We start from the raw sequence: 72,089 nt of genomic DNA, 5'->3' as shown, positions 1-72,089 counted from the left end.
TGAAAAAGATTTTTGAAATTTTTGAATATGATAAAAAGATGGAAAAGATATGATTTTTGAAAAAGATTTTAAAAAGATAAGATTTAAAAAGATAAGATATTTATTTATTTATTTATTTATTATTTTTGAATTTTTTTATGATGAGAGAGAAAAATACTAAAAATACTCAATGCATGAAAATTTTGGATCAAAACACATGATGCATGCAAGAACACTATGAATGTCAAGATGAACACCAAGAACACTTTGAAGATCATGATGAACATCAAGAACATATTTTTGAAAAATTTTCAATGTAAAGAAAATATGCAAGACACCAAACTTAGAAATCTTTATGTTTAGACACTATGAATGCAAAAATGCACATGAAAAACACCATACAACACAAAACAAGAAAATATGAAGATCAAACAAGAAAGTTCATCAAAAACAACTTGAAGATCATGATGAATGCAATGCATGAATGCAATTTTTGAAAAGTGCAAATGAAGATGCAATTGATACCAAACTTAAAACTTGACACAAGACTCTAACAAAAAACACAAAATATTTTTTGATTTTTATGATTTTATAATTTTTTTTGTATTTTATTTTTATATTTTTTCGAAAACATATAGGAAAAATAAAATAAGAAATTCTAAATTTTTAATGAGAATTCCAGTGTTCATCAAATGTCAGTCTAAAGCTTCAGTCCAAGAATTAGACATGACTTCATAGCCAGCCAATCTTTTCATAAAAGCTTCAGTCTAAAACACTAGACATGGCCAATGGCCAGCCAAGCTTTAAGTGACAAATCAAGCATACAGCAGCAGATGGATTAGTAACAGCTAGCTTGCTCTTGTGATGATGGGTTGAAGCCTCGGTCCAAAAGATTAGACATGGTTTTACAGCCAGCCGGATTTCAACATATCATCATGAAACTCTAGAATTCATTCTTAAAAATTTTGAAGAACAGGATAAAATATTTATTATTTTTTTTCAAAAATTTTAATAATAAAAACAAAAAGCTTAAAATTAAAATAAAATTACCTAATCTAAGCAACAAGATGAACCCTCAGTTGTCCATACTCGAACAATCCCTGGCAACGGTGCCAAAAACTTGGTGGACAAAATTGTGATCATCAACAATGGCTCCAAAGACTTGGTGCTCTCAAACATGAATCACACTTTGTCACAATTCCGCACAACTAACCAGCAAGTGCACTGGGTCGTCCAAGTAATACCTTACGTGAGTAAGGGTCGATCCCACGGAGATTGTTAGTTTGAAGCAAACTATGGTCATCTTGTAAATCTTAGTCAGGCTTATCCATGTGGTTATGGGAGATTAGATAATTAAAAGATAAATAAAATAAACAGGAAATAAAGATAAAGTTACTCATGTAATCCAATGATGGAAATTTCAGATAAGTGCATGGAGATGCTGTGTTCCTTCTGAATCTCTACTTTCTTATTATATTCATCCAATCCTTCTTACTCCTTTCCATGGCAAGCTATATGTAGGGCATCACCATTGTCAATGGCTACATCCCATCCTCTCAGTGAAAAAGGTCCAAATGCTCTGTCACAGCACGGCTAATCATCTGTCGATTCTCAATTAGGTTGGAGTATAATCCAGTGATTCTTTTGCGTCTGTCACTAACGCCCAGCCTTCAGGAGTTTAAAGCTCATCACAGTCATTCAATCCTGGAATCCTACTCGAAATACCACAGACAAGGTTTGACTTTCCGGATTCCCATGAATGCCGCCATCAATTCTAGCTTATACCACGAAGATTCTGATTAAGGAATCCAAGAGATATGCACCCGGCCTAAGGTAGAATGGAAGTCGTTGTCAATCGCACGCGTTCATAGGTGAGAATGATGATGAGTGTCACGGATCATCACATTCATCAAGTTGAAGTGCAACGAATATCTTAGAACAGGAATAAATCGAATTGGATAGAAAATAATAGTAATTGCATTAAAACTTGAGGTACAGCAGAGCTCCACACCCTTAATCTATGGTGTGTAGAAACTCCACCGTTGAAAATACATAAGTGATAGGTCCAGGCATGGCCGAATGGCCAGCCTCCATGAAGGTCTAAGGACTAGGCGTCCAGAGATGTCTAATACACTAGTAAAAAGTCCTATTTATAATAAACTAGTTGCTAAGGTTTACAGAAGTAAGTAATTGATGCATAAATCCACTTTCGGGGCCCTCTTGGCGTATGTTTGGGCTGAGCTTGAATGTTACATGAGCTGAGGCTTATCTTGGAGTTGAACGCCAAGTTGTAACGTGTTTTGGGCGTTCAATTCTAGTTCGTGACGTGTTTCTGGCGTTTCACTCCAGAATGCAGCATGGAACTGGCGTTGAGCGCCAGTTTACGTCATCTAATCTCGAACAAAGTGTAGACTATTATATATTGCTGGAAAGCTCTGGATGTCTACTTTCCAACGTCATTAAGAACGCGCCATTTGGAGTTCTGTAGCTCCAGAAAATCCATTTCGAGTGCAGGGAGGTCAGACTCCAACAGCATCAGCAGTCCTTTGTCAGCCTTTTTTCAGAGTTTTGCTCAGGTCCCTCAATTTCAGCCAGAAAATACCTGAAATCACAGAAAAACACACAAACTCATAGTAAAGTCCAGAAATGTGAATTTAACATAAAAACTAATGAAAACATCCCTAAAAGTAGCTAGATCATACTAAAAACTATCTAAAAACAATGTCAAAAAGCGTATAAATTATCCTCTCATCAACTGCCTATCAGCAACCACTCCGAAGTCACTATCAAGAGAGCAGTGATGATCCATTGTATTATGCAAGGAACGAAGTGGAGATTCATCATCTGATTTCTTGTGAGCTCTACACAATTACAAATAAGAACTCCAAGGAAGCCAAATTGGCTTACCCGAACTTGATTTCTCTGCTATGTAAAGGGGCTGGGGTGAAAATGGGAGTAGATGAGTTCATCCCAGTCGAACATCCAATCACCAAGAAGTCAATGGAGGGACAACAAGTACAAGAAAACTCCATCAAAAGGAGGGCGCAGGAGTTCCTCCCAGAAATACCTCAGATTGACTACTGGACCCGCCTAGAAGCATCTGTCACCAAGCTGCAAGAAACTATGGATCAACTTAAGGAAGAACAGCAAAATCAAAATAGTATGATCTGGAAGCTACTTAAAGAACAAGAAAAGCAAGGACGTGAGCTACAGGAACTGAAGCGCCAGAGGCTCTCCCTTGAGGGACCAAACACCCCATAGATTGAAGGGGCATCCATCTTCCAAAATAAAAGTTGTTGAGTCCTAATCTTAACTCTGTGATAACTTCTGCTATTAGAAATCTATTTTAGGAGTCATATGAGTAGTAGTAGTTAGTATTTTTATTTTTATTTTTATCATCTCCAAGTAAGCTATCATTTATTTTTCTCATCATCATTAAACATAAATGAAATAGCAGATATTTTTAGAATAAGGAGGCAACTTTTTCGAGTTTTTAATAAGAAAAATTCAAATTATTTATATGTGGTGGCAACACTTTTTGTTTTCTGAAAGAATGCTTAAACAGTGCATATTTTTTATCCTGTTGTTTATGAATGTTAAAACTGTTGGCTCTTGAAAGAATGATGAAAAAGAGAAATGTTATTGATAATCTAAAAAAATCATAAAATTGATTCTTGAAGCAAGAAAAAGCATTGAAAAAAATTTGGCGCAAAAGAAAAAGAAAAGCAAGCAGAAAAAGCCAATAACCCTTTAAACCAAAAGGCAAGGGTAAAAAGGATTCAAGACTTTGAGCATTAAGGGATAGAAGGGCCAAAGGAATAAAATCTTGGCCTAAGCGGCTGAATCAAGCTGTCCCTAACCATGTGCTTGTGGCATGCAGGTCCAAGTGAAAAGCTTGAGACTGAGTGGTTAAAGTCGTAATTCAAAGAGTGTGCTTAAGAACACTGGACACCTATAATTGGGGACTTTAGCAAAGCTGAGTCACAATCTGAAAAGGTTCACCCAGTTATGTGTCTGTGGCATTTATGTATCCGGTGGTAATATTGGAAGGCAAAGTGCTTAGGGCCATGGCCAAGACTCATAAAGTAGCTGTTTTCAAGAATCAACATACTATACTAGGAGAATCAATAATACTATCTGAATTTTGAGTTCTCATGGATGCCAGTCATTCTAAACTTCAAAGGATGAAGTGAGATGCCAAAACTGTTCAGAAGCAAAAAGCTACTAATCCCGCTCATCTAATTAGAATTGAGCTTCATGTAAAACTCTGAGATTGCCTCTTGATCTTTGTGCTACCCTATTTTGTTTATCTAGTTGCTTAGGTACAAGCAACAGTTTAAGTTTGGTGTTGTGATGAGCAGATATTTTATACGCTTTTTAGGGGTATTTTCATATAGTTTTTAGTAGGATCTAACTACTTTTTAGTATATTTTTATTAGTTTCTATGCAAAAATTACATTTATGGACTTTGCTATGAGTTTGTGTGTTTTTTCGTGATTTCATGTATTTTCTGGCTAAGATTGAGGGACCTAAGCAAAAATATGATTCAGAGGCTGAAAAAGGACTGCAGATGCTATTGGATTCTGACCTCCCTGCACTCGAAATGGAATTTTTGGAGATACAGGAGTCCAAATGACACGCTCTTAATTGGGCTTGAAAGTAGACATCCAGGGCTTTCTAGCAATATATAATAGTCCATGCTTTTTCCGAGTTTAGACGATGCAAACTGGCGTTCAACGCTAGCCTTCTGCCCTATTCTAGCGTTAAACGCCAGAAATAGGTTACAAGCTAGAGTCAAATGCCAGAAACAGGTTAAAACTTGGAGTTTAACTCCAAGAATAGCCTATGCACGTGAAAGCTTCAATGCTCAGCCCTAGCACACACCAAGTGGGTCCCGAAATTGGATTTCTACACTATCTATCTTAGTTTACTCATTTTATGTAAACCTTGGTTACTAGTTAAGTATAAAAACTACTTGATGAGCGGATAATTTATACGCTTTTTGGCATTGTTTTTAGTATGTTTTTAGTATGTTTTAGTTAGTTTTTAGTATATTTTTATTAGTTTTTAGTTAAAATTCACTTTTCTGGACTTTACTATGAGTTTGTGTATTTTTCTGAGATTTCAGGTATTTTCTGGCTGAAATTGAGGGACATGAGCAAAAATCTGATTCAGAGGCTGAAAAGGACCGCAGATGCTGTTGGATTCTGACCTCCCTGCACTCGAAGTAGATTTTCTGGAGCTACAGAAGCCCAATTGGCGCGCACTTACCTGAGTTGGAAAGTAGACATTCTGGGCTTTCCAGAAATATATAATAGTCCATACTTTGCTCGAGATTTGATGGCCCAAACCGGCGTTCCAAATCAGCTCAAAACTGCCTGGCGTTAAATGCCGGAAATGGCACAAGAATGGGAGTTAAACGCCCAAACTGGCACAAAATCTGGCATTTAACTCCAAGAGAAGTCTCTACATGAAAATACTTCAATGCTCAGCCCAAGCACACACCAAGTGGGCCCGGAAGTGGATTTTTATGTCATTTACTCATCCTTGTAAACCCTAGGCTACTAGTTCTCTACAAATAGGACCTTTTACTATTGTATTCTTATCTTGGTAGCTATCTTTAGTCTTATGCTATCTTAGGTCATGGGGGCTGGCCTCACGGCCATGCCTAGACCTTGTTCTTATGTATTTTCAACGGCGGAGTTTCTACACACCATAGATTAAGGTGTGGAGCTCTGCTGTACCTCGAGTATTAATGCAATTACTATTGTTCTTCTATTTAATTCAGCTTATTCTTGTTCTAAGATATTCATTTGCACCCAAGAACATGATGAATGTGATGATTATGTGACACTCATCATCATTCTCACTTATGAACGAGTGCCTGACAACCACTTCTGTTCTACAAGCAAACAAGGCTTGAATGTTTATCTCTTGGATCCCTTGATCAGAATCTTCGTGGTATAATCTAGAATTGATGGCGGCATTCAAGAGAATTCGAAAGGTCTAAACCTTGTCTGTGGTATTCTGAGTAGGATTCAATGATTGAATGACTGTGACGAGCTTCAAACTCCTGAAGGCTGGGCGTTAGTGACAGACGCAAAAGAATCACTAGATTCTATTCTAACCTGATTGAGAACCGACAGATGATTAGCCGTACCGTGACAGGGTGCGTAGAACATTTTCACTGAGAGGATGGGAGGTAGCCACTGACAACGGTAAAACCCTACATACAGCTTGCCATGGAAAGGAGTAAGAAGGATTGGATGAAGACAGTAGGAAAGCAGAGAGACGGATGGGACAAAGCATCTCCATTCACTTGTCTGAAATTCTCACCAATGAATTACATAAGTATCTCTATCTTTATCTTTATGTTTTATTCATAAATCATCTATAACCATTTGAATCTACCTGACTGAGATTCACAAGATGACCATAGCTTGCTTCATACCAACAATCTCCGTGGGATCGACCCTTACTCGCGTAAGGTTTATTACTTAGACGACCTAGTGCACTTGCTGGTTAGTTGTGCGAAGTTGTGATAAAGAGTTGAGATTACAATTGTGCGTACCATGTTGATGGCGCCATTGATGATCACAATTTCGTGCACCAAGTTTTTGGTGCCGTTGCCGGGGATTGTTTGAGTTTGGACAACTGACAGTTGATCTTGTTGCTTAGATTAGGTATTTTTCAGAATTTTTAAGAATGAATTCTAGTGTTTCAAGGTGATGTTCTTATCATCACCAAAGCTGATTGATCTTCATCAATTTAGCTCTTGAATGCAATGTCCTGCTGAAGCTTGGCTAGCCATGTCTAATTCCTTTAGACTGAAGCTTTAGACTAACATTGCATGATTCCTGGAATTCTTATTAAAAATTTTGAATCTCTTTATTTTCTTTTTCCACATAATTTTCGAAAAAACCAAAAAAATTACAAAAAAAAACCAAAAATATTTTATGTTTCTTATTGAGACACTAGTCTCATTGTAAGTTTGGTGTCAATTGCATGTTTCCGTTCTTCTTACATTTATCATGTGTCTTCAGTGATCTTCAAGTTGTTCTTGATGATTTACTTGCTCTGATCTTTAAATTCTCTTGTCTTGAGTGTTTTGTTGTTTCTCATATGCATTCTCAACTTGTTAGTGTCAATAGTATACAAACTTATAAGTTTGGTGTCTTGCATGCATTGTTTATTTGATTTCAGTTGCATTTTGATTATTCCTCATTATTAAAAATCCAAAAAATTTTTAATTTATGTCTTTTCAAGTCAATAATACAGAGAATTGAAGATTGAGAACATACTGCAGAGGAATTACACAGAAAAAGTTGGGCGTTCAAAATGCCCAGTGAAGAAGGAAAACTAGCGTTTAAACGCCAGTGATGAGCGGATAATTTATACGCTTTTTGGCATTGTTTTTAGGTAGTTTTTAGTAAGTTCAAGCTACTTTTAGGGATATTTTCATTAGTTTTTATGTTAAATTCACATTTCTGGACTTTACTATGAGTTTGTGTGTTTTTCTGTGATTTCAGGTAATTTCTGGCTGAAATTGAGGGACTTGAGCAAAACTCTGAAAAAGGCTGACAAAAGGACTGCTGATGCTGTTGGAATCTGACCTCCCACTCGAAATGGATTTTCTGGAGCTACAGAACTCCAAATGGCGCGCTCTCAACGGCGTTGAAAAGTAGACATCCAGAGCTTTTCAGCAATATATAATAGTCTATACTTTATTTGGGAATTGATGACGTAACTTGGCGTTGAACGCTGAGTACATGCTGATGTCTGGAGTTAAACACCAGAAACACGTCATGATCCGGAGTTGAACGCCCAAAACACGTTATAACTTGGAGTTCAACTCCAAGAGAAGCCTCAGCTCGTGGATAGATCAAGCTCAGCCCAAACATACACCAAGTGGGCCCCGGAAGTGGATTTATGCATCAATTACTTACTCATGTAAACCCTAGTAGCTAGTCTAGTATAAATAGGATAAGTTACTATTGTATTAGACATCTTTTGACAGTTTAATCTTTGGACTTTGTAGTCTTTGATCATTCGGTCTCTTGATCATGGAGAGGGCTGGCCATTCGGCCATGCCTGAACCTTTTACTTATGTGTTTTCAACAGTGGAGTTTCTGCACACCATAGATTAAGGGTGTGGAGCTCTGCTGTACCTCAAGTCTCAATATAATTATTATCACTTTCTATTCAATTCTCTTTTATTCTTATTCCAAGATATACGTTATACTTAACTTTGATGAATGTGATGATCCGTGACACTCATCATCATTCTCACCTATGAACGTACGTGACTGACAACCACTTCCGTTCTACTTTAGGCCGGGCGCATATCTCTTAGATTCCCCAACAGAATCTTCGTGGTATAAGCTAGATAGATGGCGGCATTCATGAGGATCCGGAAAGTCTAAACCTTGTCTATGGTATTCCGAGTAGGATTCTGGGATTGAATGACTGTGACGAGCTTTAAACTCCTGAAGGCTGGGTGTGATGACAAACGCAAAAGAATCAAGGGATTCTATTCCAACCTGATTGAGAACCGACAGATGATTAGCCGTGCTGTGACAGAGCATAGGAACGTTTTCACTGAGAGGATGGGATGTAGCCATTGACAACGGTGATGCCCTACATACAGCTTGCCATGGAAAAGAGTAAGAAGGATTGGATGAATGTAATAAGAAAGTAGAGATTCAAGAGGAGCACAGCATCTCCATACACCTATCTGAAATTCCCGCTATTGATTTACATAAGTATTTCTATCCCTTTTTATTTTATTTATTTTTATTTATCCAATCTAATCACATTTGACTTTATGAGTCCACTTAACTGAGATTTACAAGATGACCATAGCTTGCTTCATACCAACAATCTCTGTGGGATCGACCCTTACTCACGTAAGGTATTACCTGGACGCCCCAGTGCACTTGCTGGTTAGTTGAACGGAGTTGTGACTTCAAATAGAGCCAATTATTAAATTTCATACAAGTACAAGAAGTATGGATCACAATTTCGTCCACCACGTTTTTGGCGCCGTTGCCGGGGATTGTTCGAGTATGGACAACTGACGGTTCATCTTATTGCTCAGATTAGGTAATTTTCTTTTCAAAAACTTTTTCAAAATTTTTCTTTTTCGTTTTTTCAAAAATATTTTCGAAAAAAATTAATAAAATCATAAAAATCAAAAATATTTTGTGTTCTTGTTTGAGTCTTGAGTCAAATTTTAAGTTTGGTGTCAATTGCATGCTTTAAAAATTTTTCTTGCATTTTTCGAAAAAAATTCATGCATTCATGGTGTTCTTCATGATTTTCAAGTTGTTCTTGACAAGTCTTCTTGTTTGATCTTGATGATTTCTTGTTTTGTGTTGTTTGTTGTTTCTCTCTCATATGCATTTTTTGTTTATTAGAGTCCATGCATTACAAATTTCTAAGTTTGGTATCTTGCATGTTTTCTTTGCATCAAAAATTTTTCAAAAATATGTTCTTGATGTTCAACATGATCTTCAAAGTGTTCTTGGTGTTCATCTTGACATTCATAGTGTTCTTGCATGCATCATGAGTTTTAATTCATAATTTTCATGTTGTGAGTCATTTTGGTTGTTTTTCTCTCTCATCATTAAAAATTCAAAAAAATAAAAAAAATATCTTTTCCTTATTTCCCTCCAAATTTTCAAAATTTTGGGTTGACTTGGTCAAAAAATTTTTAAAATTAGTTGTTTCTTACAAGTCAAGTCAAAATTCCAATTTTAAAAATCTTATCTTTTCAAAATCTTTTTCAAAATTATATCTTTTTTATTTTTTTTCTTTTTTTCTCTATTTTTCGAAAATTTCAAAAATCTTTTTCAAAATATTTTCAAAATCTTTTTCTTATCTTTATATCATATTTTCGAAAATTAGCTAACAATTAATGTGATTGGTTCAAAAATTTGAAGTTTGTTACTTTCTTGTTAAGAAAGGTTCAATCTTTAAGTTCTAGAATCTTATCTTGTAGTTTCTTGTTAGTTAAGTCATTTTAAAAATTAAATCTTTTTCAAATATATCTTTTTATCTTTTATCTTATCTTTTTCAAAAATTTTATCTTTTTCAAAATTTGATTTCAAAATATCTTATCTAACCTCTTATCTTCTTATCTTTTCAAATTTGATTTTAATATCTTTTTCAACTAACTCTTTGACTTTTTGTTTGTCTCTCATCTTTTTCAAAACCAACTAACTACTTTTCCCTCTCTAATTTTCGAAAATATCTCATCTCTTTTTCAAAAATTCTTTTGTTTTAAATTTTGATTTTAATTACTTCTTATCTTTAATTTTCGAAAATTACTAACCTCTTTTTCAAAATTGTTTTCGAAATTATCCCTCTCTATTCTTATTATATTTAATTATTTATTTACTAAAACTTCTCTTCAACCCTATCCACCTAATATCCGAATCCCCTCTTCTACTTTCTTCTCTCTTTTCTTTTTCTACTAACATAAAGGAATCTCTATACTGTGACATAGAGGATTCCTCTTTCTTTTCTTGTTTTCTTCTCTCTTTCATATGAGCAGGAACAAGGATAAAGGCACTCTTGTTGAAATTGATCCAGAACCTGAAAGGACTCTGAAGAGAAAATTAAGAGAAGCTAAATTACAACAATCCAGAAACAACCTTTCAGAAATTTTCGAACAAGAGAAGGAGATGGCAGCCAAAAATAATAATAATGCAAGGAGAATGCTTGGTGACTTTACAAAGCCAACGTCCAAGTTTGATGGAAGAATCATCTCCATTCCTGCCATTGGAGCCAACAACTTTGAGCTGAAACCTCAGGTAGTTGCCTTAATGCAACAAAACTGCAAGTTTTATGGACTTCCATATGAAGATCCTTATCAGTTTTTAACTGAGTTCTTGCAGATCTATGAGACTGTAAAGACGAATGGAGTTGATCCTGAAGTCTACAGACTCATGCTTTTCCCTTTTGCTGTAAGAGACAGAGCTAGAATATGGTTGGATTCACAACCTAAGGATAGCCTGGACTCCTAGGATAAGCTGGTCACTGCCTTCTTGGATAAATTCTTTCCTCCTCAAAAGCTGAGCAAGCTAAGAGTGGATGTTCAAACCTTCAAACAAAAAGATGGTGAATCCCTCTATGAAGCTTGGGAAAGATACAAGCAGCTGACCAAAAGATGTCCATCTGACATGTTTTCAGAATGGACCATATTAGATATATTCTATTATGGTCTATCTGAATTTTCGAAAATGTCATTGGACCATTCTGCAGGTGGATCTATTCACCTAAAGAAAACGCCTGAAGAGGCTCAAGAACTCATTGACATGGTTACAAACAACCAATTCATGTACACCTCTGAGAGGAATTCCGTGAATAATGGGATACCTCAGAAGAAAGGAGTTCTTGAAATTGATGCTCTGAATGCCATATTGGCTCAGAACAAAGTGTTGACTCAGCAGGTCAACATGATCTCTCAAAGTTTGAATGGATGGCAACATGCATCCAACAGTACTAAAGAGGCAGCTTCCGAAGAAGCTTATGATCCTGAGAACCCTGCCATGGCAGAGGTTAATTACATGGGTGAACCTTATGGAAACACCTATAACTCATCATGGAGAAATCATCCAAATTTCTCATGGAAGGATCAACAAAAGCTTCAACAAGGCTTTAACAATGGTGGACGCAATAGGCTAAGCAATAGCAAGCAATATCCATCATCTTCTCAGCAACAGACAGAGAACTCTGAGCAAAACACTTCTAATTTAGCCAATATAGTCTCTGATCTGTCAAAAGCCACTTTCAGTTTCATGAGTGAAACAAGATCCTCCATCAGAAACCTGGAGGCACAAGTAGGCCAGCTGAGTAAGAAAGTCATTGAAACTCCTCCCAGTATTCTCCCAAGCAATACAGAAGAGAATCCTAGTGAGGAAGACCTCCTGGGACGTCCTTCAAGCAAGAAGGAGTTTCCTATTAAGGATCCAAAGGAATCTGAGGCTCATACAGAGACCATAGAGATTCCATTAAATCTCCTTCTGCCATTCATGAGCTCTGAAGACTATTCTTCCTCTGAAGAGGATGAAGATGTGACTAGAGAGCAAGTTGCTCAATATTTAGGAGCTATCATGAAGCTGAATGCCAAGTTGTTTGGTAATGAGATTTGGGAAAGTGAACCTCCCTTGCTCATTAGTGAACTAGATACCTGGGTTCAGAAAATTCTACCTCAAAAGAAACAAGATCCTGGCAAGTTCTTAATACCTTGTACCATAGGCACCATGACCTTTGAAAAGGCTCTATGTGATCTGGGGTCAGGGATAAATCTTATGCCACTTTCTGTAATGGAGAAGCTGGGGATCATTGAGGTACAACCTGCCTTGTTCTCATTACAATTGGCAGACAAGTCATTAAGACAAGCTTATGGAATAATAGAGGACGTGTTAGTAAAGGTTGAAGGCCTTTACATCCCTGCTGATTTCATAATCTTAGACACTAGGAAGGAAGATGATGAATGCATCATCCTTGGAAGACCTTTCCTAGCTACAGCAGGAGCTGTGATAGATGTCAATAGAGGTGAATTAGTCCTTCAATTGAATGGGGACTACCTTGTGTTTAAGGCACATGGCCATCCCTCTGTGACAAAAGAGAGTAAGCATGAAGAGCTTCTCTCGGTTCAGAGTCAAGAAGAGCCACCACAGTCAAACTCTAAGTTTGGTGTTGTGAGGCCACAACCAAACTCTAAGTTTGGTGTTAAGATCCCATATCCAAACTTTAAGTTTGGTGTTGGGATTATACAACATTGACCTGATCACCTTGTGGCTCCATAAGAGCCACTGTCAAGCTATTGACATTAAAGAAGCGCTTGTTGGGAGGCAACCCAATTTTATTTATCTAATTTTTATTTTATTGTTATTTTATGTTTTATTAGGTACATGATCATGAGGAGTCACGAAAAAATCAAAAAAAATTAAAAACAGAATCAAAAACAGCAGAAGAAAAAAATCACACCCTGGAAGAAGCACAGGCTGGGGTTCAACGCCAGTAAGATGCATCTGGCTGGCGTTCAACGCCAGAACAGAGCATCATTCTGGCGCTGAACGCCAGAAACAAGCAACATTCTGGCGCTGAACGCCAGGAATGTGCTTAGAGAAGAAAAGCTGGCGCTGAACGCCAGTAACAAGCATGAAACTGGTGTTCAACGCCAGAAACATGCTTTACATGGGCGTTGAATGCCCAGAACGTGCACCAATGGGCGTTTAAATGCCAGAATGGTGTGCAAAGGCATTTTACATGCCTATTTGGTGCAGGGATGGAATTCCTTGACACCTCAGGATCTGTGGACCCCACATGATCACCTCAGGATCTGTGGACCCCACAGGATCCCCACCTACTATATTCCTACCTTACTTCCTAATCCTATTTTTGTGATGACTATTCCCCATGTCACACTTCCCAACACTCTTCACCAATCACCTCAATTCCTCTTCCCAATCACCCCCTTCACCACTCACATCCATCCACTCTTCCCCATAAACCCCACCTACCTTCAAAAATTCAAAACCATTTTCCCACCCATTCCCACCCTAAATGGCCGAATATACACTACCCCCTCTCCCTATATATACCCTTTTATTCTACTTCATTTTCACAAAACACAACCCCCCTCTTCTTCCCCTTGGCCGAACCTACCTCTCTCCCTGGTGCACGAAATTGCAATTACACTTTTGCAATTCCGCACAACTAACCAGCAAGTGCACTGGGTTGTCCAAGTAATACCTTACGTGAGTAAGGGTCGATCCCACGGAGATTGTCGGCTTGAAGCAAGCTATGGTTCTCTTGTAAATCTTAGTCAGGATATCAGAAATTATCAGGATTGATTGTGAAAAGTAAAAGAACATGAAATAAATACTTGTTTTGCAGTGATAGAGAATAGGTTAAGGTTTTGGAGATGCTCCATCTTCTGAATCTCTGCTTTCCTACTGTATTCTTCTTCAAGCACGCAAGGCTCCTTCCATGGCAAGCTGTATGCAAGGGTTTCACCATTGTCAGTGGCTACCTCCCATCCTCTCAGTGGAAATGTTCAACGCACCCTGTCACGGCACGGCTATCCATCTGTCGGTTCTCAATCAGGCCGGAATAGAATCCAGTGATTCTTTTGCGTCTGTCACTAACGCCCCGCCTTCAGAAGTTTGAAGCTCGTCACAGTCATTCAATCATTGAATCCTACTCAGAATACCACAGACAAGGTTTAGACCTTCCAGATTCTCTTGAATGCCGCCATCAGTTCTAGCTTATACCACGAAGATTCCGGTTAAAGAATCCAAGAGATATCTACTTAATCTAAGGTAGAACGGAGGTGGTTGTCAGGCACACGTTCATAGTTGAGAATAATGATGATTGTCACGGATCATCACATTCATCCGGTTTAGGAACAAGTGATATCTTAGAATGGAAGCAAGCATGATTGAATGAAAAACAGTAGTAATTGCATTAATCCATCAAGACACAGCAGAGCTCCTCACCCCCAACCATGGGGTTTAGAGACTCATGCTGTAGGAAGTACACAAATAAATGTGTAAAATGTCATGAGGTCCAGATACAATGTCAAAAGATCCTATTAATAGTGAACTAGTGATCTAGGGTTTACAGAAATGGGTAAATGACAGAAAAATCCACTTCCTGGCCCACTTGGTGTGTGCTTGGGCTGAGCATTGAAGCATTTTCGTGTAGAGACTCTTCTTGGAGTTAAACGCCAGCTTTTATGCCAGTTTGGGCGTTTAACTCCAATTTTTATGCCAGTTCTAGCGTTAAACGCTGGGAATTCTGAAGCTGATTTGCAACGCCGGTTTGGGCCATCAAATCTCGGGCAAAGTATGGACTATTATACATTGCTGGAAAGCCCAGGATGTCTACTTTCCAAAGCCGTTGAGAGCGCGCCAATTAGGCTTCTGTAGCTCCAAAAATCCACTTCGAGTTCAGGGAGGTCAGAATCCAACAGCATCTGCAGTCCTTTTCAGTCTCTGAATCAGATTTTTGCTCAGGGCCCTCAATTTCAGCCAGAAAATACCTGAAATCACAGAAAAACACACAAACTCATAGTAAAGTCCAGAAAAGTGAATTTTAATTAAAAACTAATAAAAATATACTAAAAACTAACTAAATCATACTAAAAACATACTAAAAACAATGCCAAAAAGCATATAAATTATCCGCTCATCACAACACCAAACTTAAATTGTTGCTTGTCCCCAAGCAACTGAAAATCAAATAGGATAAAAAGAAGAGAATATACTATGAACTCCAAACTATCAATGAAACTTAGCTCCAATTAGATGAGCGGGACTAGTAGCTTTTTGCCCCTGAACAGTTTTGGCATCTCGCTTTATCCTTTGAGGTTCAGAATGATTTGCATCTATAAGAACTCAGAATTCAGATAGTGTTATTGATTCTCCTCGTTAAGTATGTTGATTCTTGAACACAGCTACTTTATGAGTCTTGGCTGTGGCCCAAAGCACTCTATCTTCCAGTATTACCACCGGATACATACATGCCACAGACACATAATTAGGTGAACCTTTTCAGATTGTGACTCAGCTTTGCTAGAGTCCCCAATTAGAGGTGTCCAGGGTTCTTAAGCACACTCTTTTTGCCTTGGATCACAACTTTATTTCTTTCTTTTTCTTTTTCTCTTTCTTTTCTTTCTTTCTTTTTTTTTTGATTCACTGCTTTTTCTTGCTTCAAGAATCAATTTGATGATTTCTCAATAACAGTTCTCCTTTTCCATCATTCTTTCAAGAGCCAACAATTTTAACATTCTTAAAACAACAAATTCAAAAGACATATGCACTGTTCAAGCATTCATTCAGAAAACAAAAAGTATTGTCACCACATCAAGCTAATTCAACTAGTTTCAAAGATGAATTCAAAATCCTGTACTTCTTGTTCTTTTGTGATTAAAGCATTTTTCATTTAAGAGAGGTGATGGATTCATAGGACATTCATAGCTTTAAGGCATAGACACTAAGATACTAATGATCATGTAATAAGACACAAACATAGATAAACATAAGCATAAAAATTCGAAAAATAGAAAATAAAGAACAAGGAGATTAAAGAACGGGTCCACCTTAGTGACGGCGGCTTGTTCTTCCTCTTGAAGATCTTATGGAGTGCTTGAGCTCCTCAATGTCTCTTCCTTGCCTTTGTTGCTCCTCTCTCATGATTCTATGTTCTTCTTTAATTTCATGGAGGAGGATGGAATGTTCTTGGTGCTCCACCCTTAGTTGTCCCATGTTGGAACTCAATTCTCCTAGGGAGGTATTGATTTGCTCCCAATAGCTTTGTGGAGAAAAGTGCATCCCTTGAGATGAATCTCTCCATCTTCCATGGCTCGGAGGTGGAAGCTTTTGTCTTCCTTTCCTCTTTCTAGAGGTTTTCTCCGGTCTGAGGTGCCATAAATGGTTATGGAGAAACAAAAAGCAACGCTTTTACCACACCAAACTTAGAAGGTTTGCTCGTCCTCGAGCAAAAGAATAAAGAAGAGAGAGAGTGGTGGGGTAGGTGGGGATCCTGTGGGGTCCACAGATCCTGAGGTGTCAAGGATAATTCATCCCTGCACCAAGTGGCGAGCAAAAATGCTCCTTATGCCAATTCTGACGTTAAACGCCGGGCTGGTGCCCATTTCTGGCGTTTAACACCAGCTTGGTGCCCATTCCTGGCGTTTAACGCCAGTCTGGTGCCCCTTTCTGGCGTTAAACGCCCAGAATGGTGCCAGACTGGGCGTTAAACGCCCATCTGCTAGCCTCACTGGCGTTTAAACGCCAGCAAGTTCTCCTCCAGGGTGTGCTGTTTTTCTTTCTATTTTTCTTTCTGTTTTTGCTTTTTCAATTGATTTTGTGACTTCTCATGATCATCAACCTATAGAAAACATAAAATAACAAAGGAAAATAGATAAAATATAACATTGGGTTGCCTCCCAACAAGCGCTTCTTTAATGTCAGTAGCTTGACAGTGGGCCCTCATGGAGCCTCACGGATGCTCAGAGCAATGTTGGAACCTCCCAACACCAAACTTAGAGTTTGGTTGTGACCTCCCAACACCAAACTTAGAGTTTGACTGTGGGGGCTCTGTTTGACTCTGTTTTGAGAGAAGCTCTTCATGCTTCCTCTCCATGGTTACAGAAGGAAAACCTTGAGATTTATAGTTTGCACTGTCTGCAAGCCACGGAGCTTCCTGAATAGCAAACAATTGCTCATCCGGAAAGGTTTCAGAGATCTCAGTAGGAGGGAGGGATGCTCCTGCTACTGGTTCTATCCGGGACAGGTGATCAGCTACTTGATTCTCTGTCCCTTTTTTGTCTCTTATTTTTATATCAAACTCTTGCAGAAGCAACACCCATCTTATGAGCCTGGGTTTTGAATCCTGCTTTGTGAGTAGATATTTAAGAGCAGCATGGTCAGTGTACACAATCACTTTTGATCCTACTAAATAAGATCTGAACTTGTCAATGGCATAAACCACTACAAGTAGCTCCTTTTCTGTGGTTGTGTAGTTCTTCTGTGCATCATTTAGAATACGGCTGCCATAATAAATGACGTGCAAAAGCTTACCATGCCTTTGTCCCAGTACTGCACCAATGGCATGGTCACTGGCATCACACATTAGTTCAAATGGTAATGTCCAGTCTGGTGCAGAGATGACTGGTGCTGTGACCAGCTTAGCTTTCAGGGTCTCAAACGCCTGCAGACACTCCTTATCAAAGATAAATGGCGTATCAGCAGCTAGCAGATTACTCAGAGGTTTTGCAATTTTTGAAAAATCCTTTATAAACCTTCTGTAGAATCCTGCTTGCCCTAGAAAGCTTCTGATTGCCTTAACATTGGTAGGTGGTGGCAATTTTTCAATTACTTCAACTTTAGCTTGATCCACCTCTATTACCTTGTTTGAAATTTTATGCCCAAGGAGAACTCCTTCAGTCACCATAAAGTGACATTTTTCCCAGTTTAAAACTAGGTTGGTCTCTTGGCATCTTTTCAGAACAAGTGCTAGATGGTTAAGGCAGGAGCTGAATGAGTCTCCAAATACTGAAAAGTCATCTATGAAGACTTCCAGAAATTTCTCTACCATATCTGAGAAGATAGAGAGCATGCACCTCTGAAAGGTTGCAGGTGCATTGCACAGACCAAAAGGCATCCTCCTGTAGGCAAATACTCCAGAAGGACATGTAAATGCTGTTTTCTCTTGGTCTTGAGGATCTACTGCAATTTGGTTGTAACCTGAATAGCCATCCAAAAAACAATAGTATTCATGACCTGCTAGTCTCTCTAGCATCTGGTCTATGAATGGTAAAGGAAAATGATCCTTTCTGGTGACTGTATTGAGCCTTCTGTAGTCAATACACATGCGCCACCCTGTAACTGTTCTTGTAGGAACTAGTTCATTCTTTTCATTATGAACCACTGTCATGCCTCCCTTCTTAGGGACAACGTGGACAGGGCTCACCCAGGGGCTATCAGAAATAGGATAAATAATCCCAGCCTCTAGTAACTTAGTGACCTCTTTCTGCACCACCTCCTTCATGGCTGGATTTAGCCGCCTTTGTGGTTGAACCACTGGCTTAGCATCATCCTCCAATAGGATCTTGTGCATGCATCTTGCTGGGCTAATGCCCTTAAGATCACTTATGGACCATGCAAGAGCTGTCTTGTGTGTCCTTAGCAGTTGAATTAGTGCTTCCTCTTCCTGTGGATTTAAAGCAGAGCTTATGATCACTAGAAAAGTGTCACCTTCTCCTAGAAATGCATATTTCAGGGATGGTGGTAGTGGCTTGAGCTCTGGTTTAGGAGGCTTATCTTCTTCCTGAGGAATTTTCAGAATTTCTTTTATTTCCTTTAGTTCCTCCAGATCAGGCTGAACATCTTTAATGATGTCTGATGAGCGGATATTTTATACGCTTTTTGGGGGTAATTTCATGTAGATTTTAGCATGTTCTAGTTAGTTTTTAGGAGAATATTATTAGTTTTTAGGCAAAAATCATATTTCTTGACTTTACTATGAGCTTGTGTTTTTTTCTGTGATTTCAGGTATTTTCTGGCTGAAATTGAGGGAGCTGAGCAAAAATCTGACTTAGGCTGAAAAAGGACTGCTGATGCTGTTGGATCCTGACCTCCCTGCATTCGGAATGGATTTTCTGGAGCTACAAGAGTCCAATTGGCGCGCTCTCAACGGCGTTGGAAAGTAGACATCCAGGGCTTTCCAGCAATATATAATAGTCCATACTTTGCGCGAAGATAGACGACGTAACTTGGCGTTGAACGCCAAGTTCATGCTGCTGTCTGGAGTTAAACGCCAGAAAAACGTCATGATCCGGAGTTGAACGCCCAAAACACGTCATAACCTGGAGTTTAACGCCAAGAAAGGCCTCTACTCGTGGATAGCTTTGATCTCAGCCCCAGCACACACCAAGTGGGCCCCAGAAGTGGATTTCTGCACCAATTATCTTAGTTTACTCATTTTTTTTAAACCTAGGTTACTAGTTTACTATTTAAACAACTTTTAGAGACTTATCTTGTACCTCATGACATTTTCAGATCTGAATTACATACTTTGTGACGGCATGAGTCTGTAAACTCCATTGTTGGGGGTGAGGAGCTCTGCAGCGTCTCGATGATTAATACAATTCCTTTGTTTTCCATTCAAACACGCTTGTTCTTATCTAAGATGTTCATTCGCGCTTAATTGTGAAGAAGGTGATGAGCCGTGACACTCATCACCTCCCTCAATCCATGAACGTGTGCCTGACAACCACCTCCGTTCTACATCAGATTGAATGAATGTCTCTTAGATTCCTTAATCAGAATCTTCGTGGTATAAGCCGGATCGATGGCGGCATTCATGAGAATCCGGAAAGTCTAAACCTTGTTTGTGGTATTCCGAGTAGGATTCCGGGATTGAATGACTGTGACATGCTTCAAACTCCTGAGGGCTGGGCGTTAGTGACAGACGCAAAAGAATCAATGGATTCTATTCCAACCTGATTGAGAACTGACAGATGATTAGCCGTGCTGTGACAGAGCATAGGAACGTTTTCACTGAGAGGATGGGAAGTAGCCACTGACAACGGTGACACCCTACATAGAGCTTGCCATGGAAGGAGCCTTGCGTGTGTTGAAGGATTTCAAGGAAGAGTTGAAGTCAGAGGACAAAGCATCTCCAAAACTCCAACATATTCCCCATTACTGCACAACAAGTAACGCTATTATTCTCTATTATTTTAACTTACAATTTTAAATACTTTGACTTCTTACAACTAAATCCAAATAACTTTATTGGCCTCCTGACTAAGATTAATAAAATAAACATTGATTGCTTCAAACCAATAATCTCCGTGGGATCGACCCTTACTCACGTAAGGTATTACTTGGACGACCCAGTGCACTTGCTGGTTAGTTGTGCGAATCACAAATTCGTGCACCAAGTTTTTGGCGCCGTTGCCGGGGATTATTGAGTTTGAACAATTGAAGGCATATTTTATTTCTTAGATCAGGAATAATTTATTTTTGTTGTTACAGAGTCATTAAATTTTGATAGGATAGTTTCTTTTCAAAATTTCTTTTCAAAAATATTATTTTTCTTAATTAATTGTTGATTTTTCGTGAATTTAGTGTCTTATTCTAAGTTTGGTGTTAACTACATATTTTATATTTTCTCTAAAATTCTCGTGTTAGTGTTCTTGGTTCTTCCTTGATCTTCAAGTTGTTCTTGATAATTGGTTATACCCTTTGGAACCTTTTTCAAAAATAATTTTTCTTGGATTGAATCTTGTGCCAAACTTTAAGTTTGGTGTTTTCTTGTTAATCTTTTTATAATTTTCGAAAATTTTATTAAAGTTTTCTAAAAATTTTAAGTTTGGTGTTCTTCCTTTTGTTCTTGAGTTGTTCTTGTGTCTTGATCTTAAAATTTTTAAGTTTGGTGTTCCTTGGTGTTTTCCCTCCAAAAATTTTCGAAAATAAGGAGCACTAAATCTAAAAATTTTAAGTCTTGTGTCTTCTGTGTGTTTTTCTCTTTCATCATAAAATTCAAAATTCAAAAAAAAAATTTTATATTTTCTAACTAATTTTGAACTACTTTTTCGAAATTTTTTTTATATAAATTTCAGATTTTAATTTCAAAATTTTCGAAAAATTTTCAAAAAAAAAAAATTATTTTTAACTTCTTTTTATATATTTTGTTTTTATTTATTTCACTTTTATAAAATAAATAAAATCAACATATAAATTATCTCTTGTAATCCAATATGGAAGCAAGTAGGAATGAACAGTCCAAGAGGACTCTGGGGTTATATGCTAACCCCACTACTGCTTCATATGAGAGTAGTATCTGTATACCCTCCATTGGAGTTAGTAGCTTTGAGCTGAATCCTCAGCTCATTATCATGGTGCAGCAAAACTGCCAGTATTCTGGTCTTCCACATGAAGAACCTACAGAGTTTCTGGCATAATTTCTGCAAATTGCTGATACAGTACATGATAAGGAAGTAGATCAGGATGTCTATAGATTATTACTGTTTCCATTTGCTGTAAAAGATCAAGCTAAGAGGTGGTTAAATAACCAGCCTAAGAACAGCATAAAAACATGGAAACAGCTGTCAGAAAAATTCCTGAACCACTATTTCCCTCCAAAACGGATGACACAGCTAAGGCTAAGCATCCAAGGCTTCAAACAAGGAGATAATGAATCCCTTTATGACGCCTGGGAGAGATACAGAGAGATGCTAAGAAAATGCCCCTCTGAAATGTTTTCAGAGTGGGTGCAATTGGACATCTTCTATTATGGGCTTACAGAAAAAGCTCAGATTTCTCTAGACCACTCAGCTGGTGGATCTATACATATGAGAAAAACAATTGAAGAAGCTCAAGAGCTCATTGATACAGTTGCCAGAAATCAGCATCTGTACCTAAGCAGTGAATCTTACATGAAAGAAGAAGCTAAAACAGTAACTGCAGAACTTAGTCCAGTGGACCAGGCTAATGAAATTAATCAGCAATTGGACTTTCTAACTCAGCAGCTATCCGAATTCAAGAAAATATTACAGGAAACAAGAATGGCTAACAGGAATATGGAAGTGCAATTAAAGCAGACAGAAAAGCAACTGTCAAAATAAATAGCAGAAGAATGCCAAGCAGTTTAATTAAGAAGTGGGAAAACATTAAATACCTCACTTCAAAGCAGCAGGAAGCCAAGAAATGAACAGATGTCTACTCAAAATCCCTCTGAGGACAATCAGAGCCCAGAGAGGAATGATGCTGGCGCTGAACGCCCAGACCATGCTCATTCCTGGCGTTCAACGCCAGAAACAAGCATGAATCTGGCGTTGAACGCCCAAAGGGAACATGGTTCTGGCATTCAAACACCAGTAACAAATAAGGAAGTGGCGTCTAACGCCACTTCAGCTTCCACCCCTGGCATTCAAATGCCAGTGGGTGATCAGTCACATACAAGTGCTGATAACAACCCTTCTAAAAAGGCTTCCCAGCCCATTTCTGTAGGTAATAAGCCTGCAGCAACTAAGGTTGAGGAATACAAAGCCAAAATGCCTTATCCTCAAAAACTCCGCCAAGCGGAACAGGATAAGCAATTTTCCCGCTTTGCAGACTATCTCAGGACTCTTGAAATAAAGATTCCGTTTGCAGAAGCACTTGAGCAAATACCCTCTTATGCTATGTTCATGAAAGAGATCTTAAGTCATAAGAAGGATTGGAGGGAAACTGAAAAAGTTTACCTCACTGAAGAATGCAGTGTAGTCATTCTGAAAAGCTTACCTGAGAAGCTTAAAGATCCTGGAAGCTTTATGATACCATGCACATTAGAGGGTACTTGTACCAAGCAAGCTTTATGTGATCTTGGGGCAAGTATCAACCTAATACCTGCATCTACTGTCAGAAAGCTTGGTTTGACTGAAGAAATCAAACCAACCAGGATATGTCTTCAACTTGCTGATGGCTCCATTAAATACCCATCAGGCGTGATTGAAGACATGATTGTCAAGGTTGGGCCATTTGCCTTTCCTACTGACTTTGTGGTGCTGGAAATGGAGGAGCACAAGAGTGCAACTCTCATTCTAGGAAGACCTTTCCTAGCAACTGGCCGAACCCTCATTGATGTCCAAAAATGGGAAGTAACCTTGAGAGTCAATGAGGAGGAGTTCAAGTTGAATGTTGTCAAAGCCATGCAACATCCAGACACCCCAAATGACTGCATGAGTGTTGATATTATTGACTCTTTGGTAAGAGAGGTCAATATGGCTGAGAGTCTCGAATCAGAGCTAGAAGACATCTTTAAAGATGTTCAGCCTGATTTGGAGGAATCAGAGAAGATAATAGAACCTCTGAAGATCCCTCAAGAAGAGGAGAAACCTCCAAAACCCGAACTCAAACCATTACCACCATCCCTGAAATATGCATTTCTGGGAGAAGGTGACACCTTTCCTGTAATTATAAGCTCTACCTTAGAGCCACAGGAAGAGGAAGCACTAATTCAAGTGCTAAGGACACACAAGACAGCTCTTGGGTGGTCCATCAGTGATCTTAAGGGCATTAGCCCAGCCAGATGCATGCACAAGATCTTACTGGAGGATGACGCCAAGCCAGTGGTTCAACCACAAAGGCGGCTGAATCCAGCTATGAAAGAAGTGGTGCAGAAGGAGGTCACTAAATTACTAGAGGCTGGGATTATTTATCCTATCTCTGACAGCCCCTGGGTGAGCCCTGTCCAAGTCGTCCCTAAGAAGGGAGGCATGACAGTGATTCATAATGAAAAAAATGAACTGGTTCCTACAAGAACAGTTACAGGGTGGCGTATGTGTATTGATTATAGAAGACTCAATACAGCCACCAGAAAGGATCATTTTCCTTTACCATTCATAGACCAGATGCTAGAAAGACTAGCAGGTCATGAATACTACTGCTTCCTGGATGGATATTCAGGTTATAATCAAATTGCAGTAGATCCCCAAGATCAAGAGAAAACGGCATTCACATGCCCATCGGGAGTATTTGCATACAGAAGGATGCCATTTGGCCTGTGCAATGCACCTGCAACCTTTCAAAGGTGCATGCTCTCAATTTTCTCTGATATGTTGGAAAAATTCCTGGAAGTCTTCATGGATGACTTTTCAGTATTTGGAGACGCATTCAGCTCCTGCCTTAACCATTTAGCACTTGTTCTGAAAAGATGCCAAGAGACTAACCTGGTTTTAAACTGGGAAAAATGTCACTTTATGGTGACTGAAGGAATTGTCCTTGGGCACAAAATTTCGAACAAAGGAATAGAGGTGGATCAAGCTAAGGTAGAAGTAATTGAAAAATTACCACCACCTGCTAATGTTAAGGCAATCAGAAGCTTTCTGGGGCATGCAGGATTCTATAGAAGGTTTATAAAGGATTTTTCAAAAATCGCCAAACCTCTGAGCAACCTGCTAGCTGCTGACACACCATTTATCTTTGATAAAGAGTGTCCGCAGGCATTTGAGACTCTGAAAGCTAAATTGGTTACTGCACCAATCATCTCTGCACCAGACTGGACATTACCATTTGAATTAATGTGTGATGCCAGTGACCATGCCATTGGTGCAGTGTTGGGACAAAGGCATGACAAGCTTCAGCACGTCATTTACTATGCCAGCCGTGTTCTAAATGATGCACAGAAGAATTACACAACCACAGAAAAAGAGCTACTAGCAGTGGTTTACGCCATTGACAAATTTAGATCCTATTTAGTAGGATCAAAAGTGGTTGTGTACACTGATCATGCTGCTCTTAAATATCTACTCACAAAGCAGGATTCAAAACCCAAACTCATCAGATGGGTGTTGCTTCTGCAAGAGTTTGATATAGAAATAAGAGACAGAAAAGGGACAGAGAATCAAGTGGCAGATCACCTGTCCCGAATAGAACCAGTGGAAGGGGCGCCCCCCTCTCACTGAGATCTCTGAAACCTTTCCGGATGAGCAACTGTTTGCCATCCAGGAAGTGCCATGGTTTACAGACATTGCAAACTACAAGGCAGTGAGATTCATACCCAAAGAGTACAGTAGGGTGCAATCAAAGAAATTAATCACAGATGCAAAGTACTATCTTTGGGATGAACCATATCTCTTCAAGAGATGTGCAGACGGAGTAATCCGTAGATGTGTGCCTAAAGAGGAAGCACAGAAGATCCTTTGGCATTGCCATGGATCACAGTATGGAGGACATTTTGGAAGTGAGCAAACAGCCACAAGAGTCCTCCAAAGTGGCTTCTACTGGCCTACTCTCTATAAAGATTCCCGAACGTTTGTGCTTAATTGTGACAGTTGCCAAAGATCAGGCAACCTACCTCACAGTTATGCCATGCCTCAACAAGGAATCTTGGAGATTGAGTTGTTTGATGTATGGGGCATTGATTTCATGGGACCTTTCCCACCATCATACTCAAACACTTATATTCTGGTGGCAGTGGATTATGTATCCAAATGGGTGGAGGCTATTGCAACACCCACTAATAACACTAAAACAGTGTTAAAATTCCTCCAGAAACATATTTTCAGCAGATTTGGTATCCCTAGAGTGTTAATCAGTGATGGGGGCACTCATTTCTGCAATAAACAGCTTTACTCTGCTCTGGTACGTTTTGGAGTCAACCACAGGGTAGCTACTCCATATCACCCACAAACTAATGGGCAAGCTGAAGTCTCAAACAGAGAACTTAAAAGAATCCTGGAACGGACTGTAATTAACCGCAGAAGGGATTGGGCAAGAAGCTTGGATGATGCTCTGTGGGCATACAGAACAGCATTCAAGACCCCCATAGGGACCTCTCCATACCAGCTTGTGTATGGAAAGGCGTGTCACTTGGCAGTGGAACTGGAACACAAGGCCTACTGGGCAACCAGATTCCTGAACCTTGATGCCAAGTTAGCTGGAGAAAGACGATTGCTCCAGTTAAATGAGCTAGAGGAATTTACACTCAATGCTTTCGAGAATGCAAAAATTTACAAGGAGAAAGCAAAAAGATGGCATGATAAGAAATTGTCATCCAGAGTCTTTGAGCCAGGACAGAAAGTTCTGCTATTCAATTCAAGGCTGAAATTATTCCCTGGGAAATTAAAATCCCGGTGGAGAGGTCCATATGTAATCACAAGCGTATCACCATATGGATACATAGAAATTAAGGATAATGACTCTAACAAAAAGTTCATTGTTAATGGACAAAGAGTTAAACACTATCTTGAAGGTAATTTCGAGCAAGAATTATCAAGACTGAGACTTAATTGAAGATCAGTGATAGTCCAGCTAATGACATTAAAGAAGCGCTTGCTGGGAGGCAACCCAGCCAATCACAAAATTTAATTTTATTCGTTTTTCTAATAATTTGAAGTTTTACAGGTAGATGCTACAGTATCTTCAAAAAGTGAAATAGCAATTGGTTGAAGTCACAAAGTTACAAGGAAAATTGGAAGCTCACTGGCGTGAAAAAGCCAGTAAGAAATACTTTGCGCGTTAAACGCCCAAAAGAAGCACCCACTGGGCGTTTAACGCCAGTAAGGGTAGTCATCTGGGCGTTAAACGCCAGAAAGGAGCATCTTCTGGGCGTTAAACGCCAGAAAGAAGCACCTTCTGGGCGTTTAACGCCAGTCTGCTAGCATCCTGGGCGTTCAGAAAAACGCCCAGTGACAAAGGACTTCCTGGCGTTCAACGCCAGAAAGAAGCATCAGCTGGGCGTTGAACGCCCAGGAGAAGCAACATTTGGGCGTTAAACGCCCAAAACATGCATCATGTGGGCGTTTAACGCCAGGATGGTGGGAGGAGGTACAAATTCGTTTTTCTTTATAATTTTTCAAAATTTTATGTTTCAATTCATGATTTCTTGCATAAACATGTTTCAAAATATCATCTTCAATTCCAATAGTTTTTATCCTAATTTCTAAAAACCCTGATTTCTAAAAATCCACGTTTCAAAAATATTAAATATATCTTAATCCATAAAGCCAAATGGTTTTCCAATCCAATCCAACTCTTGTAAGTTTATTTTCAAAACTCAATTATCTTTTTAAAATCTTTTTCAAAATTAAAAATTTCAAATTTATCTTTTAAATTATGATTTATATCTTTTTCTTATCATATCTATCTTTTATAAATCATATCTTCTATCTTATCTCCTTCTTATTTTCGAAAATTTCCCACCCCCTCCCTATATATTGTATTCGGCGCCCTCCTCATCATCACCATCCAACTCTTGCTCTCCTTCTATCCCTCTTCTTTCTTTTCTTTTGCTTGAGGACAAGCAAAGCTCTAAGTTTGGTGTGTTTTATCCGTGATCACAAAAACATACCCACTAAAGATCATGGCTCCTAAAGGAAAACAACCCAACCCAAGAGGCAAGAAAGAAAGCACTCCAAAGCCACTTTGGAATCAAGGGAAGTTCTTAACTAAAGAACATTCAGACCATTACTACAAGATAATGAGTCACAGATCAGTGATCCCGGAAGTCAGATTTGATCTGAAAGAAGATGAATATCCGGAGATCCAAGAGCAAATTCGAAACAGGAATTGGGAAATTCTGGCCAATCCTGAAACGAAAGTAGGAAAGAACATGGTTCAAGAATTTTATGCTAATCTATGGCAGACAGAAAGGCAAAGAATCATTGGAGCTGCTCTCTTTGACCATCGGACTGTAGTCAGGGAAAAGATCATTCATACCAATTCTGACAAGATCAGGGAGATATTTAAGCTTCCCCAACTGAAAGATGACCCAGACTCCTTTAATAGGAGAATGATGAGGGTCAATAAAGGGCTGGACAAAGTTCTGGAAGATATATGCATCCCTGGAGCCAAATGGACCACCAGCACGACTGGCATCCCAGTTCAACTAAAAAGGGAAGATCTAAAACCAGTAGCCAGAGGTTGGCTGGATTTCATAGGGCGTTCCATATTGCCCACTAGCAACTGTTCTGAAGTCACTATCAAAAGAGCAGTAATGATTCACTGCATCATGTTGGGAAAAGAAGTGGAAGTCCATCAGCTGATCTCATGTGAGCTATACAAAATAGCAAACAGGAATTCTAAGGACGCCAGATTGGCTTATCCAAGCTTAATTTCTATGCTTTGCAAAGATGCTGGAGTAAAGATGGGAATAACTGAATATATCCTAATTGAAAAGCCCATTACTGGAATATCAATGGTCAGACAACAGCAACAAGATGATTCAACCAAGAGGAGAGCACAAGAAGCCCTCCCAGAACTGCCCCAATTTGAATATTGGGAGCATCTTGAGGCTTCTATTTCCAGATTGCAAGAAGCTATGGACCAAATAAAGGAAGAACAGAATAATCAAAGTAGCATGCTTTGCAAACTGCTTAAGGAACAGGAAGAGCAAGGGCGTGATCTAAGGGAGCTGAAGCGCCAAAAATTAATCCTTGAACAACACCCCAAAGATTAGAGGAACATTCCTTCCTCAAAACAAAAGGTTGTTGAGTTCCAATTTTTTCTGCTTTAACTTAGTGATAGCGTTTTTATTTTAGAAATTCACTTTAGGAGATATATAGCAGTAGTAATTAGTATGTCTATTTTGATTTTATTTCCAATTAAGCTATAATTTATTTTTCTCATCATCATCAGGCATAAATAAAGTAGTAGATTTTTTTTAGAATAAAGAGGTAATCTATATTTTTCGAGTTCTCAATAATAAAAATTATAATTAATTATATGTGGTGGCAATACTTTTTGTTCTCTGAATGAATGCTTGAACAGTGCATAATTTGTACTTTGAATTTGATGAATATTGGCTCCTGAAAGGATGAGGAACACGAAAAATATTATTGATGATCTGAAAAATCATGAAATTGATTCTTGAAGCAAGAAAAAGCAGTCAAAAAAAAAGCCATGAGCCCTAGGTAAGGGTAAAAAGGATCCAAGGCTTTGAGCATCAATGGATAGGAGGGCCCAAGGAAATAAAATCCAGGCCTAAGCGGCTAAACCAAGCTGTCCCTAACCATGTGCTTGTGGCATGCAGGTCCAAGTTACAAACTTGAGACTAAGTGGTTAAAGTCGTGATCCAAGGCAAACAGAGTGTGCTTAAGAGGTCTGGATACTTCTGACTGGGGACTTTAGCAAAGCTAAGTCACAATCTGAAAAGGTTCACCTAGTCATGTGTCTGTGGCATTTATGTATCTGGTGGTAATAATTGAAAACAAAGTGCTTAGGGCCACAGCCAAGACTCACAAAATAACTGTGTTCAAGAATCAACATACTACACTAGGAGAGTCAATAATACTATCTGAATTCTGAGTTCCTAAGGGTGTCAATCATTCTGAAATTCAAAAGATACAGGGAGATGCCAAAACTGTTCAGGAACAAAAAGCTACAAGCCCCGCTCATCTAATAAGAATCTGAGCTTCATCTAAAACTCTAAAATATTATTACTTCTTAATTTCTGTTAAAGCCTATTTTATTTATCTAGTTGCTTAAGGACAAGCAACAGTTTAAGTTTGCTGTTGTGATGAGCGGATATTTTATACGCTTTTTGGGGGTAATTTCATGTAGATTTTAGCATGTTCTAGTTAGTTTTTAGGAGAATATTATTAGTTTTTAGGCAAAAATCATATTTCTGGACTTTACTATGAGCTTGTGTGTTTTTCTGTGATTTCAGGTATTTTCTGGCTGAAATTGAGGGAGCTGAGCAAAAATCTGACTTAGGCTGAAAAAGGACTGCTGATGCTGTTGGATCCTGACCTCCCTGCATTCAGAATAGATTTTCTGGAGCTACAGGAGTCCAATTGGCGCGCTCTCAACGGCGTTAGAAAGTAGACATCCAGGGCTTTCCAGCAATATATAATAGTCCATACTTTGCGCGAAGATAGACGACGTAACTTGGCGTTGAACGCCAAGTTCATGCTGCTATCTGGAGTTAAACGCCAGAAAAACGTCATGATCCGGAGTTGAACGCCCAAAACACGTCATAACCTGGAGTTTAACACCAAGAAAGGCCTCTACTCGTGGATAGCTTTGATCTCAGCCCCAGCACACACCAAGTGGGCCCCAGAAGTGGATTTCTGCACCAATTATCTTAGTTTACTCATTTTTTGTAAACCTAGGTTACTAGTTTATTATTTAAACAACTTTTAGAGACTTATCTTGTACCTCATAACATTTTCAGATCTGAATTACATACTTTGTGACGGCATGAGTCTCTAAACTCCATTGTTGGGGGTGAGGAGCTCTGCAGCGTCTCGATGATTTAATACAATTCCTTTGTTTTCCATTCAAACACGCTTGTTCTTATCTAAGATGTTCATTCGCGCTTAATTGTGAAGAAGGTGATGAGCCGTGACACTCATCACCTCCCTCAATCCATGAACGTGTGCCTGACAACCACCTCCGTTCTACATCATATTGAATGAATGTCTCTTAGATTTCTTAATCAGAATCTTCGTGGTATAAGCCGGATCGATGGCGGCATTCATGAGAATCCGGAAAGTCTAAACCTTGTTTGTGGTATTCCGAGTAAGATTCCAGGATTGAATGACTGTGACGTGCTTCAAACTCCTGAGGGCTGGGCGTTAGTGACAGACGCAAAAGAATCAATGGATTCTATTCCAACCTGATTGAGAACCGACAGATGATTAGCCGTGCTGTGACAGAGCATAGGAACGTTTTCACTGAGAGGATGGGAAGTAGCCACTGACAACGGTGACACCCTATATAGAGCTTGCCATGGAAGGAGCCTTGCGTGTGTTGAAGGATTTCAAGGAAGAGTTGAAGTCAGAGGACAAAGCATCTCCAAAACTCCAACATATTCCCCATTACTGCACAACAAGTAACGCTATTATTCTCTATTATTTTAACTTACAATTTTAAATACTTTGACTTCTTACAACTAAATCCAAATAACTTTATTGGCCTCCTGACTAAGATTAATAAAATAAACATTGATTGCTTCAAACCAATAATCTCTGTGGGATCGACCCTTACTCACGTAAGGTATTACTTGGACGACCCAGTGCACTTACTGGTTAGTTGTGCGAATCACAAATTCGTGCACCAATGTCATCTAGCTCTGATTCAAGACTTTTAGTCATATTGACCTCCTCCACCAAAGAATCAATAATATCAGTGCTCATGCAGTCATTTGATGTGTCTGGATGCTGCATAGCTTTGACAACATTCAACCTGAAGTCATCCTCATTGACTCTCAGGGTTAATTCCCCTTTTTGGACATCAATGAGGGTCCGTCCAGTTGCTATGAAAGGTCTTCCTAGAATGAGAGTTGCACTCTTGTGCTCCTCCATTTCCAGCACTACAAAGTCAGTGGGAAAGGCAAATGGCCTAACCTTAACAATCATGTCCTCAATTATGCCTGATGGGTATTTAATGTAGCCATCAGCAAGTTGAAGACATATCCTGGTTGGTTTGACTTCTTCAGTCAAGCCAAGCTTTCTGATAGTGGATGCAGGTATTAGGTTGATACTTGCCCCAAGATCACATAGAGCTTTCTTGGTACAAGTACCCTCTAATGTGCATGGTATCATAAAGCTTCCAGGATCTTTAAGCTTCTCTGGTAAGCTCTTTAATATGACTGCACTGCATTCTTCAGTGAGAAAAACTTTTTTAGTTTCTCTCCAATCCTTCTTATGACTTAAGATCTCTTTCATGAACTTAGCATAAGAAGGTATTTGCTCAAGTGCCTCTGCAAATGGAATCTTTATTTCAAGAGTCCTTAGATAGTCTGCAAAGCGGGCAAATTGCTTAGCTTGTTCCGCTTGGTGGAGTTTCTGAGGATAAGGCATCTTGGCTTTATATTCTTCAACCTTAATTGCTGCAGGTTTATTCCTTACAGAAGTGGTTGGAGAAGTCTTTTTAGAGGGGTTACTATCAGCACTCTCAGGTGTCTGGTTCCCCTTTTGCGTTTGAACGCCAGGATTGGGTGGAAAATGGGCGTTTAACGCCAACTTTTCCCCCTTTTCTGGCGTTTGAACGCCAGTACTGGGCAGGGAATGGGCGTTTAACGCCAGCTTTCCCTCCTTTTCTGGCGTTTGAACGCCAATAGCATTCCTCTATGGGCTCTTACTGTCCTCAGAGGGATTTTGGATAGTGGTTTGGCTATCCTCTGTCAATTGTTCCTTTACTGACTTTTTGCTACTTTGAGCAGTGTTATTCAGTGTCTTCCCACTCCTCAGTTGAACTGCTTGGCATTCTTCTGTTATCTGTTTAGATAGCTGCTGTTTTGCCTGATTCAACTGTGATTCCATGTTCTTGTTAGCAATTTTAGTCTCTTGGAGCATCTCTTTAAATTCTGCTAACTGTTTTGTCATCAGGTGTAATTGCTGATTAAGCTCAACCATCTGTTCTTGAGGATTAGGATCAGTGGCTACTGCCATAACTTCTTCTTTTGTAGAGAACTCATTGCTAGAGTACAAATGTTGATTTCTAGCAACAGTATCTATAAGCTCTTGAGCCTCCTCAATCGTCTTCCTCATATGTATAGATCCACCAGCTGAGTGGTCTAGAGACATCTGAGCTTTTTCTGTAAGCCCATAGTAGAAGATGTCTAACTGTACCCACTCTGAAAACATTTCAGAGGGGCATTTTCTTAGCATACCTCTATACCTCTCCCAGGCATTATAAAGGGATTCATTATCCTCTTGTTTAAAGCCTTGGATGTCCAGCCTTAGCTGTGTCATCCTTTTTGGAGGGTAAAATTGGTTCAGGAATTTGTCTGATAACTGTTTCCATGTCTTTATGCTTGCTGTAGGTTGGTTATTTAACCACCTCTTAGCTTGATCTTTTACAGCAAATGGAAACAGTAATAATCTGTAGACATCCTGATCCACCTCTTTATCACGTACTGTGTCAGCAAGTTGTAAGAATTGTGCCAGAAACTTAGTAGGTTCTTCCTGTGGAAGACCGGAATACTGGCAATTTTGCTGCACCATGATAATGAGTTGAGGGTTTAGCTCAAAGCTGCTTGCTTTGATGGGAGGTATACAGATGCTACTCCCATATGCAGCTGTAATGGGGTTAGCAAATGACCCCAAAGTCCTTCTGGACTGCTCAATTCCACTTAGGTCCATGATGGAGAAAGGGAAATGATATGGATTGCAAGTAAATTAATTTTTTTTTAAAAAAAATGACCGAAAATAATAAAATAAAACAAAAGGAAAATAAAATAAAATTTTGAAAACTAAAAGAAAAATAAAATCAAAGCAAATTGGAAACTAAATCAATCAACTAATTAAAAAGATTTTGGAATTGGCAATTAAAAAGATATGATTGAAAATTATTTTGAAAAAGATTTGAAAATTTTTTTTTTTTTTGAAATGAGGAAAGAGAAAAACAACAAAATGACACCAAACTTAAAATTTTTAGAAAATCAGACACAAATTTTCGAAAACTTAAAGGAAAAACACAAAGAAGACACCAAACTTAGAATTTTTAAGGATCAAAAAGGGACTAAGGACATGCAAATTCGAAAATTAAAAGAAAAGCAAAAGCATGCAATTGACACCAAACTTAAAATATGAAACTAGACTCAACTAAAAGACTCTAAACCAACAAAAATAAAACAGTCCTAATCTAAGCAACAAGATAAGCCGTCAGTTGTCCAATACTCAAACAACCCCCGGCAACGGCGCCAAAATCTTGGTGCACGAAATTGCAATCACACTTTTGCAATTCCGCACAACTAACCAGCAAGTGCACTGGGTCGTCCAAGTAATACCTTACGTGAGTAAGGGTCGATCCCACGGAGATTGTCGGCTTGAAGCAAGCTATGGTTCTCTTGTAAATCTTAGTCAGGATATCAGAAATTATCAGGATTGATTGTGAAAAGTAAAAGAACATGAAATAAATACTTGTTTTGCAGTGATAGAGAATAGGTTGAGGTTTTGGAGATGCTCCATCTTCTGAATCTCTGCTTTCCTACTGTCTTCTTCTTCAAGCACGCAAGGCTCCTTCCATGGCAAGCTGTATGGAAGGGTTTCACCGTTGTCAGTGGCTACCTCCCATCCTCTCAGTGGAAATGTTCAACGCACCCTGTCACGGCACGGCTATCCATCTGTCGGTTCTCAATCAGGCCGGAATAGAATCCAGTGATTCTTTTGCGTCTGTCACTAACGCCCCGTCTTCAGGAGTTTGAAGCTCGTCACAGTCATTCAATCATTGAATCCTACTCAGAATACCACAGACAAGGTTTAGACCTTCCGGATTCTCTTGAATGCCGCCATCAGTTCTAGCTTATACCACGAAGATTCTGGTTAAAGAATCCAAGAGATATCTACTTAATCTAAGGTAGAACGGAGGTGGTTGTCCGGCACACGTTCATAGTTGAGAATAATGATGATTGTCACGGATCATCACATTCATCCGGTTTAGGAACAAGTGATATCTTAGAATGGAAGCAAGCATGATTGAATGAAAAACAGTAGTAATTGCATTAATCCATCAAGACACAGCAGAGCTCCTCACCCCCAACCATGGGGTCTAGAGACTCATGCTGTAGGAAGTACACAAAGAAACGTGTAAAATGTCATGAGGTCCAGATACAATGTCAAAAGATCCTATTAATAGTGAACTAGTGATCTAGGGTTTACAGAAATGAGTAAATGACAGAAAAATCCACTTCCGGGCCCAATTGGTGTGTGCTTGGGCTGAGCATTGAAGCATTTTCGTGTAGAGACTCTTCCTGGAGTTAAACGCCAGCTTTTATGCCAGTTTGGGCGTTTTACTCCAATTTTTATGCCAGTTCCAGCGTTAAACGCTGGGAATTCTGAAGCTGATTTGCAACGCCGGTTTGGGCCATCAAATCTCGGGCAAAGTATGGACTATTATACATTGCTGGAAAGCCCAGGATGTCTACTTTCCAAAGCCGTTGAGAGCGCGCCAATTGGGCTTCTGTAGCTCCAGAAAATTCACTTCGAGTGCAGGGAGGTCAGAATCCAACAGCATCTGCAATCCTTTTCAGTCTCTGAATCAGATTTTTGCTCAGGGCCCTCAATTTCAGCCAGAAAATACCTGGAATCACAGAAAAACACACAAACTCATAGTAAAGTCCAGAAAAGTGAATTTTAATTAAAAACTAATAAAAATATACTAAAAACTAACTAAATCATACTAAAAACATACTAAAAACAATGCCAAAAAGCGTATAAATTATCCGCTCATCACTCCCTCTCTACCATATTCTCTTCTTCTTCTTCTTCTTCTTCTTCTCTTCTTTCTTCTATTGCTCGAGGATGAGCAATATTTTAAGTTTGGTGTGGTCAAGGCACAATCTTTTTTGTTTTCCACTACCATCAATGGCACCTAAGGCCGGAGAATCCTCTAGAAAAGGAAAAGGGAAGACAAAAGCTTCCACCTCCGAGTCATGGGAGATGGAAAGATTCATCTCCAAAAGCCATCAAGACCACTTCTATGATGTTGTGGCAAAGAAGAAGGTGATCCCTAAGGTCCCTTTCAAGCTCAAGAAAAATGAGTATCCGGAGATCCGACATGAGATCCGAAGAAGAGGTTGGGAAGTCTTAACCAACCCCATGCAACAAGTCGGAATCTTAATGGTTCAAGAGTTCTATGCCAATGCATGGATCACTAGGAACCATGATCAAAGTATGAACCCAAATCCAAAGAATTATCTCACAATGGTTCGGGGGAAATACTTAGATTTTAGTCCGGAAAATGTGAGGTTAGCGTTTCACTTGCCCATGATGCAAGGAGATGAACGCCCCTACACTAGAAGAGTCAACGTTAATCAAAGGTTGGACCAAGTCCTAATGGACATATGTATGGAAGGAGCTCAATGGAAGAGAGACTCCAAAGGCAAGCCAGTTCAACTAAGAAGACTGGACCTCAAGCCTGTGGCTAGAGGATGGTTGGTGTTCATTCAACGCTCCATCATTCCTACTAGCAACCGATCTGAAGTTACTGTGGATCGGGCCATCATGATTCATAGCATCATGATTGGAAAGGAAGTAGAAGTTCATGAGGTCATCTCCAATGAAATCTACAAAATGGCCGACAAGCCCTCCACCATGGCAAGGCTAGCTTTTCCTCACCTTATTTGCCATCTATGTTACTCAGCTGGAGTTATCATAGAAGGAGACATCCCCATTGAAGAGGATAAGCCCATCACCAAGAAGAGGATGGAGCAAGCAAGAAAGATCCCTCACGGTTCTCAAGAGATGCATGAGGAAGCTCATCATCAAGAAATCCCTGAGATGCCTCAAGGGATGCACTTTCCTCCCAACAACTATTGGAGCAACTCAACATCTCCTTAGAAGATTTGAGCCACAATGTGGAACAATTAAGGGTGGAACATCATGAGCACTCCATCATTCTCCATGAAATAAGAGAAGATCAAAGAGCAATGAGGGAGGAGCAATAAAGGCAAGGAAGGGACATAGAAGAGCTTAAGGACATTGTTGGACCTTCGAGAAGAAGACGCCACTAAAGGTGGATTCATTCCTTGTTCTTTATTTCTTTCTGTTTTCGGTTTTTAATGTTGTGTTTATCTATGTTTTGTGTCTTTATTTCATGATCATTAGTATGTAGTAACAATGTCTTAAAGCTATGAATAAAATCCATTAATCCTTCACCTCTCTTAAATGAAAAATGTTTTAATTCAAAAGAACAAGAAGTACATAAATTTCAAATTTATCCTTGAATTTAGTTTAATTATATTGATGTGGTGACAATACTTTTTGTTTTCTGAATGAATGATTGAACAGTGCATATGTCTTTTGATATTGTTGTTTATGAATGTTAAAACTGTTGGCTCTTGAAAGAATGATGAACAAAGAGAAATGTTATTGATGATCTGAAAAATCATGAAATTGATTCTTGAAGCAAGAAAAAGCAGTGAAAAAGAAAGCTTGCGAAAAAAATGGCGAAAAAAAATAGAAAGAAAAAGAAAAAGCAAGCAGAAAAAGCCAATAGCCCTTAAAACCAAAAGGCAAGGGTAAAAAAGATCCAAGGCTTTGAGCATCAATGGATAGGAGGGCCCAAGGAAATTAAATCCAGGCCTAAGCGGCTAAATCAAGCTGTCCCTAACCATGTGCTTGTGTCATGAAGGTCCAAGTGAAAAGTTTGAGACTGAGTGGTTAAAGTCGTGATCCAAAGCAAAAAGAATGTGCTTAAGAGCTCTGGACACCTCTAACTGGGGACTCTAGCAAAGCTGAGTCACAATCTGAAAAGGTTCACCCAGTCATGTGTCTGTGGCATTTATGTATCCGGTGGTAATACTGGAAAACAAAATGCTTAGGGCCACGGCCAAGACTCATAAGTAGCTGTGTTCAAGAATCAACATGCTTAACTAGGAAAGTCAATAACATTATCCGAAATTCTAAGTTCCTAGAGAAGCCAATCATTCTAAACTGCAAAGGAAAAAGTGAGACGCCAAAACTATTCAGAAGCAAAAAGCTACAAGTCCCGCTCATCTAATTATAATTAATATTCATTGATATTCTGGAATTTATTGTATATTCTCTTCTTTTTATCCTAATTGATTTTCAGTTGCTTGGGGACAAGCAACAATTTAAGTTTGGTGTTGTGATGAGCGGATAATTTATACGCTTTTTGGCATTGTTTTTAGGTAGTTTTTAGTAAGTTCAAGCTACTTTTAGGGATATTTTCATTAGTTTTTATGTTAAATTCACATTTCTGGACTTTACTATGAGTTTGTGTATTTTTCTGTGATTTCAGGTAATTTCTGGCTGAAATTGAGGGACTTGAGCAAAACTCTGAAAAAGGCTGACAAAAGGACTGCTGATGCTGTTGGAATCTGACCTCCCTGCACTCGAAATGGATTTTGTGAAGCTACAGAATTCCAAATGGCGCGCTCTCAAAAGCATTGAAAAGTAGACATCCAGAGCTTTTCAGCAATATATAATAGTCCATACTTTATTTGGGGATTGATGACGTAACTTGGCGTTGAACGCTGAGTACATGCTGCTGTCTGGAGTTAAACGCCAGAAACACGTCATGATCCGGAGTTGAATGCCCAAAACACGTTATAACTTGGAGTTCAACTCCAAGAGAAGCCTCAGCTCGTGGATAAATCAAGCTCAGCCCAAACATACACCAAGTGGGCCCCGGAAGTGGATTTATGCATCAATTACTTACTCATGTAAACCCTAGTAGCTAGTCTAGTATAAGTAGGATAAGTTACTATTGTATTAGACATCTTTTGACAGTTTAATCTTTGGAATTTGTAGTCTTTGATCATTCGGTCTCTTGATCATGGAGAGGGCTGGCCATTCGGCCATGCCTGAACCTTTTACTTATGTGTTTTCAACAGTGGAGTTTCTGCACATCATAGATTAAGGGTGTGGAGCTCTGCTGTACCTCAAGTCTCAATACAATTATTATCACTTTCTATTCAATTCTCTTTTATTCTTATTCCAAGATATACGTTATACTTAACTTTGATGAATGTGATGATCCGTGACACTCATCATCATTGTCACCTATGAACGTACGTGACTGACAACCACTTCCGTTCTACTTTAGGCCGGGCACATATCTCTTAGATTCCCCAACAGAATCTTCGTGGTATAAGCTAGATAGATGGCGGCATTCATGAGGATCCAGAAAGTCTAAACCTTGTCTATGGTATTCCGAGTAGGATTCTGGGATTGAATGACTGTGACGAGCTTCAAACTTCTGAAGGCTGGGCATGATGACAAACGCAAAAGAATCAAGGGATTCTATTCCAACCTGATTGAGAACCGACAGATGATTAGCCGTGCTGTGACAGAGCATAGGAACGTTTTCACTGAGAGGATGGGATGTAGCCATTGACAACGGTGATGCCCTACATACAGCTTGCCATGGAAAAGAGTAAGAAGGATTGGATGAATGTAATAAGAAAGTAGAGATTCAAGAGGAGCACAGCATCTCCATACGCCTATCTGAAATTCCCGCTATTGATTTACATAAGTATTTCTATCCCTTTTTATTTTATTTATTTTTATTTATCCAATCTAATCACATTTGACTTTATGAGTCCACTTAACTGAGATTTACAAGATGACCATAGCTTGCTTCATACCAACAATCTCCATGGGATCGACCCTTACTCACGTAAGGTATTACTTGGACGACCCAGTGCACTTGCTGGTTAGTTGAACGGAGTTGTGACTTCAAATAGAGCCAATTATTAAATTTCATACAAGTACAAGAAGTATGGATCACAATTTCGTCCACCAGCCAGCCAGGGTGCCTGGCTGGGCGTTTAACGCCCAAAAGGGGTGAGTTTTGGATGTTAAACGCCAGAATGTGCACCATTCTGGGCGTTTAACACCAGGATGGCACAAGAGGGAAGATTTTGTTTTTAATGCCAATTTTTTTCAAGTTTTCAAAATTTTTCAAAATCAAATCTTTTTCAAATCAAATCTTTTCAAAATCAATTTCTTTCCATTTTCAAAAATACTTGCTATCAATTAATGATTTGATTCAACATTTCAAGTATGTTGCCTTTTCTGTTGAGAAAGGTTTAATGTTTGAATCATATCTTTTCTTGTTAGCCAAGTCATTAATTTTCAAAATCAAATCTTTTTAAATTGTTTTTCAAATCATATCTTCTCAATCATGTCTTTTTAAAACTATATCTTTTTCAATCATATCTTCTTAAATCACATCTTTTTCAAAATAGTTTCCAATCATATCTTTTTAATTTCTTATTTCAAAATCTTTTTCAAAAATCACTTGATTTCTTTCCCACTCTTAGTTTTCGAAAATCAATTAATCTTTTTTTAAAATGTTTTTAAAATCTTTTTAATTTATTTTCAAAAATTTCTTCCCCTCTTCTCACATCCTTCTATTTATGGACTAACACTCCTCCTTAATGCATAATTCGAACTCCATCTTTCTTGATAAGTTCGAATTCTTCTACCTCTTCCTTCTATTTTTCTTTTCCTCTGACACTTCAAGGAATCTCTATACTGTGACATAGAGGATTCCATACTTTCTTGTTCTCTTCTCTTTCATATGAGCAGGAGCAAAGACAAAAGCATTCTTGTTGAGGCTGACCCTGAACCTGAAAGGACCTTGAAGCGAAAGCTAAGAGAAGCTAAAGCATAATTCTCTGTAGAGGACCTAACAGAAATCATCAAAGAAGAAGACATGGCAGCCGAAAACAACAACAATGCTAACAATGCAAAGAAGGTGCTGGGTGACTTTACTGCACCTACTCCTGACTTCTATGGGAGAAGCATCTCTATCCCTGCCATTGGAGCAAACAACTTTGAGCTTAAGCCTCAATTAGTTTCTCTAATGCAACAGAATTGCAAGTTTCATGGACTTCCATTGGAAGATCCTCATCAGTTTCTAGCTGAGTTCTTGTAAATCTGTGACACTATCAAAACCAATGGGGTTGACCCTGAGGTCTACAGACTTATGCTATTCCCTTTTGTTGTAAGAGACAGAGCTAGGATATGGTTGGACTCACAACCTAAAGAAAGCCTGAACTCTTGGGAAAAGCTAGTCAATGCCTTCTTGGCAAAGTTCTTTCCACCTCAAAAATTGAGTAAACTTAGAGTGGAAGTCCAAACCTTCAGACAAAAGGAAGGTGAATCCCTCTATGAAGCTTGGGAAAGATACAAACAATTGATCAGAAAGTGTCCTTCTGACATGCTTTCTGAATGGAGCATCATAGGTATTTTCTATGATGGTCTGTCTGAACTGTCCAAGATGTCATTGGATAGTTCTGCTGGAGGCTCTCTTCATCTGAAGAAGACGCCTGCAGAAGCTCAAGAACTGATTGAAATGGTTGCAAATAACCAATTCATGTACACTTCTGAAAGGAATCCTGTGAACAATGGGACGAATCAGAAGAAAGGAGTTCTTGAGATTGATACTCTGAATGCCATATTGGCTCAGAACAAAATATTGACTCAGCAAGTCAATATGATTTCTCAAAGTCTGTCTGGAATGCAAGCTGCACCAAGCAGTACTAAGGATGCTTCATCTGAAGAAGAAGCTTATGATCCTGAGAACCCTTCAATGGAAGAGGTGAATTACATGGGAGAACCCTATGGAAACACCTATAATCCTTCATGGAGAAATCATCCAAATCTTTTATGAAAGGATCAACAGAGACCTCAACAAGGTTTCAACAACAATAATGGTGGAAGAAACAGGTTTAGCAATGGCAAGCCTTTTCCATCATCTTCTCAGCAACAGACAGAGAATTCTAAGCAGAGCCACTCTGACTTAGCAACCATGGTCTCTGATCTAATCAAAACCACTCAAAGTTTCATGACTGAAACAAGGTCCTCCATTAGAAACTTGGAGGCACAAGTGGGTCAGCTGAGTAAGAAAATTACTGAACTCCCTCCTAGCACTTTTCCAAGCAATACATAAGAGAATCCAAAAGGAGAGTGCAAGGCCATTAACATGACCTACATGTCCGAATTTGGAGAGGAGGAAGAGCCAGTGAGCGCCACTGAGGAAGGCCTCAATGGACGTTCACTGGCCTCTAATGAGTTCCCTAATGGGGAACCATGGGAATCTGAGGCTCACACTGAGACCATAGAGATTCCATTGGATTTACTTCTGCCATTCATGAGCTCTGATGAGTATTCTTCCTTTGAAGAGGATGAAGATGTCACTGAAGAGCAAGTTGCCAAGTACCTTGGAGCAATCATGAAGCTAAATGACAAGTTATTTGGTAATGAGACTTGGGAGGATGAACCCCCTTTGCTCACCAAAGAGCTGGATAACTTGACTAGGCAGCGATTACCTCAAAAGAGACAGGATCCTGGGAAGTTCTCAATACCTTGTACAGTAGGCACCATGACCTTCAAAAAGGCTCTGTGTGACCTAGGGTCAAGCATAAATCTCATGCCCCTCTCTGTAATGGAGAAGCTAGGGATCTTTGAGGTGCAAGCTGCAAAAATCTCACTAGAGATGGCAGACAATTCAAGAAAACAAGCTTATGGACTTGTTAAGGATGTTCTGGTAAAAGTTGAAGATCATTACATCCCTGCTGATTTCATAGTCCTAGAGACTGGGAAGTGCATGGATGAATCCATCATCCTTGGCAGACCCTTCCTAGCCACAGCAAAGGCTGTGATTGATGTTGACAGAGGAGAATTGATCATTCAAGTGAATGAAGAATCCCTTGTGTTTAAGGCTCAAGGATATCCCTCTGTAACCATGGAGAGGAAGCATGAAGAGCTTCTCTCAAAACAGAGCCAAACAGAGCCCCCACAGTCAAACTCTAAGTTTGGTGTTGGGAGGCCACAACCAACTTCTAAGTTTGGTGTTAAACCCCCACATTCAAACTCTAAGTTTGGTGTTGGGAGGTTCCAACATTGCTCTGAGCATATGTGAGGCTCCATGAGAGCCCACTATCAAGCTACTGACATTAAAGAAGCGCTTGTTGGGAGGCAACCCAATGTTATATTTATCTATTTTTTCTTTGTTATTTTATGTTTTTTGTATGTTGATGATCATGGGAAGTCACAAAATCAATTGAAAAAGTAAAAACAGAATGAAAAACAGAAAGAAAAATGGCACACCCTGGAGGAAGACCTTGCTGGCGTTTAAACGCCAGTAAGGGCAGCAAATGGGCGTTTAACGCCCAGTCTGGCACCATTCTGGGCGTTTAACGCCAGAAAGGGGCACCAGACTGGCGTTAAACGCCAGGAAAGGGCAAGAAGTTGGCGTTAAACGCCAGAAATGGGCACTAGCCTGGCGTTTAACGCCAGAATTGGCATAAAGAGCATTTTTGCTCGCCACTTGGTGCAAGGATGAATTTTCCTTGACACCTCAGGATCTGTGGACCCCACAAGATCCCCACCTACCCCACCACTCTCTTTCTTCTTCACTCATTCACCAATCACCTCAATACCTATTCCCCAAAAACCTCTCACCTATCAAATCCCATCTTTTTTTCTTCACCACTCACATCCATCCTTCATAAAACCCCACCTACCTCACCATTCAAATTCAAAACACTTTCCCTCCCAAACCCACCCTCACATAGCCGAACATTACACCCTCTCTCCACTCCTATATAAACCCATCTTCACTCCTTCATTTTCACACAACCTAAACACTACTTCTTCCCCTTAGCCGAACCACAAAGCCTCCTCCATCTCCTTCATTTCTTCTTCTTCTACTCTCTTCTTTCTTCTTTTGCTCGAGGACGAGCAAACCTTTTATGTTTGGTGTGGTAAAAGCATTGCTTTTTGTTTTTCCATAACCATTTATGGCATCCATGGCCGGAGAAACCTCTAGAAAGAGGAAAGGGAAGGCAAAAGCTTCCACCTCCGAGTCATGGGAGATGGAGAGATTCATCTCAAGGGTGCATCAATACCACTTCTATGAAGTTGTGGCCATGAAGGAGGTGATCCCCGAGGTCCCTTTCAAACTCAAAAAGAGTGAATATCCAGAGATCGGACATGAGATCTGAAGAAGAGGTTGGGAAGTTCTTACCAACCCCATTCAACAAGTCGGAATCTTAATGGTTCAAGAGTTCTATGCTAATGCATGGATCACCAAGAACCATGATCAAAGTGTGAACCCGGACCCAAAGAATTGGCTTACAATGGTTCGGGGGAAATACTTAGATTTTAGTTCGGAAAATGTAAGGTTGGCATTCAACTTGCCCATGATGCAAGGAGATGAACACCCTTACACTAGAAGGGTCAACTTTAATCAAAGGTTGGACCAAGTCCTCATGGACATTTGTGAAGAGGGCGCTCAATGGAAGAGAGATTCAAGAAGAAAGCCTGTTCAACTGAGAAGGCATGACCTCAAGCCCGTGGCTATAGGATGGTTGGAGTTTATCCAACGCTCAATCATTCTGACTAGCAACCGGTCCGAAGTTACTATAGACCGGGCTATCATGATTCATAGCATCATGATTGGAGAGGAAGTAGAAGTTCATCAGGTTATATCCCAAGAACTTTATAAGGTGGCGGACAAGTCCTCTACCTTGGCAAGGTTAGCCTTTCCTCATCTCATTTGTCACCTCTGTTATTCAGTTGGAGTTGACATAGAGGGAGACACCCTCATTGATGAGGACAACGCCATCACTAAGAAAAGGATGGAGCAAACAAGAGACCCCTCTCATCATGAAATCCCTAAGATGCCTCAAGAGATTCACTTTCCTCCATAAAACTATTGGGAGCAAATCAATACCTCCCTAGGAGAATTGAGTTCCAACATGGGACAACTAAGGGTGGAGCACCAAGAACATTCCATCCTCCTCCATGAAATTAGAGAAGATCAAAGAATCATGAGAGAGGAGCAACAAAGGCAAGGAAGAGACATTGAGGAGCTCAAGCACTCCATAAGATCTTCAAGAGGAAGAACAAGCCGCCATCACTAAGGTGGACCCGCCCTTTAATCTCCTTATTCCTTAATTTCCTGTTTTTCAAAAAATCATGCTTATGTCTATTCATGTTTGTGTCTTATGATCATTAGTGTCTTAGTCTCTATGCCTTAAAGTTATGAACGTCCTATGAATCCATCACCTTTTCTAAATGAAAAATGTTCTTAATTGAAAAAGAGAAGAATTGCATGAATTTTAAATTTTATAACAGATTAATTATTTTGATGTGGTGGCAATATTTTGGTTTCTAAATGTATGCTTGAACAGTGCATAAATCTTTTGAATTTGTTGTTCATGAATGTTGGCTCTTGAAAGAATGATGAAAAAGGAGACATGTTACTGAGGATCTGAAAAATCATAAAAATGATTCTTGAAGCAAGAAAAAGTAGTGAATACAAAAAAAAAAGGAAAAGAGAAAAACGAAAAAAAGAGAAAGAGAGAAAAACGAAAAAAAAAGAGAGAAAAGAAAAAAATAAAATTGTGATCCAAAGCAAAAAGAGTGTGCTTAAGAACCCTGGACACCTCTAATTGGGGACTCTAGCAAAGCTGAGTCACAATCTGAAAAGGTTCACCCAGTTATGTGTCTGTAGCATGTATGTATCCGGTGGTAATACTGGAAGACAGAGTGCTTTGGGCCACGGCCAAGACTCATAAAGTAGCTATGTTCAAGAATCATCATACTTAAATAGGAGAATCAATAACACTATTTGGATTCTGAGTTCCTATAGAAGCCAATCATTCTGAATTTCAAAGGATAGAGTGAGATGCCAAAACTATTCAGAGGCAAAAAGCTAAAGCCCCGCTCATTTAATTAATACTGATCTTCATAGATGTTTTTGGAGTTCATTGCATATTCTCTTCTTTTTATCTTATTTGATTTTCAGTTGCTTGGGGAAAAGCAACAATTTAAGTTTGGTGTTCTGATGAGCGGATAATTTATACGCTTTTTGGCATTGTTTTTAGTATGTTTTTAGTATGTTTTAGTTAGTTTTTAGTATATTTTTATTAGTTTTTAGTTAAAATTCACTTTTCTGGACTTCACTATGAGTTTGTGTATTTTTCTGTGACTTCAGGTATTTTCTGGCTGAAATTGAGGGACCTGAGCAAAAATCTGATTCAGAGGCTGAAAAGGACCACAGATGTTGTTGGATTCTGACCTCCCTGCACTCGAAGTGGATTTTCTAGAGCTACAGAAGCCCAATTGGTGCGCTCTCAACTGCGTTGGAAAGTAGACATCCTGGGCTTTCCAGCAATATTTAATAGTCCATACTTTGCCCGAGATTTGATGGCCCAAACCGGCGTTCCAAATAAGCTCAAAATTGCCCGGCGTTAAACGCCAGAACTGGCACAAGAATGGGAGTTAAACGCCCAAACTGGCACAAAAGCTGGCGTTTAACTCCAAGAGATGTCTCTACACAAAAATGCTTCAATGCTCAGCCCAAGCACACACCAAGTGGGCCCGGAAGTTGATTTTTATGTCATTTACTCATCCTTGTAAACCCTAGGCTACTAGTTCTCTACAAATAGGACCTTTTACTATTGTATTCTTATCTTGGTAGCTATCTTTAGTCTTATGCTATCTTAGATCATGGGGGCTGGCCTCACGGCCATGCCTAGACCTTGTTCTTATGTATTTTCAACGGTGGAGTTTCTACACACCATCGATTAAGGTGTGGAGCTCTGCTGTACCTCGAGTATTAATGCAATTACTATTGTTCTTCTATTCAATTCAGCTTATTCTTGTTCTAAGATATTCATTTGCACCCAAGAACATGATGAATGTGATGATGATGTGACACTCATCATCATTCTCACTTATGAACGAGTGCCTGACAACCACTTCTGTTCTACAAGCAAACAATGCTTGAATGTTTATCTCTTGGATCCCTTGATCAGAATCTTCGTGGTATAAGCTAGAATTGATGGCAGCATTCAAGATAATCCGGAAGGTCTAAACCTTGTCTGTGGTATTCTGAGTAGGATTCAATGATTGAATGACTGTGACGAGCTTCAAACTCCTGAAGGTTGGGCGTTAGTGACAGACGCAAAAGAATCACTGGATTCTATTCCAACCTGATTGGGAACCGACAGATGATTAGCCGTGCCGTGACAGAGTGCGTAGAACATTTTCACTGAGAGGATGCGAGGTAGCCACTGACAACGGTAAAACCTTACATACAGCTTGCCATGGAAAGGAGTAAGAAGGATTGGATGAAGACAGTAGGAAAGCAGAGAGACGGAAGGGACAAAGCATCTCCATTTGCTTGTCTGAAATTCTCACCAATGAATTACATAAGTATCTCTATCTTTATCTTTATGTTTTATTCATAAATCATCTATAACCATTTGAATCTACCTGACTGAGATTTACAAGATGACCATAGCTTGCTTGATACCAACAATCTCTGTGGGATCGACCCTTACTCGCGTAAGGTTTATTACTTGGACGACCCAGTGCACTTGCTGGTTAGTTGTGCGAAGTTGTGATAAAGAGTTGAGATTACAATTGTGCGTACCATGTTGATGGCGCCATTGATGATCAAAATTTCGTGCACCACTACTTTTAGAGATTTATTTTGGATCTCATGAAATTTTTACATCTGAATTTGTATCTTCTATGGCATGAGTCTCTAAACCCCATGGTTGGGGGTGAGGAGCTCTACTGTGTCTCGATGAATTAATGCAATTACTTCTATTTTCTATTCAATCACACTTGTTTCTATTCTAAGATATTCATTCGCAGCTCAACATGATGAATGTGATGATCCGTGACACTCATCACCATTCTCAACCTATGAATGCGGGTCTGACAACCACCTCTGTTCTACCTTAGATTGAATGTAAATCTCTTGGGTTCATGGTTCACTAGTTTGACTGCCTCTCCTGACAACAGAGCATTCAAATCCTTAAGATCAGAGTCTTCGTGGTATAAGCTAGAATCAATTGGTAGCATCCTTGATATCTGGAAAGTATAAACCTTGTCTATGGTATTCCGAGTAGGATCCGGGAAGGGATGACTGTGACGAGCTTCAAACTCATGAATGCTGGGCGCAGTGACAGTGTGCAAAAGGATCAATGGATCCTATTCCAACATTAGTGAGAACCAACAGATGATTAGGCGTGTACATGGACCCTTTTCACTGAGAGGACGGCTGGTAGCCATTGACAATGGTGATCCACCAACATACAGCTTGCCATGGAAGGAGACCTGCGTGCGTGAAAAAGAAGACAGTAGGAAAGCAGAACTTCAGAAGACAGAGCATCTCCAAAACCTCAACCTGTTCTCCATTAATGCATAACAAGTATCATTTAATTCATGCTCTTTTACTCTTCGCAATTAAAACTAAGAACCACTATTGATATCCTGACTAAGAATAATAAGATAACCATAGCTTGCTTCAAGCCGGCAATCTTTGTGGGATCAACCCTTACTCACGTAAGGTATTACTTGGACGACCCAGTGAACTTGCTGGTTAGTTGTGCGGAATTACAAAGTGTGATTGTAATTTTCGTGCACTACGTGCCATGACCTTGGTAGCTCTCGTCCTTCAAGTTCGGACACCCTGTAGTACCCTTTTCCCAGTACCTCTGTGACTCGGTATGGTCCTTTCCAGTTAGCTGCTAGCTTTCCTTCTTCTGGTCGACCTGTTCCGATGTCATTTCAGATTAGGATGAGATCGTTGTTGGCGAAACTTCGCCGAACCACTTTCTGGTTGTATTTAGAGGCCATTTGATGTTTTAAAGCTTCCTCCCTGATCCGAGCTCTCTCTCGGATTTCTAGAAGTAGGTCGAGCTCTTCCCTTTGATTTTGGGAGTTGTCCTCTTCATTGTAGTGGATCATTCTAGGGGATCCTTCCTTGACCTCTATTAGGATAATTGCCTCCACTCCATAAGCCAATCGAAAGGGTGATTCCCCTGTTATGGAGTGTGCGAGTTGTCCGATATGCCCATAGGACTTGTGGGAGCTCTTCAGCCCGTGCTCCTTTTGCATCCTGTAGTCTCCGTTTTAACCCGACTAGTATGACTTTCTTGGCAACTTCTGCTTGTCCATTAGCCTGGGGGTGTTCTATGGATTTGAATTGGTGCTTTATTTTCAAGTCAGCTACCAACTTCCTGAAACCCGCATCTGTGAATTGCGCGCTGTTGTCTGTGGTGATGGAATGGTGGAATGGAAAACCCTAAACCTTGTAACAATATTTCTGTATAAGAATTTCTGGCTTCTTTGAGCAGTTGCATTAGCTAGGGGCTCCGCCTCAATCCATTTCATAAATTAATCTACCCCTACAATAAGGAATTTGACTTGTCTGGATCCTTGGGGAAAGGGTCCCAGGAGGTCGAGTCTCCATCTTGCGAATGGCCAAGGTGATGTTATGCTGATGGGCTCCTCTGGTGGGGCGATGTGGTAGTTACTATGTTTCTGACATGGTGGACATGTCTTTACAAACTCGGTTGCTTCTTTTTGCAAAGTTGGCCAAAAGAACCCAGCTCGGAGTACTTTTTTGGAGAGGGCTCGTGCTCCGGTGATTGCCACACATGCCGTTGTGTACTAAAACCTCCTTTGTGTTGGAGGTCGGCACACATTTTAATAGGGGTGTTGAAATCCCTCTCTTGTATAGAATATTGTTTATGATTGTGTAGTATTGTACCTCCAATTTGAGCTAGTTGATTATGGGGGTCATCCATCCATGATCCTGACCTGTTATGGCTAGGACCTTTTCTTCCCATGAGATTGATGGGCTTTGTAGTACTTCCTGAATGAGGCTTCTATTATTGCCACATGGTTTGGTGCTGGCTAATTTTGAGAGTGCATCAGCTCGAGCATTCTGTTCTCGAGGTATATGGCGGACCATATATTCCCCGAGCTGTTCCCTGGTTTTGTCCAGATATTTTTTCATGGTGGAGTCCTTAGCTTGGTAGCTCCCCACTATTTGTGAGGTGACGACTTGCGAATCGCCGAAGATGATAAGCTTTTTAACTCCAAACTCCCTAGCCAGCCTCAAACCAACTAGTAGCGCTTCGTATTCCGCCTGGTTGTTTTATGCAGGGAACTCAAATTTTAGGGAGAGTTCGATTTGGGTTCCCTGATCAGTTTCTATTATCACTTCTGCACCACTCCTAGTTTTGTTTGAAGAGCCGTCTACATAAAGATTCCATTTTGTAGGAGTTCCCGGGGTGTCAGTGTACTCAGCAATGAAGTCGGCCAAATACTGAGACTTGAAGGCGGTCTGGGCATCATACTGAAGATCGAACTCAGATAGCTCAACTACCCATTGTAGAATTCTTCCAGCTAGATCTGTCTTCTATTGAATGCCTTTTGTGGGCTGGTTGGTCCAAACGTTGATGGTATGAGCTTGAAAATATGGGCGGAGTCATCAGGAGGTTAGTATAAGAGCATAGGCGAACTTTTTCTATTTTTTGGTAGTTCAGTTCGGACCCTTGCAGGGCTTTGCTGATGAAGTAGATGGGTTGTTGTCCACTTTCGTCCTCCTTGACTAGTGCGGAGGCTATTGCCCGATTTCCTACTGCGAGGTACAATACAAGTGGTTCTCCTTCCCGTGGTTGAGTTAAAATAAGTGGTTGTCCCAGGAACCTTTTGAAATCCTGGAAAGCCTGCTCGCACTCCGTTGTCCATTCAAACCTCTTTCCCTTCCTTAAAATGGTGTAGAATGGGAGAGATCTTATGGCCGATCTGGCTAAAAATCTGGATAAGGTTTCCAATCTTCCGTTGAGTTGGTGTACCTTTTTGACGCAGGTCAGACTCTTCATGTCCAGTATAGCCCGGCATTTATCCCGGTTTGCCTCAATTCCTCGTTGTGTTAGCATGAAACCCAGGAATTTGCCAGCTTCTACTGCAAAGGTGCATTTTGCAGGGTTAAGTCGCATGCCATGCCTTCTTATGGTACTGAACACTTGGGCGAGGTCGGCCAATAATGACTCCTCACTTTGTGTTTTTACCAACATGTCGTCCACATATACCTCTATGAGTTTCCTGATATGGTCTGTGAAGACTTTGTTCATTAATCTTTGGTAGGTAGCTCTTGCATTTTTGAGTCTGAATGGCATGATCACATAACAGTAGTTTGCTTTTAGGGTTAGGAATGGGGTCTTTTCTTGATCAGGTGGATACATTGGGATTTGATTGTATACTGAATAAGCATCCATGAACGAGAGGTACTTGTATCCGTAGGAGGTATCCACTAGAATGTCGATATTTGGGAGTGGATAAGGATCTTTTGGGCAGGCTTTGTTGAGATCGGTGTAGTCGGTGCACATCCGCCACTTCCCATTTGATTTTTTCACCAGCTAGCCATAGTGGGTATTTGACTTCTCTTATGAATCCTACCTCCAGTAAAGCTCATACCTGTTCTTCCACAGCTTGGGATCTTTCAGGTTTGAGTTTTCTACGTTTCTATTGTACTAGCCAAGACCCTGGGTATACTGCCAGCTTGTGGTACATTAGTTTGGGGTTTATGCCCGGCATGTCTGCGGCTTTCTATGCGAAGAGGTCGGCATTATCCCTTAAAATCTGAATCAGAGGCTCCTTTACATCTCTGTTTGAGGTTGCCCCAATATTTGTTGTTTTGTCTAGGGCATCTCCGATCTGGAATTTTTCTATCTCGCCCTCAGGTTGTAGATGAAGTTCTTCCTGACTTCGAACTCCACCGAGCTCGATGGTGTGGATTTCTTCTCCTTTGCCCCTGAGGTTTAGACTTTTGTTGAAACAGTGTCGCGCTATTTTCTGGTTTCCTTTTATCATAGCGATCCCCTCTGGAGTTGGAAATTTCATGCATAGATGTGGAGTCGAAACTACTGCGGCGAGCTGATTCAGTGTTGTCCGACCTATTAGGGTATTGTAGGCTGAGCTTACGTCAACTACGATGTAGTCTATGTTGAGTGTCCTTGATCGAATTCCCTTTCTGAAGGTTGTGTGTAGCGAGATATATCCAAGCGGTTGGATTGGAGTGTCTCCTAGTCCAAACAAGCTGTTCGGATATGCTTTGAGCTCTTTTTCTTATAGGCCGAGTTTGTCGAAGGCGGATTTAAACAAGATATCCGCCGAGCTTCCTTGGTCCACCAGTGTGAGGTGGAGATTAGCATTGGCCAATATGATAGTAATGACCATGGGATCGTCATGTCCCAGGATGACGCCTGCTGCGTCTTCTTGGGTAAAAGTAATAGTAAGGAGGTCGGATGACTCTTCTCCTTCTCCAACATGATATACTTCTTTAAGGTGCCTTTTGCGAGATGATTTTGAGATCCCGCCACCTGCGAATCCTCCGTTTATCATATGAACGTGTCTTTCTGGGGTGTGGGGTGGTCGTTCAGTTTGTCCGACCTCTTCATCCCTTCTTCTCTTTCTGGCCTCATCCGATTTGTTGGCTAAGTATCGATCTAGTCGTCCCTCTCTTACCAATTTTCTATGACATTTTTTAAGTCGAAACACTCATTGGTAAGATGTCCATAGATTCGGTGGTATTCACAGTATTCTGTTCGATTACTTCCACCTTTTTGCTTTTGATTGGGCGAGGTGGTGGGATCTTCTCGGTGTGGCACACTTCTCTGTAAACATCCACAAGAGACACCCGAAGAGGGGTGTAATTGTGGTATTTTTTTAGCTTCTCTCCATGTTGATCTTCTTTTTTCTTGGACTCTTTATCCTTTTCCTGAGAGGAGTAGGAGAATCTGGATTTTGAGGTCTTTCCTAATCGAGAGTTTTCCTCCATGTTGATATACTTCTCTGCCCGTTCTTGCATTTCATTTAAAGATGTTGGGTGCTTCTTTGATATGGAGTGACTGAAAGGTCCTTCTCGTAGGCCATTAATGAGAACCATGATGGTTGCTTCTGTTGGCAGACTTTGTTTGTCTAGGCAACGAATTGCAGTCTTTGTTAGGGTAGTCGGGAAGGCTTTGCAACGAATAGTGTCCGAGGCGTCAGTGAGATATATTCTGCTTCTAAAATTGCTGAGATGATGGCTTGGGTCTAATGTGCCGTCGTATGGGGTCATGTCGGGAGCTTTGAAGTCCTTTGGGACTTTGGCTTTCATGATCTCTTTAGTGAATGGATCTTGATCTTTGTGGGGGCTATCTTCATGACTGGATCGAGTAGTATTGGTTTTGAGATTGGCGTCGCCTTGTTTCCTTTTGAAGATCCTTCTCGGTTTCCCGTTGATGCTCGGCCTCTTTTTCGAGTTGTTTAAGACGGTCTTGTTGAGCTTGTAGTGCCTCTATGATTTCTGTACTTGCCAAAATTTTGTCTTTATTTGGTTGAGATGCATCTTTTGGTGTGGTGTCCGCATTCTTATGCGGCGTCCTATTCTTTAGGTCAGAGTCATGGTCGTTGTCAAGGTTGTCCACCATGATGATGGGATGAATTCCACGTTCCCCAGCAACGGTGCCAATGTTCCGAGGGTTACCTGAAACTGTAGGTCGATCTCAGACGAGATCTGTGGCGGTGGTTGGCACTATTGTGTCCAACTTATTGGACTTGTTGGTGCTCCTGATCCTTCGTCACCGGAGGGTGGTGGTACCTGCAAAAGACTCTGATGCTTAAGTTAGCACGTGCTTTTGGTAGGTCTTTAGTAGAATCAGAGTATGAGTTATACCTAGGTGCTCCAGTGTATTTATAATGGTGTAGAGTGACCTTTTCTGGAGTTAAGATAGTTATCTTATCTTATCTTTGAGTGAGGTCATCTTATCTTTAAGGGGAACCACTTTTATCTTTCTAGGCTTTAGATTTGGGCTGGGTTCCTTCATTTGGGCGCTCTTTGGGCTCTTCTGGTGATTTGGCCGGGCTCTTTGAGAAGAGGTTGGGTAATCTTGACCTGAAGAGGACAGTCGACTTGTCTTCAACCAGCTCGGTTCGTACAGCTCGACCCAGGCAGGAACAACATCAATATGGAAGAACACTCTCGACTGGGAGAAACTTCAAGAGCCAATTTTTCCTATTCTTCTGGAGACAAAGACAAAGCCAAAAAAGAAAGAAGAGTCAATTGCCGAGAAGCCCAGGAAATATCATAACTACACCCCCTCCGAGTATCCATAGTAGACGTCTACAGGGAAATATGTCGCAATGAGAAGATCCCGCCTCCCTGTCTGATCAAACACAAAAAAAGAAGAAAGTCAGACGGAATATTGCGAATACCTCAAACTCTACGGACACCCCACCAACGAATGCTATGACCTGAAAAACATCATAGACATGTTGGCCCGGGAAGGACGACTGGACCAATACCTAGCCAACAGGACGGACGACCAAAGGAAGAGAAGAAGAGATGAAGACAGAGGACGGCCAGAATGCCCCACTCTCTCCCAGGAAAGGCACGTCCATATGATCAATGGAAGATTCACAGGAGGTGGGATCTCAAGATTGTCCCATAAAAGGCACCTTAAGGAGGTATACCATGTCCCAGAGGTGAGTCAACCAGTTGACCTTTCCACGATCTCTTTTACCAAAGAAGACGTTGCAGGCATTGCCCCAAGGCATGACGATCCCATAGTAATCACCATCATACTGGTAAACGCCAACCTCCACCGAACTCTGGTCGACTAGGGGAGTTCGGCTGACATCCTATTCAAAGCCACTTTCGACAAGCTCAGATTCAAAGAAAAAGAGTTAAAGGCATATTCCAATAGCCTATTCGGGCTGGGAGACAACCCGATTCAACCTCTCAGATACATCTCATTGCACACTACCTTTAAGAAGGGAGCCCAGTCCAGAACATTAAGCATCGACTTCATTGTAGTCGATGTAAGCTCGGCATATAACACCCTCCTAGGCCAGACAACTCTAAATCAACTCGCCGCAGTAGTCTCTACTCCACACTTATGCATGAAATTCCCAACTACGGAAGGCATAGCCACCATAAAGGGTGATCAGACGCTTTAGTTGAAAATTGGCGTTAAACGCCAGAAATGGGCACTAGCCTGGCGTTTAACGCCAGAATTGGCATAAAGAGCATTTTTGCTCGCCACTTGGTGCAAGGATGAATTTTCCTTGACACCTCAGGATCTGTGGACCCCACAAGATCCCCACCTACCCCACCACTCTCTTTCTTCTTCACTCATTCACCAATCACCTCAATACCTATTCCCCAAAAACCTCTCACCTATCAAATCCCATCTTTTTTTCTTCACCACTCACATCCATCCTTCATAAAACCCCACCTACCTCACCATTCAAATTCAAAACACTTTCCCTCCCAAACCCACCCTCACATAGCCGAACATTACACCCTCTCTCCACTCCTATATAAACCCATCTTCACTCCTTCATTTTCACACAACCTAAACACTACTTCTTCCCCTTAGCCGAACCACAAAGCCTCCTCCATCTCCTTCATTTCTTCTTCTTCTACTCTCTTCTTTCTTCTTTTGCTCGAGGACGAGCAAACCTTTTATGTTTGGTGTGGTAAAAGCATTGCTTTTTGTTTTTCCATAACCATTTATGGCATCCATGGCCGGAGAAACCTCTAGAAAGAGGAAAGGGAAGGCAAAAGCTTCCACCTCCGAGTCATGGGAGATGGAGAGATTCATCTCAAGGGTGCATCAATACCACTTCTATGAAGTTGTGGCCATGAAGGAGGTGATCCCCGAGGTCCCTTTCAAACTCAAAAAGAGTGAATATCCAGAGATCGGACATGAGATCTGAAGAAGAGGTTGGGAAGTTCTTACCAACCCCATTCAACAAGTCGGAATCTTAATGGTTCAAGAGTTCTATGCTAATGCATGGATCACCAAGAACCATGATCAAAGTGTGAACCCGGACCCAAAGAATTGGCTTACAATGGTTCGGGGGAAATACTTAGATTTTAGTTCGGAAAATGTAAGGTTGGCATTCAACTTGCCCATGATGCAAGGAGATGAACACCCTTACACTAGAAGGGTCAACTTTAATCAAAGGTTGGACCAAGTCCTCATGGACATTTGTGAAGAGGGCGCTCAATGGAAGAGAGATTCAAGAAGAAAGCCTGTTCAACTGAGAAGGCATGACCTCAAGCCCGTGGCTATAGGATGGTTGGAGTTTATCCAACGCTCAATCATTCTGACTAGCAACCGGTCCGAAGTTACTATAGACCGGGCTATCATGATTCATAGCATCATGATTGGAGAGGAAGTAGAAGTTCATCAGGTTATATCCCAAGAACTTTATAAGGTGGCGGACAAGTCCTCTACCTTGGCAAGGTTAGCCTTTCCTCATCTCATTTGTCACCTCTGTTATTCAGTTGGAGTTGACATAGAGGGAGACACCCTCATTGATGAGGACAACGCCATCACTAAGAAAAGGATGGAGCAAACAAGAGACCCCTCTCATCATGAAATCCCTAAGATGCCTCAAGAGATTCACTTTCCTCCATAAAACTATTGGGAGCAAATCAATACCTCCCTAGGAGAATTGAGTTCCAACATGGGACAACTAAGGGTGGAGCACCAAGAACATTCCATCCTCCTCCATGAAATTAGAGAAGATCAAAGAATCATGAGAGAGGAGCAACAAAGGCAAGGAAGAGACATTGAGGAGCTCAAGCACTCCATAAGAACTTCAAGAGGAAGAACAAGCCGCCATCACTAAGGTGGACCCGCCCTTTAATCTCCTTATTCCTTAATTTCCTGTTTTTCAAAAAATCATGCTTATGTCTATTCATGTTTGTGTCTTATGATCATTAGTGTCTTAGTCTCTATGCCTTAAAGTTATGAACGTCCTATGAATCCATCACCTTTTCTAAATGAAAAATGTTCTTAATTGAAAAAGAGAAGAATTGCATAAATTTTAAATTTTATAACAGATTAATTATTTTGATGTGGTGGCAATATTTTGGTTTCTAAATGTATGCTTGAACAGTGCATAAATCTTTTGAATTTGTTGTTCATGAATGTTGGCTCTTGAAAGAATGATGAAAAAGGAGACATGTTACTGAGGATCTGAAAAATCATAAAAATGATTCTTGAAGCAAGAAAAAGTAGTGAATACAAAAAAAAAAGGGAAAGAGAAAAACGAAAAAAAGAGAAAGAGAGAAAAACGAAAAAAAAAGAGAGAAAAGAAAAAAATAAAATTGTGATCCAAAGCAAAAAGAGTGTGCTTAAGAACCCTGGACACCTCTAATTGGGGACTCTAGCAAAGCTGAGTCACAATCTGAAAAGGTTCACCCAGTTATGTGTCTGTAGCATGTATGTATCCGGTGGTAATACTGGAAGACAGAGTGCTTTGGGCCACGGCCAAGACTCATAAAGTAGCTATGTTCAAGAATCATCATACTTAACTAGGAGAATCAATAACACTATCTGGATTCTGAGTTCCTATAGAAGCCAATCATTCTGAATTTCAAAGGATAGAGTGAGATGCCAAAACTATTCAGAGGCAAAAAGCTAAAGCCCCGCTCATCTAATTAATACTGATCTTCATAGATGTTTTTGGAGTTCATTGCATATTCTCTTCTTTTTATCTTATTTGATTTTCAGTTGCTTGGGGAAAAGCAACAATTTAAGTTTGGTGTTCTGATGAGCGGATAATTTATACGCTTTTTGGCATTGTTTTTAGTATGTTTTAGTTAGTTTTTAGTATATTTTTATTAGTTTTTAGTTAAAATTCACTTTTCTGGACTTCACTATGAGTTTGTGTATTTTTCTGTGACTTCAGGTATTTTCTGGCTGAAATTGAGGGACCTGAGCAAAAATCTGATTCAGAGGCTGAAAAGGACCACAGATGTTGTTGGATTCTGACCTCCCTGCACTCGAAGTGGATTTTCTAGAGCTACAGAAGCCCAATTGGTGCGCTCTCAACTGCGTTGGAAAGTAGACATCCTGGGCTTTCCAGCAATATTTAATAGTCCATACTTTGCCCGAGATTTGATGGCCCAAACCGGCGTTCCAAATAAGCTCAAAATTGCCCGGCGTTAAACGCCAGAACTGGCACAAGAATGGGAGTTAAACGCCCAAACTGGCACAAAAGCTGGCGTTTAACTCCAAGAGATGTCTCTACACAAAAATGCTTCAATGCTCAGCCCAAGCACACACCAAGTGGGCCCGGAAGTTGATTTTTATGTCATTTACTCATCCTTGTAAACCCTAGGCTACTAGTTCTCTACAAATAGGACCTTTTACTATTGTATTCTTATCTTGGTAGCTATCTTTAGTCTTATGCTATCTTAGATCATGGGGGCTGGCCTCACGGCCATGCCTAGACCTTGTTCTTATGTATTTTCAACGGTGGAGTTTCTACACACCATCGATTAAGGTGTGGAGCTCTGCTGTACCTCGAGTATTAATGCAATTACTATTGTTCTTCTATTCAATTCAGCTTATTCTTGTTCTAAGATATTCATTTGCACCCAAGAACATGATGAATGTGATGATGATGTGACACTCATCATCATTCTCACTTATGAACGAGTGCCTGACAACCACTTCTGTTCTACAAGCAAACAATGCTTGAATGTTTATCTCTTGGATCCCTTGATCAGAATCTTCGTGGTATAAGCTAGAATTGATGGCAGCATTCAAGATAATCCGGAAGGTCTAAACCTTGTCTGTGGTATTCTGAGTAGGATTCAATGATTGAATGACTGTGACGAGCTTCAAACTCCTGAAGGTTGGGCGTTAGTGACAGACGCAAAAGAATCACTGGATTCTATTCCAACCTGATTGGGAACCGACAGATGATTAGCCGTGCCGTGACAGAGTGCGTAGAACATTTTCACTGAGAGGATGCGAGGTAGCCACTGACAACGGTAAAACCTTACATACAGCTTGCCATGGAAAGGAGTAAGAAGGATTGGATGAAGACAGTAGGAAAGCAGAGAGACGGAAGGGACAAAGCATCTCCATTTGCTTGTCTGAAATTCTCACCAATGAATTACATAAGTATCTCTATCTTTATCTTTATGTTTTATTCATAAATCATCTATAACCATTTGAATCTACCTGACTGAGATTTACAAGATGACCATAGCTTGCTTGATACCAACAATCTCTGTGGGATCGACCCTTACTCGCGTAAGGTTTATTACTTGGACGACCCAGTGCACTTGCTGGTTAGTTGTGCGAAGTTGTGATAAAGAGTTGAGATTACAATTGTGCGTACCATGTTGATGGCGCCATTGATGATCAAAATTTCGTGCACCACTACTTTTAGAGATTTATTTTGGATCTCATGAAATTTTTACATCTGAATTTGTATCTTCTATGGCATGAGTCTCTAAACCCCATGGTTGGGGGTGAGGAGCTCTACTGTGTCTCGATGAATTAATGCAATTACTTCTATTTTCTATTCAATCACACTTGTTTCTATTCTAAGATATTCATTCGCAGCTCAACATGATGAATGTGATGATCCGTGACACTCATCACCATTCTCAACCTATGAATGCGGGTCTGACAACCACCTCTGTTCTACCTTAGATTGAATGTAAATCTCTTGGGTTCATGGTTCACTAGTTTGACTGCCTCTCCTGACAACAGAGCATTCAAATCCTTAAGATCAGAGTCTTCGTGGTATAAGCTAGAATCAATTGGTAGCATCCCTGATATCTGGAAAGTATAAACCTTGTCTATGGTATTCCGAGTAGGATCCGGGAAGGGATGACTGTGACGAGCTTCAAACTCATGAATGCTGGGCGCAGTGACAGTGTGCAAAAGGATCAATGGATCCTATTCCAACATTAGTGAGAACCAACAGATGATTAGGCGTGTACATGGACCCTTTTCACTGAGAGGACGGCTGGTAGCCATTGACAATGGTGATCCACCAACATACAGCTTGCCATGGAAGGAGACCTGCGTGCGTGAAAAAGAAGACAGTAGGAAAGCAGAACTTCAGAAGACAGAGCATCTCCAAAACCTCAACCTGTTCTCCATTAATGCATAACAAGTATCATTTAATTCATGCTCTTTTACTCTTCGCAATTAAAACTAAGAACCACTATTGATATCCTGACTAAGAATAATAAGATAACCATAGCTTGCTTCAAGCCGGCAATCTTTGTGGGATCAACCCTTACTCACGTAAGGTATTACTTGGACGACCCAGTGAACTTGCTGGTTAGTTGTGCGAAATTACAAAGTGTGATTGTAATTTTCGTGCACTACGTGCCATGACCTTGGTAGCTCTCGTCCTTCAAGTTCGGACACCCTGTAGTACCCTTTTCCCAGTACCTCTGTGACTCGGTATGGTCCTTTCCAGTTAGCTGCTAGCTTTCCTTCTTCTGGTCGACCTGTTCCGATGTCATTTCAGATTAGGATGAGATCGTTGTTGGCGAAACTTCGCCGAACCACTTTCTGGTTGTATTTAGAGGCCATTTGATGTTTTAAAGCTTCCTCCCTGATCCGAGCTCTCTCTCGGATTTCTAGAAGTAGGTCGAGCTCTTCCCTTTGATTTTGGGAGTTGTCCTCTTCATTGTAGTGGATCATTCTAGGGGATCCTTCCTTGACCTCTATTAGGATAATTGCCTCCACTCCATAAGCCAATCGAAAGGGTGATTCCCCTGTTATGGAGTGTGCGAGTTGTCCGATATGCCCATAGGACTTGTGGGAGCTCTTCAGCCCGTGCTCCTTTTGCATCCTGTAGTCTCCGTTTTAACCCGACTAGTATGACTTTCTTGGCAACTTCTGCTTGTCCATTAGCCTGGGGGTGTTCTATGGATTTGAATTGGTGCTTTATTTTCAAGTCAGCTACCAACTTCCTGAAACCCGCATCTGTGAATTGCGCGCTGTTGTCTGTGGTGATGGAATGGTGGAATGGAAAACCCTAAACCTTGTAACAATATTTCTGTATAAGAATTTCTGGCTTCTTTGAGCAGTTGCATTAGCTAGGGGCTCCGCCTCAATCCATTTCATAAATTAATCTACCCCTACAATAAGGAATTTGACTTGTCTGGATCCTTGGGGAAAGGGTCCCAGGAGGTCGAGTCTCCATCTTGCGAATGGCCAAGGTGATGTTATGCTGATGGGCTCCTCTAGTGGGGCGATGTGGTAGTTACTATGTTTCTGACATGGTGGACATGTCTTTACAAACTCGGTTGCTTATTTTTGCAAAGTTGGCCAAAAGAACCCAGCTCGGAGTACTTTTTTGGAGAGGGCTCGTGCTCCGGTGATTGCCACACATGCCGTTGTGTACTAAAACCTCCTTTGTGTTGGAGGTCGGCACACATTTTAATAGGGGTGTTGAAATCCCTCTCTTGTATAGAATATTGTTTATGATTGTGTAGTATTGTACCTCCAATTTGAGCTAGTTGATTATGGGGGTCATCCATCCATGATCCTGACCTGTTATGGCTAGGACCTTTTCTTCCCATGAGATTGATGGGCTTTGTAGTACTTCCTGAATGAGGCTTCTATTATTGCCACATGGTTTGGTGCTGGCTAATTTTGAGAGTGCATCAGCTCGAGCATTCTGTTCTCGAGGTATATGGCGGACCATATATTCCCCGAGCTGTTCCCTGGTTTTGTCCAGATATTTTTTCATGGTGGAGTCCTTAGCTTGGTAGCTCCCCACTATTTGTGAGGTGACGACTTGCGAATCGCCGAAGATGATAAGCTTTTTAACTCCAAACTCCCTAGCCAGCCTCAAACCAACTAGTAGCGCTTCGTATTCCGCCTGGTTGTTTTATGCAGGGAACTCAAATTTTAGGGAGAGTTCGATTTGGGTTCCCTGATCAGTTTCTATTATCACTTCTGCACCACTCCTAGTTTTGTTTGAAGAGCCGTCTACATAAAGATTCCATTTTGTAGGAGTTCCCGGGGTGTCAGTGTACTCAGCAATGAAGTCGGCCAAATACTGAGACTTGAAGGCGGTCTGGGCATCATACTGAAGATCGAACTCAGATAGCTCAACTACCCATTGTAGAATTCTTCCAGCTAGATCTGTCTTCTATTGAATGCCTTTTGTGGGCTGGTTGGTCCAAACTTTGATGGTATGAGCTTGAAAATATGGGCGGAGTCATCAGGAGGTTAGTATAAGAGCATAGGCGAACTTTTTCTATTTTTTGGTAGTTCAGTTCGGACCCTTGCAGGGCTTTGCTGATGAAGTAGATGGGTTGTTGTCCACTTTCGTCCTCCTTGACTAGTGCGGAGGCTATTGCCCGATTTCCTACTGCGAGGTACAATACAAGTGGTTCTCCTTCCCGTGGTTGAGTTAAAATAAGTGGTTGTCCCAGGAACCTTTTGAAATCCTGGAAAGCCTGCTCGCACTCCGTTGTCCATTCAAACCTCTTTCCCTTCCTTAAAATGGTGTAGAATGGGAGAGATCTTATGGCCGATCTGGCTAAAAATCTGGATAAGGTTTCCAATCTTCCGTTGAGTTGGTGTACCTTTTTGACGCAGGTCAGACTCTTCATGTCCAGTATAGCCCGGCATTTATCCCGGTTTGCCTCAATTCCTCGTTGTGTTAGCATGAAACCCAGGAATTTGCCAGCTTCTACTGCAAAGGTGCATTTTGCAGGGTTAAGTCGCATGCCATGCCTTCTTATGGTACTGAACACTTGGGCGAGGTCGGCCAATAATGACTCCTCACTTTGTGTTTTTACCAACATGTCGTCCACATATACCTCTATGAGTTTCCTGATATGGTCTGTGAAGACTTTGTTCATTAATCTTTGGTAGGTAGCTCCTGCATTTTTGAGTCTGAATGGCATGATCACATAACAGTAGTTTGCTTTTAGGGTTAGGAATGGGGTCTTTTCTTGATCAGGTGGATACATTGGGATTTGATTGTATACTGAATAAGCATCCATGAACGAGAGGTACTTGTATCCGTAGGAGGTATCCACTAGAATGTCGATATTTGGGAGTGGATAAGGATCTTTTGGGCAGGCTTTGTTGAGATCGGTGTAGTCGGTGCACATCCGCCACTTCCCATTTGATTTTTTCACCAGCTAGCCATAGTGGGTATTTGACTTCTCTTATGAATCCTACCTCCAGTAAAGCTCATACCTGTTCTTCCACAGCTTGGGATCTTTCAGGTTTGAGTTTTCTACGTTTCTATTGTACTAGCCAAGACCCTGGGTATACTGCCAGCTTGTGGTACATTAGTTTGGGGTTTATGCCCGGCATGTCTGCGGCTTTCTATGCGAAGAGGTCGGCATTATCCCTTAAAATCTGAATCAGAGGCTCCTTTACATCTCTGTTTGAGGTTGCCCCAATATTTGTTGTTTTGTCTAGGGCATCTCCGATCTGGAATTTTTCTATCTCGCCCTCAGGTTGTAGATGAAGTTCTTCCTGACTTCGAACTCCACCGAGCTCGATGGTGTGGATTTCTTCTCCTTTGCCCCTGAGGTTTAGACTTTTGTTGAAACAGTGTCGCGCTATTTTCTGGTTTCCTTTTATCATAGCGATCCCCTCTGGAGTTGGAAATTTCATGCATAGATGTGGAGTCGAAACTACTGCGGCGAGCTGATTCAGTGTTGTCCGACCTATTAGGGTATTGTAGGCTGAGCTTACGTCAACTACGATGTAGTCTATGTTGAGTGTCCTTGATCGAATTCCCTTTCTGAAGGTTGTGTGTAGCGAGATATATCCAAGCGGTTGGATTGGAGTGTCTCCTAGTCCAAACAAGCTGTTCGGATATGCTTTGAGCTCTTTTTCTTATAGGCCGAGTTTGTCGAAGGCGGATTTAAACAAGATATCCGCCGAGCTTCCTTGGTCCACCAGTGTGAGGTGGAGATTAGCATTGGCCAATATGATAGTAATGACCATGGGATCGTCATGTCCCAGGATGACGCCTGCTGCGTCTTCTTGGGTAAAAGTAATAGTAAGGAGGTCGGATGACTCTTCTCCTTCTCCAACATGATATACTTCTTTAAGGTGCCTTTTGCGAGATGATTTTGAGATCCCGCCACCTGCGAATCCTCCGTTTATCATATGAACGTGTCTTTCTGGGGTGTGGGGTGGTCGTTCAGTTTGTCCGACCTCTTCATCCCTTCTTCTCTTTCTGGCCTCATCCGATTTGTTGGCTAAGTATCGATCTAGTCGTCCCTCTCTTACCAATTTTCTATGACATTTTTTAAGTCGAAACACTCATTGGTAAGATGTCCATAGATTCGGTGGTATTCACAGTATTCTGTTCGATTACTTCCACCTTTTTGCTTTTGATTGGGCGAGGTGGTGGGATCTTCTCGGTGTGGCACACTTCTCTGTAAACATCCACAAGAGACACCCGAAGAGGGGTGTAATTGTGGTATTTTTTTAGCTTCTCTCCATGTTGATCTTCTTTTTTCTTGGACTCTTTATCCTTTTCCTGAGAGGAGTAGGAGAATCTGGATTTTGAGGTCTTTCCTAATCGAGAGTTTTCCTCCATGTTGATATACTTCTCTGCCCGTTCTTGCATTTCATTTAAAGATGTTGGGTGCTTCTTTGATATGGAGTGACTGAAAGGTCCTTCTCGTAGGCCATTAATGAGAACCATGATGGTTGCTTCTGTTGGCAGACTTTGTTTGTCTAGGCAACGAATTGCAGTCTTTGTTAGGGTAGTCGGGAAGGCTTTGCAACGAATAGTGTCCGAGGCGTCAGTGAGATATATTCTGCTTCTAAAATTGCTGAGATGATGGCTTGGGTCTAATGTGCCGTCGTATGGGGTCATGTCGGGAGCTTTGAAGTCCTTTGGGACTTTGGCTTTCATGATCTCTTTAGTGAATGGATCTTGATCTTTGTGGGGGCTATCTTCATGACTGGATCGAGTAGTATTGGTTTTGAGATTGGCGTCGCCTTGTTTCCTTTTGAAGATCCTTCTCGGTTTCCCGTTGATGCTCGGCCTCTTTTTCGAGTTGTTTAAGACGGTCTTGTTGAGCTTGTAGTGCCTCTATGATTTCTGTACTTGCCAAAATTTTGTCTTTATTTGGTTGAGATGCATCTTTTGGTGTGGTGTCCGCATTCTTATGCGGCGTCCTATTCTTTAGGTCAGAGTCATGGTCGTTGTCAAGGTTGTCCACCATGATGATGGGATGAATTCCACGTTCCCCAGCAACGGTGCCAATGTTCCGAGGGTTACCTGAAACTGTAGGTCGATCTCAGACGAGATCTGTGGCGGTGGTTGGCACTATTGTGTCCAACTTATTGGACTTGTTGGTGCTCCTGATCCTTCGTCACCGGAGGGTGGTGGTACCTGCAAAAGACTCTGATGCTTAAGTTAGCACGTGCTTTTGGTAGGTCTTTAGTAGAATCAGAGTATGAGTTATACCTAGGTGCTCCAGTGTATTTATAATGGTGTAGAGTGACCTTTTCTGGAGTTAAGATAGTTATCTTATCTTATCTTTGAGTGAGGTCATCTTATCTTTAAGGGGAACCACTTTTATCTTTCTAGGCTTTAGATTTGGGCTGGGTTCCTTCATTTGGGCGCTCTTTGGGCTCTTCTGGTGATTTGGCCGGGCTCTTTGAGAAGAGGTTGGGTAATCTTGACCTGAAGAGGACGGTCGACTTGTCTTCAACCAGCTCGGTTCGTACAGCTCGACCCAGGCAGGAACAACATCAATATGGAAGAACACTCTCGACTGGGAGAAACTTCAAGAGCCAATTTTTCCTATTCTTCTGGAGACAAAGACAAAGCCAAAAAAGAAAGAAGAGTCAATTGCCGAGAAGCCCAGGAAATATCATAACTACACCCCCCTCCGAGTATCCATAGTAGACGTCTACAGGGAAATATGTCGCAATGAGAAGATCCCGCCTCCCTGTCTGATCAAACACAAAAAAAGAAGAAAGTCAGACGGAATATTGCGAATACCTCAAACTCTACGGACACCCCACCAACGAATGCTATGACCTGAAAAACATCATAGACATGTTGGCCCGGGAAGGACGACTGGACCAATACCTAGCCAACAGGACGGACGACCAAAGGAAGAGAAGAAGAGATGAAGACAGAGGACGGCCAGAATGCCCCACTCTCTCCCAGGAAAGGCACGTCCATATGATCAATGGAAGATTCACAGGAGGTGGGATCTCAAGATTGTCCCATAAAAGGCACCTTAAGGAGGTATACCATGTCCCAGAGGTGAGTCAACCAGTTGACCTTTCCACGATCTCTTTTACCAAAGAAGACGTTGCAGGCATTGCCCCAAGGCATGACGATCCCATAGTAATCACCATCATACTGGTAAACGCCAACCTCCACCGAACTCTGGTCGACTAGGGGAGTTCGGCTGACATCCTATTCAAAGCCACTTTCGACAAGCTCAGATTCAAAGAAAAAGAGTTAAAGGCATATTCCAATAGCCTATTCGGGCTGGGAGACAACCCGATTCAACCTCTCAGATACATCTCATTGCACACTACCTTTAAGAAGGGAGCCCAGTCCAGAACATTAAGCATCGACTTCATTGTAGTCGATGTAAGCTCGGCATATAACACCCTCCTAGGCCAGACAACTCTAAATCAACTCGCCGCAGTAGTCTCTACTCCACACTTATGCATGAAATTCCCAACTACGGAAGGCATAGCCACCATAAAGGGTGATCAGACGCTTTAGTTGAAAATTAAGAGCCCTAGTGTTAATTTTGGAACTCATATGGTATGAGATTGAGAATGTATGTTGATTGGAGTTGAATTGAAGAATTGGAATACTTGGGATTGATATATTGTGGCTGGGACATGTTAATTTTTTGTTCAAAAGATTGGAAAGCTTGTGGAAAATGAGGTTTTGTGGTGTTTTGTGCTTGAACGAATCGGCCAATGTATGGTTTCAATTTTTGGTAGTTGGTGGACGAAATTGTGATAAAAGAGTTTCAAGCACTGTTGGAGAAGCTCACAACTCCGTTCAACTAACCAGCAAGTGCACTGGGTCGTCCAAGTAATACCTTACGTGAGTAAGGGTCGATCCCACGGAGATTATTGGTTTGAAGCAATCAATACTTATTTTATTTATCTTAATCAGGATATCAATAGGATTCTTTAACTTCGTATTTTAATAAAGAAAAAGGGTGTAATATTGTTGGACGAAAAAAAGGGAATAATAGCGTTACTTGTTGTGCAGTAATGAGAAATATGTTGGGGTTTTGGAGATGCTTTGTCCTCTGACTTCAACTCTTCCTTGAAATCCTTCTCCACACGCAAAATCCATTCTATGGCAAGCTCTATGTAGGGTGTCACCATTGTCAATGGCTACCTCCCATCCTCTCAGTGAAAACGTTCCTATGCTCTGTCACAGCACGGCTAATCATCTGTTGGTTCTCAATCAGGTTGGAGTAGAATCCGTTGATTCTTTTGCGTCTGTCACTAACGCCCAGCCTTCAGGAGTTTGAAGCTCGTCACAGTCATTCAATCCCAGAATCCTACTCGGAATACCACAGACAAGGTTTAGACTTTCCGGATTCTCATGAATGCCGCCATCAATCCGGCTTATACCACGAAGATTCTGATTAAGGAATCTAAGAGATACTCATTCAATCTGATGTAGAACGGAGGTGGTTGTCAGGCACACGTTCATGGATTGAGGAAGGTGATGAGTGTCACAGATCATCACCTTCTCCACAATTAAGCGCAAATGAACATCTTAGATAAGAACAAGCGTGTTTGAGTGGAAAACAAAGGAATTGTATTAAATCATCGAGACGCTGCAGAGCTCCTCACCCCCAACAATGGAGTTTAGAGACTCATGCCGTCAAAAGTATGTAATTCAGATCTGAAAATGTCATGAGGTACAAGATAAGTCTCTAAAAGTTGTTTAAATAGTAAACTAGTAACCTAGGTTTACAGAAAATGAGTAAACTAAGATAATTGGTGCAGAAATCCACTTCTGGGGCCCACTTGGTGTGTGCTGGGGCTGAGACTAAAGCTATCCACGAGTAGAGGCCTTTCTTGGCGTTAAACTCCAGGTTATGACGTGTTTTGGGCGTTCAACTCCGGATCATGACGTTTTTCTGGCGTTTAACTCCAGACAGCAGCATGAACTTGGAAAGTATGGACTATTATATATTGCTGGAAAGCCCTGGATGTCTACTTTCCAACGCCGTTGAAAGTGCGCCAATTGGACTCCTGTAGCTCCAGAAAATCCATTCCGAGTGCAGGGAGGTCAGGATCCAACAACATCAGCAGTCCTTTTTCAGCCTAAGTCAGATTTTTGCTCAACTCCCTCAATTTCAGCCAGAAAATACCTGAAATCACAGAAAAATACACACACTCATAGTAAAGTCCAGAAATATGATTTTTGCCTAAAAACTAATATTATTCTACTAAAAACTAATTAAAACATACTAAAATCTACATGAAATTACCCCCAAAAAGCGTATAAAATATCCGCTCATCACAACACCAAACTTAAACTGTTGCTTGTCCTCAAGCAACTAGATGAATAAAAGAGGATAAAAAGAAATCAAGAAGCAATAATATCTCAGAGTTTTAAGTGAAGCTCAGATTCTAATTAGATGAGCGGGGCTAGTAGCTTTTTGCTTCCAAACAGTTTTGGCATCTCACTTTATCCTTTGAAATTTAGAATGATTGGCATCCATAGGAACTCAGAAGTCAGATAGTATTATTGATTTTCCTAGTTAAGTATGTTGATTCTTGAACACAGCTACTTTTATGAGTCTTGGCCGTGGCCCTAAGCACTTTGTTTTCCAGTATTACCACCGGATACACAAATGCCACAGACACATAACTGGGTGAACCTTTTCAGATTGTGACTCAGCTTTGCTAGAGTCCCCAGTTAGAGGTGTCCAAAGCTCTTAAGCACACTCTTTTTGCTTTGGATCACGACTTTAACCACTCAGTCTCAAGCTTTTCACTTGGACCTTCATGACACAAGCACATGGTTAGGGACAGCTTGATTTAGCCGCTTAGGCCTGGATTTTATTTCCTTGGGCCCTCCTATCCATTGATGCTCAAAGCCTTGGATCCTTTTTACCCTTGCCTTTTGGTTTTAAGGGCTATTGGCTTTTTCTGCTTGCTTTTTCTTTTTCTTTCTATTTTTTTTTTGCCACTTTTTTTTTTCACAAGCTTTTGCTTTTTCACTGCTTTTTCTTGCTTTAAGAATCAATTTCATGATTTTTTAGATCATCAATAACATTTCTCTTTGTTCATCATTCTTTCAGGAGCCAACAATTTTAACATTCATAAACAACAAGATCAAAAATATGCACTGTTCAAGCATTCATTCAGAAGACAAAAAGTATTGCCACCACATATAAATAATTAGAATTTTCCTTATTAAGAACTTGAAAAAATTAAATTGCCTCTTTATTCTACAAATCTACTATTTTATTCATGTTTGATAATGATGGGAAAAATAAATTATAACTTAATTGGAAATAAAACCAAAATAGATATGCTAATTACTACTACTCCTATATAACTTCTAAGGTAAAATCCTATAATAATACTATCACAGAGTTAAAGCTAGAATTAGAACTTAACAACCTGTATTTTGGGAAGTGGATGTTCCTCTAGTCTGTAGGGTGCCTTCAAGAATTAATTTCTGACGCTTCAGCTCCCTTAAGTTCACATCCTTGCTCTTCTTGTTCCCTTAGGTGCCATGATCTTGATGAGTTTTAGCTCAGTGATCATGGCAACTCACACCAAACTTAGAGGTTTGCTTGTCCTCAAGCAAAAGAAATGACAGGAGAGGAATAGAGGGAGAGGAAATTTTGAAATCCAAAAGATATGATGAGTTGAAAAAGCTTTGAAAAAGATTTGGATTGGAAAAAGATTTGGGTTTATGAATTAAGATATATTTGATATTTTTGAAAAAGGGATTTTAGAAATTAGTGTTTTTAGAAATTAGGATTAAAAATTTTGGAATTGAAGGATGACATTTTGAAACATGTTTATGCAAGAAATCATGAATTGAAACATAAAAATTTAGAAAAATTATAAAGAAAAACGAATTTTACCTCCTCCCCACCATCCTGGCGTTAAACGCCCAAACGATGCATGTTTTGGGCGTTTAACGCCCAAATGCTGCTTCTCCTGGGCGTTCAACGCCCAGCTGATGCTTCTTTCTGGCGTTGAACGCCAGGAAGTCCTTTGTCACTGGGCGTTTTTCTGAACGCCCAGGATGCTAGCAGACTGGCGTTAAACGCCCAGAAGGTGCTTCTTTCTGGCGTTTAACGCCCAGAAGATGCTCCTTTCTAGCGTTTAATGCCCAGATGGCTACCCTTACTGGCGTTAAACGCCCAGTGGGTGCTTCTTTTGGGCGTTCAACGCCCAAAGTGTTTCTTACTGGCTTTCTCACGCCAGTGAGCTTCCAAATTTCCCTGTAACTCTGTGACTTCAACCATTTGCTATTTCACCTTTGAAGATACTTGAACTCATACCTGTAAAAAAAAGAAAATTTATTTAATTAGTAAATAAACTTTGTAAATGGCTGGGTTGCCTCCCAGCAAGCGCTTCTTTATTGTCTTTAGCTGGACTACCACTGAGCTCTAATCAAGTCTCAGTTTTGAGCATTCTTGCTCGAAGTTGCCTTCAAGATAATGTTTAACTCTCTGTCCATTAACAATGAACCTTTTGTTAGATTCATTATCCTGAAGCTCTACGTATCCATATGGTGATACACTTGTAATTACATATGGACCTCTCCACCGGGATTTTAATTTCCCAGGGAATAATTTGAGCCTAGAATTGAATAGCAGAACTTTCTGCCCTGGCTCAAAGACTCTGGATGACAATTTCTTATCATGCCATCTTTTTGCTTTCTCCTTGTAAATTTTTGCATTCTCGAAAGCATTGAGTCTAAATTCCTCTAGCTCATTTAACTGGAGCAATCGTTTTTCTCCAGCTAACTTGGCATCAAGGTTTAGGAATCTGGTTGCCCAGTAGGCTTTGTGTTCCAGTTCCACTGGCAAGTGACATGCCTTTCCATACACAAGCTGGTATGGAGAGGTCCCTATGGGGGTCTTGAATGCTGTTCTGTATGCCCACAGAGCATCATCCAAGCTTCTTGCCCAATCCTTTCTACGGTTAATTACAGTCCGTTCCAGGATTCTTTTAAGTTCTCTATTTGAGACTTCAGCTTGCCCATTAGTTTGTGGATGATATGGAGTAGCTACCCTGTGGTTGACTCCATAACGTACCAGAGCAGAATAAAGCTGTTTATTACAGAAATGAGTGCCCCCATCACTGATTAACACTCTAGGGATACCAAATCTGCTGAAAATATGTTTCTGGTGGAATTTTAACACTGTTTTAGTGTCATTAGTCGGTGTTGCAATAGCCTCCACCCATTTGGATACATAATCCACTGCCACCAGAATATAAGTGTTTGAGTATGATGGTGGGAAAGGTCCCATGAAGTCAATGCCCCATACATCAAACAACTCAATTTACAGGATTCCTTGTTGAGGCATGGCATAACTGTGAGGTAGGTTGCCTGATCTTTGGCAACTGTCACAATTAAGCACAAACGCTCGGGAATCCTTATAGAGAGTAGGCCAGTAGAAGCCACTTTGGAGGACTCTTGTGGCTGTTCGCTCACTTCCAAAATGTCCTCCATATTGCGATCCATGGCAGTGCCAAAGGATCTTCTGTGCTTCTTCTTTAGGCACACATCTACGGATTACTCCGTCTGCACATCTCTTGAAGAGATATGGTTCATCCCAAAGATAGTACTTTGCATCTGTAATTAATTTCTTTGATTGCATCCTACTATACTCTTTGGGTATGAATCTCACTGCCTTGTAGTTTGCAATGTCTGCAAACCATGGCACTTCCTGGATGGCAAGCAGTTGCTCATCCGGAAAGGTTTCAGAGATCTCAGTGAGAGGGAGGGACGCCCCTTCCACTGGTTCTATTCGGGACAGGTGATCTGCCACTTGATTCTCTGTCCCTTTTCTGTCTCTTATTTCTATATCAAACTCTTGCAGAAGCAATACCCATCTTATGAGTATGGGTTTTGAATACTGCTTTGTGAGTAGATATTTAAGAGCAGCATGATCAGTTTACACAATCACTTTTGATCCTACTAAATAGGATCTGAATTTATCAATGGCGTAAACCACTGCAAGTAGCTCTTTTTCTGTGGTTGTGTAATTCTTCTGTGCATCATTTAGAACCTGGCTGGCATAATAAATGACGTGCAGAAGTTTGTCATGCCTTTGTCCCAACACTGCACCAATGGCATGGTCACTGGCATCACACATCAATTCAAATGGTAATGTCCAGTCTGGTGCAGAGATGATTGGTGCAGTAACCAATTTGGCTTTCAGAGTCTCAAATGCTTGCAGACACTCTTTATCAAAGATAAATGGCGTGTCAGCAGCTAGCAGGTTGCTCAGAGGTTTGGCGATTTTTGAAAAATTCTTTATAAACCTCCTATAGAATCCTGCATGCCCCAGAAAGCTTCTGATTGCCTTAACATTGGCAGGTGGTGGTAATTTTTCAATTACCTCTACCTTAGCTTGATCCACCTCTATTCCATTGTTCGAAATTTTGTGCCCAAGGACAATTCCTTCAGTCACCATAAAGTGACACTTTTCCCAGTTTAAAACCAGGTTAGTCTCTTGGCATCTTTTCAGAACAAGTGCTAAGTGGTTAAGGCAGGAGCTGAATGAGTCTCCAAATACTGAAAAGTCATCCATGAAGACTTCCAGGAATTTTTCCACCATATCAGAGAAAATTGAGAGCATGCACCTCTGAAAAGTTGCAGGTGCATTGCACAGGCCAAATGGCATCCTTCTGTATGCAAATACTCCGGATGGGCAGGTGAATGCCGTTTTCTCCTGATCCTGGGGATCTACTGCAATTTGATTATAACCTGAATATCCATCCAGGAAGCAGTAGTATTCATGACCTGCTAGTCTTTCTAGCATCTGGTCTATGAATGGTAAAGGAAAATGATCCTT

Source organism: Arachis hypogaea, chromosome 5 (assembly GCF_003086295.3).
Source record: "Arachis hypogaea cultivar Tifrunner chromosome 5, arahy.Tifrunner.gnm2.J5K5, whole genome shotgun sequence".
NCBI lineage: Eukaryota > Viridiplantae > Streptophyta > Magnoliopsida > Fabales > Fabaceae > Arachis > Arachis hypogaea.
The sequence above is the reverse complement of the archived record's forward strand: the minus strand, read 5'-3'. Positions refer to the sequence as shown.